This window comes from Gavia stellata, unplaced genomic scaffold (genome assembly GCF_030936135.1).
Source record: "Gavia stellata isolate bGavSte3 unplaced genomic scaffold, bGavSte3.hap2 HAP2_SCAFFOLD_61, whole genome shotgun sequence".
NCBI classification, from domain to species: Eukaryota; Metazoa; Chordata; class Aves; order Gaviiformes; family Gaviidae; genus Gavia; species Gavia stellata.
In genome coordinates, this window is record NW_026776479.1 from 234,223 (window position 1) to 306,311 (window position 72,089).

The window sequence follows — 72,089 nt, forward strand, 5'->3', positions numbered from 1 at the left end:
GACGTGTGGCTCTTTTCATGATCAGTGCTGCGTGCTCGCTTGCTTGCTTTTCCCCATGGGATGCCGATGTGACTGCACCGGGGCTGCGGGTTAAATGTGGAGGGGGATGGAGGCTGCCTGCCTCGCCGCTGCTGGTCTTGCCCCCCTCGTCTCGCACGTGGGCTTTTGGATGTTTTGGCCTTAAATCTTTGTGTGGCCCAGTCTGTAAATGAGGGACGAGACGATTTATTCTTGCTCTGTCTATAACATGCCGTGAAGGCTTATGATGCAAAATGCAACAAATGGCCTAGCTCGAAGCAACTGCACAGGCAACTCACCCTAACTATCCTTTCCTTGCCTTCTAAATCCATAGGTGATTTCCTGAGAAGCAATTCGTGCCTACGTCGAGGGAAAATCCAAAGGCTAGACTGCTCCAGGAAGGTGCAGCTTGCTCCTAACAGGTTGTCCAGCCTTGCCCCCTGACCGAAGGGTGGGAAATAACTCGGTGAAGCCAAAGTCTGCTCTGTAGCACCTCGGGGTTACAGCCAGTGCTGTAGTGTTACAGGAGTAATCCAGTCAATAGGGAATATTTGCTGTTCTGGCGGTCAGTAACATATGTGTGCTGGACCATTGGGTACGAGGCTGGAGCCAGCCAAAGTGAGTCCGTGGGGTGGTAGTCCTGCCTCTGCTTACCTGTCTGCTGTTTAGCACCTTTGAATTCAATTAATGTTGATGTTTTTCCAGAGCTTGAAACTCCTTTGAGATCTGGGCATGAATACGCATAAATATTTCACTCGGAAGGTTTTGAAAATTGAGATTAAAAGAGCTTGGCTTGGCTTGAGGTTCACAGGAGCTTGTCAGAGAACTCGGCTGATGCCTGACCTCTCAGGGTCCTGGCTGGTGAAGGCAGCTGGTCAGGATGTGAACATCATCAGCTCTGACCCTGCCTATGGCCGCTTGCTCCTGACCTGCAGACCGATTCGTAGTCCTTTGGTTTCTGGTTTTCCACTCCAAAGTTGCTGCCTGCATGGAAGCTGCGATGCATTGCGAACCAGAATGAAATGTGGTCGAGCTGCCAGGAAAAGAGTAAATAAAAAGGGAGAGTTGATGCAAGTAGCAAAGCCAGGATAGCAGAGATCAGGTGCTGGGAGAGGCAGTTGGGAAAGGGAAAACAGTACTGTAAATACTTAAGGCAGGAGCCACAGTTGTGAATTATAGCATGTGGAGCTGTGGAATCTCCAGCAGACCCTTGGAAGGGAGCTTGGTCCACCTCACTGACAGCTGAGGGTTGAAAGTTTATTAAAAGAAAGAACAGGAAGGTATAACACTAGGCTCCTATTAACTATCTCGGCTGTGGTAGAGCTTTTGTAATAAATTGCAGGATGACAGTACCGAAGTGATAAAATACACAGGGAGTGGACTATAAAGGTGATGGGTGAGGCTTCCTGGGTAGCAAGACTGGATTTAGAAAGCACTCAGCCACTTAGCAGTGGGCTGGAGGGACAAGAGCTTAGTCCTGGAAATTGTGCTTCTCCTTTCCTGGCTTCCTTGAGATGCTGTTTCTATGGTAATGATAGCTAAGCAGGTGATTTCTAGTCCCGAAATGTGATCTTGCTACTTAAGCCTGAACAGGGCAAGAAGATTTAGCTGAACAAAATTGTTCAATAGCATCCTGATTCTCACTTTGAACAGATCTCCTGTCTGACTGTTCCAGCAAAGTGTAATAGGAAGGCAAACTAACCAATTAGTCCAGAGAGAGATGGTTTATCTTTGCAGAAGGAAGAAGAAAGAGGATTTACTGTGTATACGGAAGCAAGACTGAGCCACTAGTCTCTGCTGCTACAAGAAAAGCTGGGTATGGCGTGTTGTAGTGCAGAGTATCTGCAGAGTATCCCCAGCCTTTAAGTTTGGAGGGTGATGGGTTGGTGTCGGACCAGCTGAGAGGTTGGTGCTGCTGCTTCAGCACAAGTGATGTGGGGTCCCTTGAAATAAGAGCACTGGCACGTGGCATAGTGCCAGCCACAGGATCTGCATAGACATGAAGCTGTGCCTTTAGGTGAAACTTCCTGGTTTTTTTCTTAACATCCATCAAGAAATTGGCTGTTTATTCTTAATTTCCTGTCTTTTTCAGCACAGTGTCATCAGAGAGCAGTTTAGTTTTATTGTGATGAGGGAAGCTGTTGGACACATGCACAAAGGGATCTGGATGCTTAAGGGCCATAGCAAAGTGCTCACCTTAACTTTTTCCTGAGCACAGCTTTTGCCAAGCTCACGGGCCCTGAAGGGCCCCGCTGTGCCTGTATTTGTGCTGCTGAGCCTTCTGAATTTTCCAGGTCCTGGCATGACTGTGTGACATCTCCACACACGTGTTGGTTGTGAGCGTTGTGCAAGGATGGAGTTCGGGGATTTCTGATAACTCCTCCCCACTCTCTTCAAAGGCTCAATCTGGCTCAATCCAGCAAAACTAAAGAGAAAACAAATGCCCGAAGAGCAGAAATCCCCAAACATGTCACATCGAATCATGAAGGAGAAGCTAATGGGGCAGAGCCACTTGGTTAGAGCGTGTGTGTTCCGCTCTATATCATTAATTTCCTGATGTTAAATATTTCAGCAGAAACTTGGGGACTTCCAGGACTATCCAGGTGGCTGTGATCACAAATTATTCATCAGTGGCACTTGACCAAGAAAAGCCTTTCAGAAGAAAGGCATTTGTGTAGCTCTTGCTGGTGTTTTGCATTTCAGCTGACTCCCTCGGCCTTCCTGAAGGAGATGTCTCTCACCACGGAGCAGAGGCTGGCCAGCACTGGGGAGATGAGGCGGCCCCGGATTATCCAGCTTCTAGAGAGGAGTGAAAGCTCCCATCGAAAGGTAGCCTTTTCCTTGCTGTTTGATGTGGCATTTGAAGAGGGTGAATGCTTGTGACAGGCTCGCCTCCAGCTTATCTGAATGCCCCAGTGACTAGGTCCTGTTGTCCTTTCAAACTGCTGGTGGTGGTGGAGTTCCTTCTGCCTTCTGCTGGGGGAAAGGTAAAACATTTTTCCCCGGTGAGACATTGAAGTCCTGATATGCTTAGTAGCCAACACAAATAACCTCTGGTGAACTTGGTGGGTTTTGCTGGAATTTAGCTACCAGTGCTAAAGCCCGATACTGGGGGAAGGCTGGGGCAGGACACCAGGGTGCGAGCTTGCCATTTTCCACCCTCCTGCTGAAATAGCCACATCTCGCTTTGGTGTAGCCTCCGTCAAATGCTTACTAGTAAGACTTCAAGTACACAGAGAGAGAGATGATAATGCCAAGAGAGGTTAAATCATATCCATATGTTGTTGGCTTTTGGGAATGTCCTAGAGAAAAGCAACATGGTGCTGTGTCTCAAAGTTTTCTCACCAGTTTCCCAGATTCCTCTGAATCACACTGACTTATACTGCATGGTAGCCTGGTGCTGTCTGCTCCATCAAAATCCAGCTGACAGCAAAGTATATTCCAAAGAGAGGCTCTGTAATCATTCAAATACAGAAGCGCTTCGCCATACACTTACTGCTCTTACTTGTGTTTTGTAAAATTGCTTTTCTGTCTTCAGGCTGCTCCTCGCCACCCTCACATCTTCTGGGTGGCTTTTGCTGAAGGTCTTGGCCATGTGCACTCCTCTCCCAAGGGACTTGGTGACCAAAATGTTTGTCTGCAGTGTGAAATTATCTCTGGGAACTCACTGCCCCAGGGGATTGCTGGGAGCAAAGGGCGTTTGGAGAGTTCAGGACTGCCTCGGCCGTGGGTTATCAGGCTCGGATGGGTGGTGCAGAATGAATCTCCACTTTTGCCAAGCCTCGTGTGGGTTTGTTGTTTCTCAGTGAAGCTGCCTGTCAGTCAAAATCACCTGTTTTAGACTTTCTGAGATGACATTTGGTGCTCAGGGGTTGATACCCGTGTGCTAGAAAATGCCTGTGTGCTGTCTCTGTGCTTGTGGCATCCCAGAGGGCAGAAACTTGCAGCAGGGTGCCTGCAGGGACTCCCGGGTGTGGGGAGGAATGCCCAGAGATCTGCCTTGCCTGCACTGGGAGCTGCCTGGCTACAATCAGCAGGCAGCAAGAGCCTCCGGAGAGCTGAGATTGGCTTTTAGTAATGAAACCACAGTGTGAGTCAGTGCTGGTCATGTATCTCAGGGCAGAAAATGCCTTTGAAGCCCATAATTGATAGGCATAGGCTGGGGGGTCGTCTGGCTTGCCATTAATTGGGTAAGTTGACTCCTCGGTCTTCTGCACCAACCTTTCCTTGTAGAGTATCGTGCTTGTTCCTTGCTTCTTTACAGCCCCCTTTAAATTCTCTTAGCCATCTCCTTGTTTGTGGGGTTGTCCCTTTGTTTTCCTATGTTCCTCCTTTTGCTCCTCAGCTTGCTTTTATTCCCAGTAAGGCCACAATGTCTGTGGTCTCCTTCTCTTGCTGGTCTGCCTGCCTGACTCTGTAGCATCGCAGCTTGACTGCCCCGCTCAAACCCGGTAGGTTAGAAGTGAATGTCTTCCTTGTCCCAGTATAGCACGTCCTGTTTTGCCTTCAGATGATACATTCCCCCTTTAGAGGTGTGATGGCACGGATGTGCGCAGGCAGAAGCAAGCAGGTTCTCTGGGTTTGTTGACTATGTGGATGACTTGGTTCTGGTATGGTATCGCCATGCTGCTGGTGTCTTATCTGCTTGGCACTTCCTTCACAGCAGGGCATTGCCCTACTGCCTCTGGCCTGGAGCTAATTTCCCCGGCCGAAGGGATTCAGGTCCACCCTTGTGTATTATGTGTATGTACCTTGAGAGGTAAAAGTGCTTTGGAAAGGTGGTTGAGGAAGGATGTCACCAGGGCATGGCTAGGTCTCTTCTCCTCGTGTTTCCACAACTGGCAAAGTCATAGTTTCATGTCTTTCCTGCAGGTTCCTCAGCTGGTGAAGGTCGTCTTGGAGAGCTCACCTTATTTCAAGTTGATCAGCCCCAAGGTTGTGTACCGTAAGGTAGCACCTGGCATGTGTTCCACTTTCCGCATCCTTTTCACCCCTGAGGAGAACAAGGTGAGACTGGAGGTGCCAAGAGGTTGGTGCCTTCAGGGGAAGCTGCACCTGCCAGGCTGGATTCAGACCAGGGCATCTGGTGTGGGTTTTGAGAACCCATCCTGGTTTTGGTGGGGTTGCACTGGATCTGGAACTGGGGGAAACTCTTTCCCCATGGTGAAGATTATGCTCTCATAGGCTGGAGGCTCTTGTGTGTTTCAGGCTGTTTTTATCCTTCAGCGCTGGCATATTTGACGTAATGTCTATTGGCTTCAGGGCTAACAGAGTCTACTGTCTGTGCTGGGGCAGCCTCTCAAGGTGTCGGTTTCTAGTATCTGTCCGTTGCTGCATAATTATGGGTTTGCTCCACTAATTATAGATACAAAGGTCTGTTTAAAAGTGACCTGTTATTTGGAGGACCCGAAGTGAGCCTGATCAGAGTGAGGACCACCACCTTTGAAAACTGCTGTCACCTTAATGTATATCATGTTGGACGCAGTAGTGACACAGCTGAACGTGGTGTCTAAAGTAATCACTTTTTTTGCACTTTGGTTCTAGTCCACCCCCTGCTGTGAGGTCTGCTCCAGGCTATGGTCAGGCAGTCTGCAGCTGGTCACATCTTGGCATTGCATGGTGCTGCTAGGCACTGCAGCAGGGACTCGCAGGCTGTGCTTTCCCTCCCTGCGCTTTCTTGAGTGTTGTGAGGGAAGATGCAGGTGGAAGAGTAGGAAAGCGTCAGGGAGGGGTGTTGATAAGATGTTTAGCCATCTCAGTGGTAGGAGTTTAATTCTTATGGAAAATCCTAGAGGCATGAGTAGATCCAGAGAGCTTTTCTCTTTCCCACCTGGCAGCCACTTCCCTGCCTGGCTCTGGACTGGAGCAAAGATGATGCTTTTTCATCCCCTGTGTTTCCAAGCCTTGCAGCCGTGCTGTCCCTGAGGATACTTGCCTGCCTGCGATCCAGCTGCGAGTCTAGGGGAGAGGGAGCGCTGTGCCCATGGCAGAGAGCCAGGCTGGTGCAGAGCCACTGAGCTCTAGATGTCCTTAACTCAGCAGGAGGGTGGTGTGCTGCAGATGACAGTGAGACATCTGCCTGACAGAGCATGTCTAGGAATAAAGGGGCAGGTACAGTCTGCAGGCAGACACCTTACTCCAGAGCCTGTAGTACTGGCAGTGGTACTGGGCAGTAGTACTGGTGTGGCTGTGTCTTCATGCTTGTTATTGTGGTTGCTCTGTCCACTGGCACCTATTCCGTGCCACACATGCATTTGCTTGGAGGTTTGAACATCAGTGCCGTGGCCCTGGCAAGTCTGATTCTCAGTGCAGTGATGTGAAGGGTCAGTGCTGTTACCGGGAGGCTTGTTAATACAGAGGATTTAGTCCATGGCACGGAAGGGAGGAAGCATTGCAGGCAGACAAAGACAGGCAGGATGACTCCTTCCATCAGCATCCTGCCACCTCTGAGCACTGTTTTTCGCATGACTTGGTTGGAGAGGCCAGGTTAGGGGATAGCTCTGAGCCAGCTGGTGTTTCTGCACCAGGCCAGAGGTGCAAGATCTCTTTGGGCAGAGCTGTTTTCTCATCTTCCATTTGCAGCTTAGATTCAGTTTAACACTTTGTCCTCTCCTCAAACAGTATGGATATAGAAAACTAAAGAGGAAATGCCCTGTGGTGCCTGGCTCCCCATGCTTGTGAAATAATCTGTTCCTTTGGAGGGACTGAGAAATTACTTCACATGAACCATATTTAGGGTAAAAATTAGGTTGGCCTAGGGCAGATTTCCATGCTACCCAAGTGACACAAGAGCTTAATCTCACTGAGGTAGGCTTTGCAACGTACACTGGTGCCTTTAAAATGTGATTTATTAGTACAAATTAGTGTTCATTTTTGGGGTGGCAGAGGTAAACGGGCGCCCATGAAGGGCAGCAAAGTGCTGCTCTTCAAGTTTCAAGAGGCAGCAGAGCAACACGTGAACATCACCACAAGTAGAAGTAGGGTGACATAACCCCCAAGAGCACTGATGTCCAATACTTTGTCCCTTGTCTTGCCCTTGAACAGGCGAGTGTCTGGAGTAGGGAGCTCTGCCAGCGAGAGGTCCTCCGCACAGCTTCGGCGACACTCTGGTGCGTTTCTGCTGAACTGAGTTTTGTGCCCCTTGCAGGGGTTGTGCAGGGCATTGGGAGAGGGGTGCATGCGGCTCGGTGAGGAGCACATGGGGATTTATACAGCAGAATCAGCATTTTGTACAAATGGAACGTTTTGTCTCGTCCTTGGTGGAGCGTGAGTCAGAGAAGTACCTGAGTGCTGTAGCTCAGCTAGAAATGCATGAGTAGCGCGGTCAGGAGGTGCACAGCACCTTGAAAACCCCTTAGCGAAGAGGCAGGCCCTGGGAAATGGTTCTGTAAAGCCAGCTGCATTGGGCTTGCAGTTGCTTGCATGCAGAATATCTGTGGTTTAGCTGTGGAAGGCTTATGAGTGCTGCCTTGGCACAACCTCTGCCTCTCTGCTGCTCCATGATCCACTGGGATTGTGGACAACCCAGTGAATCGGGATGCAGGTACAAACCCCTCTGTCAAGGTTGGCGAGTCTTCCTGGTGTGGAGTTGGTTTCTATAATTCTCTTGCTTTGAATCTGTTTTTCCCCAGGGTACGTCTGACTTCAGTGAAGTCAGTCATGCTTCAAGGGAGTAAAATTGCAGCTAAGCCCTAAATAAAAAGACCATGTGAGTTGTTAGTGGCTGAAGGCCAAAGGACCCTAGGAACAGCAAGAATGGAGGCCACCTGCCAAACTCCTCGACCACAGACGGCTAAAGAACTCCGTATGTATTTAGGGATGATGGAATGGTGTCATCCATGGATCTATAACTACGGACTCTTGGTAAGACCACTCTATAAACTGTTGAAATGTAATCCAAAAGACCTCACCTGGAATGGGGAAGCAGTAAGAGCATTCCAGCAACTGAAAAGGAAATTAATGGAAGCCCCTGCTTTGGGGTTACCAGATATTACTAAGACATTCTGCTTGTTCTCCCATGAGAAACAGGGAATAGCCATGGGAATCCTAGCCCAAAACTTGGGACCATATAGAAGAACAGTGGCGTATTTCTCCAGACAACTTGATGAAGTAAGTAAAGGTTGGCCTAGCTGCTTCAGGGCGGTAGCAGCATTGGTGCTAAATATTCAGGAAGCATGTAAATTTACATTGGGCCAAAAGATTACAGTGCTGACATCTCATACTGTGTCCACAGTATTAGAGGTAAAAGGGAGGCATTGGCTCTCACCACAGAGATTCCTTAAATATCAGGCTGTTGTGGTGGAACAGGATGATGTGGAAGTAATTGTTACTAACGTTGTCAATCCAGCAACTTTCCTCGGTGGAACCACGGGAGAACCGGTATCACATGACTACCTGGAAACGATTGAAGCAGTCTATTCCAGCTGACCAGATCTAAAGGAGGAGCCACTGAAAGACGCTGAGGATTCCTGGTACACAGATGGAAGTAGCTTTCTTCGACAAGGCGTCCGCAGAGCAGGGTATGCAATAACCACCGTGAATCAGGTAATAGAATCCGCAGCCCTTGCCCCAAATACTTCGGCACGAAAAGCAGAAATAATCGCTTTAACCCGAGCGTTGGAACTAACCAAAGACAAAAAGATTAATATCTGGACGGACTCCAAATACGCTTTTGGGGTAGTCCATGCCCATGGAGCTATATGGAAAGAAAGGGGACTCCTATCCACCCAAGGGAAACATATAAAACACGCTGAAGAAATTCTTAGGCTCCTGGAAGCAGTGCAGCAACCTGAAAAAGTGGCTATCATGCATTGCAAGGCTCATCAGAAAGGAGATACCGCTCAAGTGTTGGGCAATGCTATGGCAGACCGAGAAGCCAAAAGAGCAGCTGAGAAAGGTGAATTAGAGGTGCAGTCATTGGTCCCAGATGGTAAAATACAAATTGATTGTGGACCCAGGTATTCCAAAGAAGATCAGAAATTAGTTGAAGACGTAGGTTGAGAAATAGAGAAAGGTAAGTGGGAGATAGAGAAACTTGTCTTAGGAACCAGAGCCCGAGGTCTTGATGGGCTGGTGCATAATGTTAAGCGTGGTATTTATGTGTATGTGAAGTCCTTTACAGATTCACCTCTGAAACCGAAATGGGAAGGCCCCTTCCAGGTGCTGCTGACATCCCATACAGCGATCAAGATTAAAGAGCAGACCTCGTGGGTGCATCACACCAGAGTGAAGAAAGCCCCTAAGCCACGATGGGAATCAACACCTATGGGAGCATTGAAGCTTCGCATTCAAAAGCGATGATATGGATTCTTATGACTCTGCTGAACTGTAACCACTGTTGGGAGTGGCCTTGGACAGACGCTTATTTTGGGTGTATGGGAAGCTCAGGAAAGGATTTAAAGGGGTTGAATTTGGCAACTGTGGTAATATATAATAATAACATGACACTGTGACCAACTGAATGGGAAAGGATAGATTCGGTCTGTACCTGGATGTTTGAGAAAGGAAAGGAGGTCCAGATAGGTTGTAGACTCCTTAATGTAAGTAACCCGCCTCCTCTCCAGACCCAAATTACTGCCAAGAACGGTGCTGTCTGGGACTCTGCCAATAGAACAGGCAGCACGATATGTGAAAGCAAGGAGGTTTGTTGGTATCCCTTCAATATAACTCAAACGGTGACCATAGTATGTCTGGGGGCAACTCAAGAGGGGGCCCAAGCTCTAACTTTTAGATTTTGGTTGCAGACACCAGAGGAAACCACCACTCCCCCTGCCTACACCACCCCGACTCAGGCTACTAAATCAAGTCCCACAGAGCCTGAGCAAATGGGACCATAAGTGTATCCGACAGGACCATACGTAATTCAATATGTCGGTCTCTTAAACGAGTGGAATTATTAATACAGAACGATATTTGCACTGTTCAACCAGCTTGTTCATCATTTATAAGATCCTTACATACGGGGTGGACGTCATGGTTACATAAAAGGACCCTTCCTTCCCGAATGAGGAAAAGGAGACATGCGATTGGTGCAGTAGGAACAGGATTGGGAGTTTTAAATAGTATAGATACTGCGATAATAAGGAACAAACTCGCAACGGTGACCAGTGATCTGAACAAAATACAGAACCCTTTAAGATCTTCCCTCCTAACTTTAGGAACCGGCCAATGGCTTACAGCAAATGTGTTACCACAGTGGGAAAAGCTTAATGAAAAGGACAATGAACTGATTATAAATGCATTAGACGTGGCTCAGACTAATGTTTCTACAGCGCCTAGTTGTATCCAAGCTCAGTTATGGTTACAGACAATAGCAGCTGCAATTATTAGGGAAGGTGAAGACGGAATCCTACCAAAAGAAATCCGAAAGGTGATTTGGAATAACGCAGCGGAATTTGAAAGGAGATTCCCATCGTGGTGGCATTTGGTTAATTTTACCTTTGACCCTACTAACAACACAGCTACAGCTTTTGTACTAACAATATCTAAAGCTTTAGTATATAACATATACCCGATTGTTGTGCTAGGATTAAATTACCACGGAACTGTACTTCATCCCCTAGAACATAGGGTATGGGCTATGAAAACCAGGAATAAGTGGCAAACTATTGATGTCGAGGCCTGTGTTGTACGAGACCAGCAAGGATTTATTTGTGAAGGAAACACCATCAAAGGGCAAGATATTTGTCTTGACACTGAACAAAATGTTTGTCACTTTGAGGTGCATCCCAACGAGACCCCAAGAACCTTTATAATTTACAGGGGTATGGGATGTGTTTGTCTGAGAAGTCAGTGTGATTTTGTAGAAGTAGATGATCAAATGGTGGACACGAGCAACCATTCAAATATTTGCATTTGCAACTTTGTTAGTCTTACAGGATGTGATTTTACCTACACGGCTCCTGTTACTACTTATCAGTTGCTACAGTTTAATTATACGTTGATTCAGGATATACAGCCCACCCCTATTGGAATGAATCTCACTCTAATGAGAAAACTATTACATCATGAAAATTTAAAAAGGTTGTTAAAACAAGTTGAAGAAAGTGGAAGAAAGACTTTAATTACTGTCCATCATGATGCAGATGGGATGTGTTTAGGGGTTATTCCCCGTCAGCTACCAAAATCTTAAACATAATGACCCACCCGATATTGGTGTTACTGATAGCTATGACAACATTAACAATAGTAAATCTTATCCTTTGGTGTAAACTCAAGGAACTTATTGGACAAATGTGGACACTAAAAATAATGATGAAACATAACAGACCACTTTTAAAAGCCAAAGAATTTGCTTAGGGGACAGAAAAGGGGAGAATGTTACAGGACTTCTTGAAAAATAAGTGTTAAAAGCAAGTAAGAAGAATTAGAAGAATGTAAAGAAGATACTTCATAACAACTCCACCTGGCACTTAGACCTATTAGAGATAAAGACTGTCTTCACTGACTCTCTGCTAACTAGCAATAACGATTAGCACAAGGATGTATCTTAGAAAAATAGAATGGACTGCCAAAATAGTGCCCTAGAGTTAACCTGTCTCATTATAATCTCGTTCTAATGCTAAGGAACACACCTCCTAGCTAGAAAAGCCCCAACCCAGTTAAGGCCCCTACTCTCTGAGCATGCGTGCTGAATTAAAAGAGAACTGTAACTTTAAGATGAAGAAAACTATTAACCAATAGTTAATTAAGGGGTAGCACCAGTAGGCGTAACTAACTTTGTTAACTGTTTTAAATACCTGTCATGATTTTAACCCGGTGTGCAAGTTTTGAGGAGAAATCCCCCATGCACCCAGCGCTTCTTTATTTTTTATTATTTTTCTCCCTTCTGTATTTTGCTCCTTTTTGAAGAAAAAAGGGTTAAGAAGAAAGTCAGCATTTTTATTTACTTTCTTTCCCCATGCTCCTCTTCTTGTTTGCCTCTTATGTTGGCAGACACAGGACTCATTCCTAACTGAAAATGGGTAATCTGTTTCTCTTAAGCCGGGAGGGGATTTGGGAGATGGTATATGTCTCAGAGGGTTGAACGTTTAGCTTTTCTTCTAAGGTTTATACAATTTGCCACTTGTTTGTGAACTACTTTGCCCTGTACCTTCCTCCTCATTGGTTTTGAGCCATGTGGCCAATTTCAGACCAATTTGATGCAGCGGGCAGCAGAGATCGGAAAAAAATGAATGCTCAGGAAAACAAACTTCATTAGTTTTCGCAGCTCATGGAATCAGCTTGTTTAAACTCCTCATCTAATGACGATAGGAGAAGCAGAGGGAAATTCCGCCTTTATCCTGAATTTTGCAAGCACCTTAAGTCTGCAGACGTAAGCTTTCAACGTAAGCGGAATTCGCCTGGAAAGTGGAACACTCTGGGAAGGAGTTTCTAAACATGGTAAAGCCAGAATAACTACCCCGTGCTCAGCCGTACTCTCTCTTAATTTTTGTTCTATCCTTACGAAGTCTAACAATATTTTTTCTTATTTTAGTGAGAAATTTTGACTATAAATATCTCTCCCCAGGTAATGGACTTGCTGTCTAAAACCAGGAACCTGGTGGGCGCAAGATTAGAGAAGACCAGCAGCAAGGTTATTATGTGGACAGTTTGAAGGTGGTGCCTTGTAATTACGCGCAGATCGAGAGGAACAAGGGAGTAAGGTGAGAACAACGGCTACGACTGCCATGAATGCCACCAGCAGTCGGTCTCACGTGGTCGTCACCATGCGATTCAAACAGGTGTAGTGTGCGGGCACTGTTTCCTCTGTTCGGTGTAGCTGTTTAGCCCTCTTAATGAATTTAGTCCTGTTAGATGCACCATAAAATGAACTCGTGGAAGTTTATGCAGACACAAAAGCCAGGGTGGCTCTGTTTTACCTAGACCCACCATTGTTTATTGCCACCTCCAGGACAGCGAGCAGATGAGAGCATGTTGGGTTTCCTCACCCTGGGCTGCAGGGTCAGCCTCGCCAGCCCACCTTTTTGGCGCTCGCACCCTGTCCACCCCTGCTGCTCTCGGAGTGAGGATCACCAAAGGCAGAGACGTCCTAAACCACTGCCTGTTTGCAGATGGACTCCGTCTTTAAGATCCTCTATGTCCCAAATATGACAAGTGGTCTTGGAAAATCTCTCACTGGTGTCCCGAAATAACCTACGGTCACTGTTTATCTGTGGTAGCTGCTGCTTGCCCGTTAGCGAAACGCAGAACTCCTGGCCTCAGTACAACAAGCGGCCCTATAGCGAGCAAGGTCATACAGCGCGGCACAAGTGTGGGGCAGTCTGTGGCACCTCCCCGAGCCCGCCTAAGGGAACGCCGCAGTGGGGCAGCTGCAAAGACATGACCCCAGAGGGTCACAAGGCCCGAATCGTGCTGTCCTCGCTGTGTGTGCCCGGGGCCAGGCGGAGGGCTGCTGGGTGACCGTGGTGCTGCTGCTGACGCATGGCCGAACCATCTCAGAGCAGCCGTGTCGGGGGAGACGACTGCTCGCGGCTCCGCTCTGGAAAAGGGGCCTTGCTCCTGCCATCGCTCCCCCAGTTTTTCCCCTTGGTAGACAGATACCAGAACTACAGGCTTTGTTGAAGTCCCCTGTCGACAGAGGCAGAGAGGTGTCTGCAGGGCAGCTTACACAGGACAACCCTGGGCTGGGGCCGGCTGAGGAGGAGGGGGGTCCGGCTGGCCCGGACGTGCACGACCCATCTCGGCAGCACGAGCGAGCTCAGCACCCCACGGCTGCTCGCGCAGGCAGCTCCAAAAGCTGCTCAGCCCTGGCAGGCAGGGCCAGTCCTGGGCTCATCTGGAAGGGGAAGAGGAGGGAGACGTCTTCTTTGCAGCCAGGGGAGGTTGGGAGCCAGGGGTGTTTCCATACTCCCTTTCTGCGGGTGCAGGGGATGAGCGGTATTGCCTGTTGCTTAATCCCGAGAGACGGGAGGTCATTTCTTTTCAGGCACACCTTTGCAGTTCTCATATTTAAAGCAATTCTGCACATAGAAGGTGTTCCAATACCGGTAACTATCCCAAGATATTTCCTCTGAGTTTCTGCAGAGTATCGTTTTCTGTATCTTACTTAATAATGTCTGAGCAATTGATTTGGTAATTGTTCCTGCTGTTGATACCATATTTTAACAGATTTTTCTCGACTGAAGCAATCACCAAACAGTCAGTTATAAATCTGGTGGGCTTGGCAGGAAGCAAAAGGCAAAAATCCTCAGGACTGGGAAGAGACAGATTGAAGGCAGGAACACGTGTAAATCTAAGTCTAACCACATTAAGAACTGTCATCAGGTTTTTTGGGTTTTTTTTTTTTTAATCCTTTCCTGTAAAGTAAAAAAGAAATTTCTAGATATGAAAAAAATCTTCCCTCCATTCAGGATTCTTTGCTGCATGGTTAATCAATGAATAAAGCCTGAGATGTACATAAGCACAAATATAGTGAAGCATGTACGTAAGCACAAATATAGTGAAGCATGTACATAAGCATGAATATACTGAAGTTTCTAATCTGGTAGCTTTCCCCCTCCGTGCCCCCCTCCCACGCCCCCCCCCCCCGCCCCCCAATTTGATTTTGATAGTTAATGCTTATATCGTTCACATCTTTTCACTTTATTTTCCCTTAGCGCTCTGGCCGAGGTTGCTACGGAAAAGAAGGTGCTGCATATCCCATGCAGGGACTCGGTCCTGAGCAAACAGCAGGGCCCATCATGGTAAACTGATTCTTGAATTTATCACCCAGTTTACCTGTTGAAATAGAATTGCATGGCTCGAACGTTGGTGAAAGTGGGTGTAGCTTCAAACTTAACTGTTTGCTTTCTATGCAACATAAAGGTGAGAACCCTTCTGCTGGTCAAAAGTTTCTTGCCACTATTAAAGGCACTCCTGAAATGGAGAGCACTTCTGTTTTCAGAGCAGAAATGTGGCTGGCACAAAATCTCGCTCGCTCGCTCGCTCGCTCTCTCCATTAGAGATACAAACCCCATTCTGCTGAAAGAGTTTTTGGCATATTTGTAAAAATGTATCTAAATGCAGATAAATCTAGCTAGATAACTCATAAGCACATGTTTTATATTGTTACAGGGCATTTTGAGAAACAAGGGTTAAAAGTAAGAAAGAAAAATATAGAGAAGACACTTTGTAAGAACTGCACCCCGTAGTTAGACATATTATAGATAAATACTGTCTGCAATGACTCTCTGCTGATAAAGACTGTCTTCACTGACTCTCTGCTAACTAGCAATGATGATTAGCGCAAGGACGAATCGTAGAAAAATAGAAAAAACTGCCAAAATAGTGCCCTAGAGTTAACTTGTCTAATTTTAATCTCATTTTAATACTAAAAAACACACCTCCTAGCTAGAAAAGCCCCAACCCAATTTAGCCCCCTACTCTCTGAGCATGCGTGGTGAATTAAAAGAGAACTGCAACTTTAAGATGAAGTAAGAAAAGTATTAACCAATAGTTAATTAAGGAGTTGTATTATTAACCAATAGTTAATTACCAGGAGGCGTAACTAACTTTGTTAACTGTTTTAAATACCTGTCATGATTTTAACCCTGTGTGCATGTCAAGAGGAGAAATCCCCTTACACCCGGCGCCACAATATACCAATGTCAGCTTTATAATTCTGTGTGAGTTGTAAAGTCTGTTTCCGCGTGTCACATGCCAGGACAGACTGAGCCCTGTCCCAGTCCGAACTGGATGCCCTGCCCCTTCCAAGGACAGACTGGGATCATTCCCAGTCCAAACTGGATCCCCTGTCGCCCTCCCAGGACAGACTGCGATCATTCCCCTTCCAAACTGGATCCAATGTCCCCCTCCCAGGACAGACTGGGATCATTCCCAGTCCAAACTGAATCCCCTGGCCCCCTCCCAGTACAGACTGGGATCATTCCCAGTCCAAACTGGATCCCCTGGCGCCCTCCCAGGACAGACTGGGATCATTCCCAGTCCAAACTGGATCCCCTGGCCCCCTCCCAGGACAGACTGGGATCATTCCCAGTCCAAACTGGATGCCCTGGCCCTCTCCCAGTACAGACTGGGCCCCGCACCAGTCCAAACTGGATCCCCTGGCCCCCTCCCAGGACAGACTGGGCCCTGTCCCAGTCCAAACTGGATCCCCTGGCCGCCTCCCAGTACAGACTGGGATCATTCCCAGTCCAAACTGGATCCCCTGGTCCCCTCCCAGGACAGACTGGGATCATTCCCACTCCAAACTGGATCCCCTGGCGCCCTCCCAGGACAGACTGGGATCATTCCCAGTCCAAAGTGGATCCCCTGGTCCCCTCCCAGGACAGACTGGGATCACTCCCAGTCCTAACTGGATCCCCTGGCCCTCTCCCAGTACAGACTGGGCCCTGTCCCAGTCCAAACAGGATCCCCTGGCCCCCTCCCAGGACAGACTGGGATCATTCCCAGTCCAAACTGGATCCCCTGGCCCCCTCCCAGGACAGACTGGGATCATTCCCAGTCCAAAATGGATCCCCTGGTCCCCTCCCAGGACAGATTCGGATTATTGACAGTCCAAACCGGATCTCCTGCCGCCCTCCCAGGATACAATGGGCCCTGTCCCAGTCCAAACTGGATCCCCTGTCCCCGTCCCAGGACAGACTGGGATCATACCCAGTCCAAACTGCATCCCTCGGCCCTTTCCCAGGACAGACTGGGAGCATCCTCAGTCCAAACTGGATCCCCTGGCCCCCTCCCAGTCCAGACTGGGCCCTGTCCCAGTCCAAACTGGATCCCCTGGCCTCCTCCCAGGACAGACTGGGCCCTGCCCCAGTCCAGACTGGATCCCCTGGCCCCCTCCCAGGACAGACTGGGATCTTTCACAGTCCAAACTGGATCCCCTGGCTCCCTCCAAGGACAGACTGGGATCGTTCCCCGTTCAAACTGGATCCCATGGCCCCCTCCCAGTATGGGCTGGAATCATTCCCAGTCCAAAGTGGATCCTCTAGACCCCCCCCAGGACAGACTGGGATCATTCCGAGTCTAAACTGAATCCCCTGGCCCCCTCCCAGGACAGCCTGGGATCATTCCCAGTCCAAGCTGGATCCCCTGGCCCCCCTCAGGACACAATGGCCCATGTCCCAGTCCAAATTGTATCCCCTGGCCCCCTCCCAGGACAGACTGGGATCATTCCCAGTCCAAACTGGATCCCCTGGCCCCCTCCCAGGACAGACTGGGCCCTGTCCCAGTCCAAACTGGATCCCCTGGCCGCCTCCCAGTACAGACTGGGATCATTCCCAGTCCAAACTGGATCCCCTGGTCCCCTCCCAGGACAGACTGGGATCATTCCCAGTCCAAACTGGATCCCCTGGCCCTCTCCCAGTACAGACTGGGCCCTGTCCCAGTCCAAACAGGATCCCCTGGCCCTCTCCCAGTACAGACTGGGCCCTGTCCCAGTCCAAACAGGATCCCCTGGCCCCCTCCCAGGACAGACTGGGATCATTCCCACTCCAAACTGTATCCCCTGGCACCCTCCAAGGACAGACTGGGATCATTCCCAGTCCAAACTGGATCCCCTGGCCCCCTCCCAGGAGAGACTGGGATCATTCCCAGTCCAAAATGGATCCCCTGGTCCCCTCCCAGGACAGATTCGGATTATTGACAGTCCAAACCGGATCTCCTGCCGCCCTCCCAGGATACAATGGGCCCTGTCCCAGTCCAAACTGGATCCCCTGTCCCCGTCCCAGGACAGACTGGGATCATACCCAGTCCAAAGTGCATCCCTCGGCCCTTTCCCAGGACAGACTGGGAGCATCCTCAGTCCAAACTGGATCCCCTGGCCCCCTCCCAGTCCAGACTGGGCCCTGTCCCAGTCCAAACTGGATCCCCTGGCCTCCTCCCAGGACAGACTGGGCCCTGCCCCAGTCCAGACTGGATCCCCTGGCCCCCTCCCAGGACAGACTGGGATCTTTCACAGTCCAAACTGGATCCCCTGGCTCCCTCCAAGGACAGACTGGGATCGTTCCCCGTTCAAACTGGATCCCATGGCCCCCTCCCAGTATGGGCTGGAATCATTCCCAGTCCAAAGTGGATCCTCTAGACCCCCCCCAGGACAGACTGGGATCATTCCGAGTCCAAACTGAATCCCCTGGCCCCCTCCCAGTACAGACTGGGATCATTCCCAGTCCAAGCTGGATCCCCTGGCCCCCCTCAGGACACAATGGCCCATGTCCCAGTCCAAATTGTATCCCCTGGCCCCCTCCCAGGACAGACTGGGATCATTCCCAGTCCAAACTGCATCCCCTGGCCCCGTCCCAGGACAGACTGTGATCATTCCCAGTCCAAACTGGATCCCCTGGCCCCCTCCCAGGACAGACCGGGATCATTCCCAGTCAAACCTGGATCCCCTGGCCCCCTCCCAGGACAGACTCGGAGCATTCCCAGTCCAAACTGGATCTGGTGGCCTCCTCCCAGTATGGATTGGGATGATTCCCAGTCCAAACTGGATCCCCTGACCCCTCCCAGGAAAGGCTGGGCCCTGTCCCAGTCCAAACTGGATCCCCTGGCCCCCTCCCAGGACAGATTGGTATCAATCCCAGACCACACTGGATCGGGTGGCCTCCTCCCAGTACAGCGTGGGATCATTCCAAGTCCAAAATGGATCCCCTGGCCCCCTCCCAGTACAGACTGGTCCCTGTCCCAGTCCAAACTGGATCCCCTGGCACCCTCGCAGGACAGACTGGGATCATTCCTAGGCCAAACTGGATCCCTTGGCCCCCTCCCAGTACAGACTGGGATCATTCCCAGTCCAAACTGGATCCCCTGGCCCCCTCCCAGGACAGACTGCGATCATTCCCAGTCCAAACTGGATCCCCTGGCCCCCTCCCAGGACAGACTGGGATCATTCCCAGTCAAACTGGATCCCCTGGCTCCCTCCAAGGACAGACTGGGATCATTCCCAGTCAAACTGGATCCCCTGTGTTACAGGGCATCGTGAGAAACAAGGGTTAAAAGTAATTAAGAAAAATGTAGCGAAGATACTTTGTAACAACTGCACCCCGTACTTAGACATATTAGAGATAAAGACTGTCTGCACTGACTCTCTGCTGATAAGTTCGTCTTCACTGACTCTCTGCTAACTAGCAATAATGATTAGCGCAAGGATGTATAGTAGAAAAATAGAAAAGACTGCCAAAATAGTGCCCTAGAGTTAACTCGTCTAATTTTAATCTCATTTTAATACTAAAAACCACACCTCCTAGCTAGAGAAGCCCCAACCCAATTTAGCCCCCTACTCGCTGAGCATGTGTGGTGAATTAAAAGAGAACTGCAACTTTAAGATGAAGTAAGAAAAGAATTAACCAATAGTTAATTAAGGGGTAGCACCAGGAGGCGTAACTAACTTTGTTAACTGTTTTAAATACCTGTCATGATTTTAACCCTGTATGCAAGCTTTGTGGAGAAATCCCCTTGCACCCGGCGCCGCAATAAACATGCCTGTTTATAACTGTGTGAGTTGTGAAGTTTGTTTCCGCGTGTCAGTCTGTCCTGGGAGGGGGCCAGGGGATCCAGTTTGGACTGGGAATATGCCCAGTCTGTCCTGGGATGGGGATAGGGGATGCATTTTGGACTGGGTCATGGACCATTCTGTACTGGGCAGGGGCCAGGGGACCAGTTTGGACGGGGAAATATCGCAGTCTGTCCTGGGAGGGGGCCAGGGGATCCAGTTTGGACTGGGAATGATCCCAGTCTGTCCTGGGAGTGGGCCAGGGGTTCCAATTTGGACTGGGACATGGCCCATTGTGTCCTGGGAGGGGACCAGGGGATCCGGTTTGGACTGGGAATGATCCAAGTCTGTCCTGGGAGGGGGCCAGGGGATCTAGTTTGGACTGGGACAGCACCCAGTCTGTCCTGGAAAGGGGCCGGGGGATCCAGTTTGGACTGGGAATGATCCCACTCTGTACTGGGAGGAGGCCACCAGATCCACTTTGGACTGGGATTGATCCCAGTCTGTCCTGGGAGGGGCCAGGGGATCCAGTTTGGACTGTGAATGATCCCAGTCTTTCCTTGGAGGGGGCAAGGGGATGCAGTTTGGACTGGGAATGCTCCGAGTCTGTTCTGGGAGGGGTCCAGGGGCTCCAGTTTGGACTGGGAATGATCCCAGTCTGTCCTGGGATGGGGCCAGGGGATCCAGTTTGGACTGGGAATGCTCCGAGTCTGTTCTGGGAGGGGTCCAGGGGCTCCAGTTTGGACTGGGAATGATCCCAGTCTGTTCTGGGATGGGGCCAGGGGATCCAGTTTGGACTGGGACAGGGCCCAGTCTGTACTGGGAAGGGGCCAGGGGATCCAGTCTGGACTTGTACAGGGCCCAGTCTGTCCTGGGAGGGGGCCAGGGGATCCAGTTAGGACTGGGAATGATCCCAGTCTGTCCTGAGAGGGGGCCAGGGGATCCAGTTTGGACTGGGAATTATCCCAGTCTGTACTGGGAGTGGGCAAGGGGATCCAGTTTGGAGTCGGAATGATCCCAGTCCATACTTGGAGGAGGCCATCAGATCCAGTTTGGACTGGGAATGATCCCAGTCTGTTCTGGGAGGGGGCCAGGGCATCCATGACTGCTGTGGGATAAGCCTGCTCTTGAACCATGCCAGGTGATAACAGAGCCAAGGAGTAAGTGACCTGAACGAAGGGATGCATCAGTAACCATCACATGCTTTCTTCCCTCTACCTCACATACCGGTCAGCCGCATAGCACAGTGCATTGGAAAATGTGTTTTCTTTTAGGAAAAGCTTTAATTCAAAAGGAACCATGGTACAGTTCTCGCCAAGCATATCAAAGAGACTCAGTACCTCGACTACTTTGGTGAGAAAAGCATTTCTGGAATGGAAACCCGCAAGTTTTGCACAGAAGACAAAAGTACAAACCAAATAAGAAACAAATGCTAGCTTATTACTTGAAATTCTATTTTTTTCGTAGTATTTTCCCTTTGGCCTAGGCTAACAGGTTACAAGCATTGCCTAACAATGGAACAATTCCTAACAAAAGGAACTTCTGACGGGGGAATTAAACTACTTAGCTATCTGCGGCCTTGTTTGCACACTGGGCATATTCTTGCCATACGATCTGCTAAAATTCTAAGTATTTTGGCACGTCCTGGTGGATTTATGCCTTCAGGCAGCAAAGGATTGCCACCAGGTCCTTGGGGGAAGGCCTCCTCCCCCGTGCTCTCCTCCAATACTGCGCGTCTCTTCCTGCCGCACCGCCCTGTCCCTCCTGTACTCCTGGGTGTGCTTGAGTCCCCAGCCGTCCGGGCGGGTGTTTGCTCATGAGTAGCCGTTTTTTCTGGTTTAGCATGTGGAACGCTTATTGTTCTTCTCTTAGGAGCTTCTGAGGTTTGCGCCTTACCCACACTATCTTCAATGACCTAGAGTTAAAAAACATCTGTTAATGCATTATTAATTACCAAACAGACTAACTTCCAACTGAGCGAGACAAAACTGAGGACAGCGAAATACTGCGTTTCCTTTCACATCACCACGGAATGTAAAGTTAGAAACATACAATGTACTCTCTCCTACAGAGAAAAGTTTATGCGGTTAAGGGACAGAGACCAGAGTATTCAGTGTACGCAATCACATGCTCCATTTCTGAGATTTCTGTTCCCAAAGCTGAGACGAGCTAACTAACTAACTGACAGCCTATTTAATTTCATCTGAAGTCTGGGACACCGAAAACCTTTTTCCGTTCCTCGAGACCAATCAGTGTTTGTTTTTAAAGACTTTTCTGGTGGTTTCATTTTAAACAAAGTTTACAGGCTTTTTGTTTGGTTGGTTGTTACCATTTTTTTACAGTACGAACCTTAACCACAAGAGGAGTCTCTAGCAAATTCAGCTCTGATGCTCCTGAAAACTTCTTTTGTGAGACGGAACCATGCGTATTTGGTTTCAGTGGGCTGGATGGCATGAATGAAGTAGAAGCTCTGCATGGCGAATGTGAGCTACCACCCTGTGCTGCAGAGCGTGGAGGAACAGGACAAGCCACCGAATCCAGCAATCTGTTAAGGTACACAATTTAAAATACAAAAAGAAATAAATCAATGGAAAGAATCATGCTGCGTTCAAGAAATCTGAGATGGTACGTAACAAAAACATTCCATGAACAAGAAATACAGGTGAACCCTCGCTGTTGGGGTGATGTCTCAGGCCCACCAACAAGTCAGAGGCATTTTCTTCTTTTCAATTATTCCGTTACATTTTGTACTTAATTTCCTAAATCACTGCCTCTGAGGCAAGAGTAATCCAATGTTAAGTTGCACAAGTGATGTCATTCTCGTGTCAGAAGAAAATGCATCCACATTTCAATGCTGGGACCACTTCAAATTCTCCACTTAGTTATGTCCCTAAGTTGACCTTTTCTTTAACAGACACAAAACTAAATGCAAACAGAACACTTTGCAAGCACGGGAAGTGTACACACCCACACACATACACAAATATATATATATGAGAAGCAACACCTTTTTGAAATATTCATTCTGTAGATCTACTATACCTGGAACATTTTCCTAAAAATTCTCTAACTCGTGCCCCAACAGATGCATTGCGCGACTCTGCATCAGGGAGAGGATGTGTTATGACTGGTGGTTCTGTCACTCCAGGACTAGAATTAAAAGGAAAATGTAAATGACTTTCATTCCCCTGAAGTCCAAACATACCGGAATCCAAGCTTATTTGACCATACCACCTGCAGGAAAATCATCTGACAACTACTAGCCTCTTTTCCGCTCTACTATCATAGCAGAAAAACTCACTCTCCAAATATTACTTATGGTGTATTGATTCTTAAATGCTACATATTGTATGCGCAAAAAAGCCAGACAAAGCTCTATTCAGGCGCACCTTCCCTCCAAAACGCTAATGCAATTCAAATGGATTTTTCTCTCTCTCTCCAAACATGTAGCTCAAGACTAAACTTTGTTAGAAGGCTGCTTACCTATCATGCTGTGAGAAACTGGTTTTCTGCTCGTTTGCTGCCCATACTTCTCCAATTTTGGACAATACATTACTGATGAAAGTTGCTCTTGGGTGCACGTTTCCTGCATTAGCTTGTTTTGTTACTGTTGATAATGGCTTTGGTCTTGCGACTGTAAAGCGAGAGGGAAAAACTCTCAGCCTCGTGGAATCAAAGCGATGGTTAGCTGTCCATTGTATTTCCCCCCCGAAAAATTACCTTCTCTTAAGACCGATGAAGGCAAATGGTAAGGCTTGGCTCTCTCTACATCCAGCTTCCTTTCTCTAGGAAGGATCTTGCCATATTGGTCTAATACAGAATTTCTGGCAAGCGCTCTCTCTCTCAAGCGAGGATCACGATCATTCTGATGAATGAAAAGCGTAAAGCAGAACGTTGACGAATTACAAGAAGTTCGTTGCACAGAACTGCCTGTGCTATTTCTAATGAGTGAATAAACATCCTCTGCAGATACAGTAAAATGCATCCACCGCACAGAACAGCAGCAAGTGCTACCCATCAGCACACGCTTTGGAGTAGTGGAATATTTTGTTCAACTTTTAGGTTCGGCTGTAACTTAAGGTGTAGAAGCTTATTCCTAGTATTTCAAAGAACGATATGAAACCCCAAGCATTGCTGAGTACTATCAAAAACGGTTAGTAACACCTAAGAGAACCTTGCACACTTGATGCTTACCATGCGATTAACCTTCATTGTCTGATTCAACTGTAGTGCTGGGATACAGTCACAATGCAGCAAAGGTTATTAAAAAATGCCTTGATTTCCCAAGTTATTCCCAAACTGGAGCTGACAGCAGAACATCTAATTTGAATGTAAGAGTCTACATCAGGCTTGCAAAATAAGCAGTCTCTGGGCTAGGTCAGCTGGCCAAGAAATTTATTTTAGCTACCACACTGCGCAGAAGTGTTATTTGCCCTAAGACACTTCCACAACTCTGGCAAAGAATCCGGTAGACAGGAAGATGAGGGCAGTGGGAAGACCGCTCTCCCCTTCCTACTAATTGCTCCACTGTATGATGACTAGCCAGCTGATCATTTCGCTTAGATGCTGCCTGGGTGAGGATGGGCTGTTCATCACAAAGGCTCCATCTCTCATGATTGAGATGAGAGAGCAGGGGTGGTGCACTGCAAATGGAAAACCTGGGAAAGAGGGGGCTGAAGTCACCATGGTGGGATAAAGAGGATCGAAGGGAGAGGGCGTCATGAGATATAGGCGGCTAAGGTGTTGCAGCAACAAGAGGGCTGTCTAAGCGGGGGAAATGGGGCTACTGTAGTGCAAGGCAAAGGCTACAGAGGCGAAGATCTGCTTTGAGAGGCCGCAGAAAAGAGGCCGACTGATGATGGGAAAATGAAGGGAAGCGGTGAGGAAATTGTCAGGTAGAGCTGACAACAGGAATCGTTTACCACAGCCCACTTCCTTGGAAGCAAATGATCGGGTATAGTGCAGCAAGCTGATGTTTGCAACAGCTCACATCCTAGCGAGACACCCCCATCGTCAGCTACTGCACTGAACCTAATGCTTTGAGAAACTGACAGGGATAAAGGTTGTTCTGAGGGAAAGATGCTTCCTGGTGCGTAGCTGTGGCACAGAATTAATAGATGGGTCTCTAAAGACAGATCTGTTAGGGCTGTGCCCAGTCAAACTCAGTAGCTTGGATCTAGGACTGCTATTACTTCTGCTCACTAAAGTCACCACCTGCATTTCAGTGCAACTTGCAAATAATAGGAAAATCAGATTATCGTGTCTTGTAGCCTCTGGAGCCCCGTCAGACAAGATGGGTATGTTTCCCCCTTGATTCCCTGATATGCGCTCACCTGACTGAAACTGGATGGCTGGACATCGACTAGTCTTGGAGACAGCAAGCCAGCTGCAAGACACCTATTGTAGCTATCGTGAATGGCTTCACTTGTCAAAGGACCAGATTTCTTCAAAAATTTCAAGGTCTGAAACATCAATCAAAAACTACAGATTAAGACAGCATTATTATTCAGTCACTAAGGTTCTGGATAAGCACTACGAGAAATAACGTAAATGTTCACTGAAACTGTCAGAAAGCTTGCGTCAGTAATACCCTTTAGGTTAGCCATCTCAGTAAGCATTACTATGTAGAGTCTTAAAGACGGCAGCCAAACTAACAGTTACAGTTTATAAAAAAAGTCCTGTAAAACAAAATATCAGCCCTTGCAATGCTTAATTAAGTATTTTCTAGCTTCTCTGTCAATACACAGGCCTTTCTTTTTCCCCGAACACTGACGCAAAATGCATTCTGTTGAAGCCAAAACTGACACACAACTTTAAATCACACTGTGGAAGACCCTTGCTATGCTTGTTTGCGCAGAAGCTGGTTTACGTTGGAAATGTTTAGTGAGCTCAAACTTAATTCAAAATTATTTGTTACAATCTGTGCAGTGACTCAGAAGTTATGATTTGGCCAAGTTTCGGAGAACAGAGAATTCATTGCTTCTTAAACAGTCAAATAATTTTTCATTTTCTCCATTCTGTCCTCCTTTTTCAGGTTAATCAGGGATCCAAACCCTAACTCAAGCCTAAGCAGGCAGTTTGACTGATGGGTAATAAAGAATTAACCACTTTCTCTGCCTTCCACGACATTTTTGTTCTTGCTCCTACAGCAACGTTGTATTCCGTTCTAGACACTCAATCCGTGATCGTGATTCAACAGGAGACAATGGTAGTTTTACAGTCCCAAGAGTGGACCGAAAACGTTACCATTGGCATAAAAGTGGCAGGGTACAATTGCGATTCTGCGTGTGGATGGGCAGGATGAGCATAGAATGGTCTCTGACACTGAAAGCAGTGCAATAGAAAACTTAGAAAAGGTACATCTCTTGACAGTCTCAGTAAAGATACAGTAAAAGATCACCTCCTTCTGCAAGCCGGTGCAAGTCATGTGAACGACTCCGGAGTTCAGCAAGCACGAACCATCTGCAGAAACAAGAAACGTTTGACAACATTCCATGCTCTCACAGTTATGTTAGGACCACTTTACTTTTTTTAAACAGCAATATCTGGAAAGCTATAACTGAGTACCCATCTTCTTCGTCAGATCGCAGGCAAACCTTTTTTAAAAAATTATTACTGCGTGTAGAAATTTCATCTCTAGTGCTATCGAGGTGCTGTGCTTTGAGCTTCAGTTCAAAGTCATTTCATTTTGTAACCATCACCACTTCACCGGCTATGTGACAAAAGCACCAAACCCCAAAACTCAGCAGAATGTCAGATGCATTTCATAACATTACATACCTTGCTGGTACAATGTAATCAGAGCTGGGTTTGTGGGGGGTTGGGGTTTTTTCGGTTTGGTTTGGTTGTTGAGTGAAAAACAACAAACAAGAGAACCAGTAAATGGCGTTGGACCTCAATTCAAGCTTCTCGCTGTTAAAAGCGGTGAAATACCTACCAAAATTATAGGTGCTTGGATGAAAAAACTGCTCCGGTGGTGGATAAGAAGGAGGAAGTCCCCGACTTAGACTCCGCTCACGGACCAGAATATCCAAAATGAGGTTTGGTGAAGTCATACTTATTGCAGTATCCAGTGACCACAGTGCAAAATAGGGGCAATCATGAAGGAACTCTTCTGGCCTTAAAGAAAACAAGTGCATAAGCTGAACGCCAACTTTCAAATGAATTATTTGCAGGGACGTTGAGAACAACTTAATGAAAATCTACCTTAGCGAGTCTGGCATTTGAGCATGATACCAGCGATTAATGTCAAACACACCCAAATAAGTAGATGGTTTTCTCTGACCACATGTAGTCACTTGCCAACTGAAGATTGATACGCTGGTGTCAGGGGATATTACTGGAAAAGACAAGACGTTGTTTCTTATTTGTAGACAATATGATACAGCTGATATTTTTAAAACACCACTTTCTACTTTGGCTTAATTCTGTTCTATCACTCCTGAAACACACCACTTGCTAAGAATAATTAAAAAAATGATGTACGGAGTAGCAAACATCCCTGTGGTAGGTTTCAGTCATACTGCCCCTTTCTCTCATTCAAACTGTATCAGCTCTAAGCCAAATCAAATACACGCTTATTAACTAATTCGGTTTTCCATATATGAGGAGTTGATCAAGACATTTAGCTAGATGAATAGTTTAGCAAAAAAAGATGTGCTAGCAACACATACATTGCTACTTTCAGAAAGCAGACAAATACGTATTGTATACACTTGTATTGCTCAGCTGGCATTATTAATTTCCAGATCTGAGTCAATTACAAGTTTTAAGAATAGCTCCTCTCCAGCATATTCAGAATGAAAGAACACAACTAGCACACAAAAATAAATACAAAAAGAACCCAAACCCAACAAACAGGAAAGTGGAATAAAGACTGTAACATAAAACATTCACAATGCTGCACTCCAGTTCTCTCAGTAAGTGGAATGGTCTTTCTTCTCTGGGGAGAACGCATTCTCCAGATGTAAGAAGCAAAGTATGTGGTCTATCGTTCACCCTAATGGGGCAAGGAACAAGACGACACTTTGTTTGGCAAAATGATTCTCTCTTGAATTCATCATGACTGTTTAGGGATCCTCACACACTTTACTATGTTGCATTGTGAACTTCTGTGCCGTTTCAGTTTTGTTAGCCCCTGAAACTGCCTTTGAAGATAGCAATTATTTTCATCATTCAGAAGACAGCTTCATTGCTAGCCTCAACCCACATCCAGCAGAAGCTCATGTGTGCCTAGAACTTAACTTGAACAGATTCTGGAAAAAAGCTCATTAGAAACCATCAGAAAAATTACAGGTATTTCTCCATGCCTCAAACTTCATAAAAAGGAGACAGAAAGGTAACATTCCTAAGCAAGGGAGAGAATGATCTTACTGTTCCAAGACAACAGCTGGAGGAATAGAACACTGACATGACCCCACCATACATCGCTATGGCATGTCAGCAAGCATAAAATAAAGGCTGTTTTTTCCTTTAAAGGAGTCCCACATAACTTAAGCACCCAATTTTTCTTTTTAAATAAGCCCAACAAGCTAGTCTATACAGATATTTAAGACTTGCAGACTGTGGGTACAGAGCAGCATTCATCGCTTAGATTCCAAACCCATTTATTTTAGAATAGCCAAATGCGGACATCAGAACAAACCTTTGTTAATGCTATCCTCTCCGTCAGCATGGTTGGGAAATTTTTCTACAATCTGACAGCTGAGTAATTTGGTATTGCTGGCCTCCCCTCTCAGGGGAATGGCTCCATCCGTGAGATCTAAACTGTACCTTTCGTCACAGTATTCCAAACCCTGGGGAAAAAATGGAAGGAGAGAGAAAAGGTCATTTGGAGATAAAAACATACATTATACCTAAATACGAAAGAACGTATATCTCTAATATAATATGCATATTCTAGTGTAGATTTCCCACGCGCTTATTTCTGATGGCAAATAGAAACTACAGCTGACATGCAAGAGAATTAAGTGCCAAATCGTAACGGGTAAGTTTGGCTGCAAAGGCTTTGCACGCTTTCAAAAGTTAGCATTTCCCTAACATTATTCATTTCTAAACATGTTCTGCAGAATGCCTTGCAACATCAAGGTTTCTTTACAAACCTAAATATATATCTACAAAGAGATATCTGAAATAATGCAACACGTCACATGCATGCAAAGCTCTTTGCTCCATGTCTTGAGAACAGAACTGAGGTAGGTAGAGAAGTCATGGCATTACAGCAGCGAAAGCTCTTTTGAGAGGTGTTCTCTATAAGCTCACCACTAGAGTGAAAACGCATCTCTCTCTCTAGTAGCTATGAGAACTTCTTACTGCTTAGCCATCTCCTTTCAAACCACGTAAGCTCTTACCAGCTCCTCCTCTAACCTGGTCAGAGACTAATGGGTGAAATATCCCTCAGTTCCTTCACCGAGCACACCCAACAGCAAAAGGGGAAAACAGAGAGGACGTGGGATGCACATGGGCAATGCGTTTAGGATCACAAATTCCTACGGAGTCAGCAAACTACGTTGGGATATTCAGAAACTCCAGCAGGATTGTGTTGAACCTCTGATACCACCATTTTCTAAGCAAGCATTAACTGAAATACTGCCTCTCCAAATACAGCATTCCTTCAAACTGTCTACAATGCAACACATGAATGTGTGTATTGTGGACAAATAGCCGCTCTACAATTAAGAAAAAACCCAAACAAAAAACCAACAACAACAACAACAACAACAAAACCCCACCAAATTAAATTTTAATTTAAAATTAGGAAAAAACCCAATCAGGGTGCTCTGTTCCTCTAGAGCATCGTACGTTTGTGTCATAAAAAAAATGCACATAAAGATAAGGAGATGACATCCATATTTAGACCACGCTGAATGACTTGAAGATATTTATACCTTGTCACCAGGATAGGTAATGCATTTTAAAGAAACACCACCTTTTCCAAACGCCTAACCTTCATCTATTCAACAGCAACATTTACAGATGAGGAAGGAGCTTTCCCATATATAAGGAAAAAGGTCAACATTTAAACTTATTCAAAAAAATCAAAACGCCCCGTCCCTATTGAAACAGAGTACCACGATGCAAGAATCACCCCTATTTCATTGCATACCTATTGAGAACATGCAAGAGAAAGTATCAAAAGAGGAGGAAAGAATTGCTCGGAATTAAGATCGCTTCCCCCTCAAAAAGATTTTGGAAGAGTTTCAAGCATACTACCGAAGAGAATTATACATTATACAGATGCGTCTGCTATCTGTTACATCTCTGAGATATAATGATACCTCACCTCTATTTTAAACACAACATCATCATTGGAGCCAGTTCTAACAATTTACGTCTACTCTTTTGACCAAATCATACCACCGGTTCCTGTATTGACGTATTTTGCTGGCTTTAAGAGTAGATTTCATAGGTAACCCAGCCAAAAAGTAGAAGGAGATATCTTTAGAGCTCCTACATTTCAGGACCAACACTTAAGAGAGACACTGTAGACACAGTTCATTTGAAGTCCTGCTGACAGAGCTCAAAAGAGAAACAAGAATATATAAACCCAAAGATCAGAAAAGAATAAAGCTGCATGACCTTACTTTAAGAAAGGGAGACAGACAGAAGCTTGCAGTTTGGTTAAACAAAGCTATTCAAAGCCCTATCTTCTCTTCTGACATGCCATTAATCTGGTGTTTAAATGAAGAATAATTTTATTTGTAAAAGCTGCTTCCTCCTCAGCAACTGAATTTATACGGGCTCTCTGCAGATGAATCTAGTTGGAACACACGACGCCGCAGTATGAAATGGCGTGAGTTGTTGTCAAAAAGTATGGACAAAGGCCATGCCCAAGAAGACGCAGCCAAAGATTACGGTTTTTTAGTCACCTCTGAATTTTGATGGTAAATATTACCCCTGCCAACTTAACTGATACTCGCTTAGAGAAAACTACGATTTTCATCCTTTCACATACGTGCACGTCTTACCTCATACATGAACTGTCCTGATGCCAAGCGTTTTCGGTCACCAAATGCTAACTGCAACAGACGTAAACTCACAACGTCACCTTCACTGAAAGAGGTGTAAATTATGAAATTTGATTACAAAGCTGCTTTATAGTCCTCATTACCATTTTATTAGATCTAGACTGAAGTTTTCTTAATAGCGCTCTCTTGCTGAAGAGACAAACAGCACTTCCCAAGACATGATAATTGGTCACATTTGGCCGCTGAAACAGAAAGGAGGAAATTTTGACACTAACCGCTTCAGGGGCAAATGCTAACCATACCCTTTGAAAGCTTTACTGTGTTGTATGGGCTAAAAATTGTCGGAAATAGTTCTTCACAGGGAAGAGTTCTCAATCAAAACTGCTTTAAAGTCAAACTTAAAAAGATTGCCACCCTATGAACAGCTGAGTTGATCAAACAGCTTGCTGATGCTGAGAGAGAGAGAGATACCTTTCTCTCCTTCCCTCACCACCAGAGTTCCAGTCCCTCTCTTGCATATGCTGCACCCTTCCACATATCGATTTCATCCATTAGCCCAGCAGGAAGCCATTGACTTTTCTGCTGAACAGTGATCGTTCTCTGCCAGGTGAGCTGAACTGGCTCATGAAGGCTCCAGAGACTGCTAAAGTTGGCACAAGGTAATGGGCAGTACCGTCACCTCCCTCCTTTAGGGGCAGCAGGCTGTTATGTCGGCACGGTTAGTGTTCTAGGTCTGCAGCCTCAACTACTGTGTTAATACCATGGTGTGAATATCAGACAAAGCATGAAGCAGTCATCAAGCAACAAAGGAAAACACTTAAGAACGCAAGCACTAAAATACAGCCACTGTTGCTTTGCCTTCTTTCAGAAGAGAGGAACTCCTAGGTCCCTCCTTCACGTCCGTTGAATCCTGTCAAAATTGCATTGTAAGCTTAACAGCTTCCCTACCTGAGAGAATCTCCCGCACAGCTAAACAAACAAAACAAATATACAGGTATTAACTGTATGTGAACAAATATATCTCTATATATAAAAATTAATTCAGTGGCTAATAGTAAGTTTTTCTTCACCTTTCTTGTGTAGACTGAACAGCCCACAAGTAGCAACAATTGCGAGGATCATTCTCAGGCTCTTGAAAAGTAACAGCATAGACAGGAATCCTTCTTCCTTCAAGCTGAGAGTGGTGCCTACAGGTTAAGTCACATTATTAACATACTTAAGACTTTCAACATATGCCCTAATTGCAGGAACTTCTTCTCAAAAATAATTTTTAAAATCTGTTTCGTCAAAATACACACATTTCCTGCTTTCACTGAATACTACTGATAGAACAAACCGTCGTATGGAAACCAGCTCTATCACATCCTAACTGCTTGGCATAACCCAAAGAAGCATGCTTTCCACAATTCCTCAATCCACAGGCACAATACGGAAAACAATCCTAGTCCATTGGGGAGAAGGCGGTCCCATTTAGTCCATGTATGACTTAACAATTATTTCAGAAGAGGATTGCTAAACCTTCCAAGACTATACTCAGAATTTCAGTCCCCGAAAAAGTTCTCTTTAAATTAACATACTTCCTTAAGCAAAACATTGAGAGCCCTGCACCTCCAGGCATGGTCAAGTGTAAAGGCCTACTTACTCCCTCTGCAAAGTTTTCATATTCCATAGTGACAGGTAGCCGTCTGAAAAACCCACAGCGAGCTGATTGCTTCTGCTTATGTAGCACAGGGTTGATACTGCTGTTCCTGAAGGATTTTGTAATTGCAAACAGAGATGTCTCCCTTCTCCGGCCACAGTTTCTCTTCTTTGTGCAACTTCAGCAGGAATTCCAGTGACAGCTTCCAGACCTAGACACCCAACACCACGCAATAAATGAATGCGTTATGCCACTGAGGTTGCATTTTAAACACTGACATGACAAGGTGTATAACCTAATTCTACCGTCCCAGGCAAAATACCCCTTTATGCAACACTGGTTTTGCCATTTCCATTTTGTACGTTTTCAAAGAACGCCACAACTCTCTGATCGGAAAGTTGTTCTCACTCGTCGTTCAAAACCAGGTAAAAGTGTAGCCTTCATAGACAAATTCTTCTTGGACTCTGTAAATCAGGAGTTTGGGCCTCATGACGAAGCTATTTGAAGTGACAACAGCTCCTGAAGCCACTGTTGTAATAGCCAAAACAGTCTATGCAATCTGAATACACAAATCAGAGATTTCGTTCATCCAAACGCATGACTTTTGATAAGTCGGGTTGATTTTAAAAAACAAGCCTAAAATTTGCCCCAAGTCAATTAACAGAAGCAGAAGAACATTCCCAAGAAATAGGGCACCTCTGACACAACTTCCTATCAGGCAGCTGCACTGACTCAGATGGGAAAATTCCTACACCTCACTGGCAAGAATCATAGTGACATGGGGATCTTGGTGGGAGGGGGGCATTTATAACATTAGAAGGCGTATTAAGCCACTCCCATTTTTAATCACTTCAGGACTACACGATGTCAAACCGCCGCCTGTAACCAGTAGCCATGAATGTCTGCACACGAGTATCTTCAAAGCGGGATGCATATAGTTTCTTTAAAAGACACAAGATTTCTGACTTTTAAATTCAAGCTTAAAAACGGCAAGCTTACCCGATGCTTCTCTTTCATTCTGAGTGCAAGAACAATCATCCAAACAAAGGTCAACGAGAAGTAGATGACCAACATCTGTAGCCACGGCTGCCACTCCGAAGAACCATCGCAGACTCTGATGTAGGTGCCGAGTGCTCGTACTGGGTCCTCCGTGATTAGTTATGGGTTCTATGGCAGTTACCTGCAGGAAAGCGACAAGTTAATATTGAACTGAATTAACTTCAGCTGAAAAGGTCCATTCTATTATTACAGCTTACCAATTGCCACTCCCTACTTAGAAATAATTAACTCTAAGAATTAAACACAGAAAACCAGGTATATGCAAGAAACTTCATCCTATTTAAGGGACTTCAGTTAGAAAGACAAAGCTACACCTAGTTCTCCCACTGCTCACAGCCCATCAGCACTGCGATACAGTCTACGCCTTCTTTGCCAAACAGGTATTCGGAGAGATCATGGCTGTAAGTCAGATGAGGCAGCGGTCAAGCTGCATGGTAGACACACCATTTTCCATGGGAATGAAACATTTGTGGAAAGTGTTGAAGGGAGATAGTAGCTTAGCAAAATTTACACGAGTCCTCATTTAGAATAAAAATAACCACCAGATAAAGTCAGAAAAGGTGTAAATGCACACCAGCACTTTTAGGAATGTTAACAGAAATTTTAAAAGCCAGCCTAAAACAACAGCAAAAAGAACAGCAGCTTGTTAGAGAAAGAGCTAACTCCAGCTAAGGAAGAAGCGCACGCTGCTCTTGAACATGTGGAGCAGTCTGCACGCAGCTTTATTACAAGGGGAAGACAGACCTTTCAGCACCTGCAACACGTCCCAGGACTATACGGACTGCTCTAGCAGAGATACAAGCGCACAAAGACTCCGGCACTAAAGCTATACAACAAAAGAACAGAGGCTATGGTTTAGCCTTCTTACAACAAAACCAGGAACCTTTACATCAACAGCACAGTTTGACAGGAAAGTAAAACAGAGAAGTGAGCATCACAAGGCAGTCCATTTTTTAATACATTTCCCCCGCCCCCCCCCCACCCCCCAAGAGGTGGGGAAAAATAACCAAACCCCTAAGCCCCAAAGCTTTCTCCTCTCCCATATCAAGCACTTGCTGGGACTACACTGCCTGGAAATCTACCACAGAATTTACCTTTCATCTTGGTCACGAGAATTCTAATCTTAGAAGTACCTACAGTAATTTGGACAACTTGCGTTTCTGTCGGATTTATAGGAAAGCTAATGAAATTTCCAATCTTCAAAATACTGTACATATCTTGCTGCAGAATTAGCCAAAGGTCAAGTGTTCCTTCTAACTTCTTTTTCTTTTAAGATTTCTTTCGTTGTACAACTGGCCCCAAAGGAATCTCTTTCATTTTTGCATACGGTCTTCCAAAAATGTTGCCTGGTTTTAACACTTCAGTTTTCCACGTAGAAGCTCCTGAAACTGCATATTTTTCCACCGCGCTATGCACTGGCTTTTCATATTCTCCCAGACTACTGCCAACTCATTCTGGGAATGAAGAAAGGACGCTTTTCTCACCTCACTGAATCTGAATGCTACCCTTCTGCCTCATACAAACCAGCAAAATTTGAACCCTCCCATAGTTCTGAAACATACAACCATTAGAAACCAATTCAATATAATGAATGTTTTAAATTCAGATTTGCTTTTACTAGAATCCAGTTCAAATAATACTCCATTAACTCTTTCAGTTGTCTGCGGCATTTCACCTGTATATCCAGAGGGCAGTTAGAGAGCACAGAATCACAGAACCATTAAGGCTGGAAAAGACCTGTGAGATCATCAAGTCCAACCATCAACCCAACACCACCATGCCCACTAAACCATGTCCCAAAGTGCCACGTCTACACGTTTTTTGAACACCTCCAGTGATGGTCACTCCACCACCTCCCTGCATAGCCTCTTCCAATGTTTGACCACTCTCTCAGTAACAAAATTTTTCCTAATATCCAGTCTAAACCTCCCCTGGCGCAACTTGAGGCCGTTTCCTCTCGTTCTATTGCTAGATACATGGGAGAAGAGACCAAGGAAAAAAAAAGGAAAAAAAAATTATGCCTAAATTCTTTCTCAGCTTGTGAGTTTGGGTTTTTTAACTCCTTCTTTGCTCTCTGAATGACTACACATCTACTCTTACACTAAAAGGCAGTCATACAGTCACTATAAATACCCTGTATTAATACACTAATGGCTTGACACCTTGGACCAGAGTTGCTCAAAGTTAGGGTTAACCTGTAGAACTTAGTTGTCCACTGAAGATATACCCACACGGAAAACAGTCCAGAAATTAAGGTGCTCATCAAAGCCTTAAAACAGTAACAACAAAAACTGCAGAACGTGATGTTAAGACTAGGTCTGCAGTTTAGTTTTAAAAATAATCATTACGGAAATCAGAGAAACGTTCAGGCAGATTAAAAACGCATGTTACGTAATGTATAATTTGGAAGTATGAGTTACAGAATAAATTCAAAGCATAGGGACAGTGGCCAAGGGCAAGTTTTATCTACTTGTTTTTGCTAACCCTTACTCCCACTCACAACTTAGAAGTTAACAGTCCGACTAGCAATACCTGTGGCCTGTCTATGCTGATCTAACTAAGCTAATAGCAAAAAGATAGGAAGCAAAATGAAAGCAACAGGCCAAACATGCTTGTCATCAAGAGCGTTGAGGGCATAAGAGCAGAACTTCAGGTAAGCTTTGGCTTTATTCCAAAATCCATAACCTTTATCACACAACAGCCAACTTTTCCCCCCGAGGCTTCTTTGTATTTTCTCCTGAACCATTGTCTTGCGGTATAGAAGAACTCCCCAATACAACTGGCAGGTCTAACTACATTCTATTTCAAATCACCTTGGTAGACATAGATTCGGTATGTGACGTGATCCTTCTTAACCTTTCCTTTTCCTATTCCCTGCTTACGTAGATCAAAGAAATAAAACTTAAGAAAGCTATGACCTTTTTCACAAACATAGTTTACTTACTGATTATACGCTGATGTCAGCACACAGCTTGTCCTTCCACCTCAAACTCTAAAATTTATCAAGATGATAGGCAAACTAACACAGCGGAGCACCAACCCAACTCATATCTTCAGAAATTACCACAATACAAATGCTTACTGCTAGTAATCACACTGTAGCACTACAAACAAACAAAACTCCCTCCAGCTGCATTCTAGCCAGTCAAACCAAATCACGTTATGGAAAGCTGAGTAATAGAAAAGTATTTATTTGTGGCAGATTCTAAGGTGAGAAAAATACAGGGAATCTGGGTTTTCTATTAACTGATGCTGATTCTTGTTTACATTAAGACAATGAGACTAGGGGACATTACGACACTTGAGTTTATGGGTTACAGAAGACAGAAAAAAATGAGTAACATCACACCAGTGCATCCCACCTACACAAACACAATATTCAATGAGCAGAGATTCAAGGACTTCAGACTGAAAGTCAATCTTTCAACAGTCTGTCAGATACCTCACTCAAGGCTCGTTTTTCCTACTTAAGTCAACACAAAAATGTGTTCTGCTCTAAAGTCAGACCTGCTTGCTAGCCTGAGATTCATGGGAATGTGTCTCAGTCATTTACAGCACAACTGTGGAAGTTTGAGGTATTTTAAAGACATTATTTCTAACAGAAATTAACCGTTTAGGAAACGCATGCTACGGACGCTTGAAAGAGTGGGGTTTTTTCCTTTCTCACTCTGGCCAGGAAAAGGTATTTTGCAATGCCTTTTTGTGGAAGCAGAGAATTGGGTAACTATGTGCTTTACAATAAAAGCAGGAAATTTGGTTTACTCTCAGTAGACTCAGAAGATAATGGTACCGTTATGCCAAAGATTTTACATCAAGGCTCTCTCGACTGGATTCTCTGAAGTCACAGTACGTTATATACACATACATATATATATATATACACATACACATACATATATATATATAACACATACACATACATATATATATGTACGCAATACAGAACAAAACACCTCCTACAAAGAGGCGCTCCAAAGCTTTTCCTGAAGCAGGATTATGCAGCACCTAACAACATAAAAGCTTCCTTTCGCCGCTTAAAAAGTACGTACCCTTCCTGGAAGAACAACTGCTTTAACCACTCTCGATATTCCAAGGTCGTACAGACAGAGAACACTTCCCGCTGCTTCTTCCAACCCAACCAGTAGTCCAGTTCTCTTCTGCCAGGAAAACTCCTTTACCACACGAACAGTGGGACGCCGTTTATTTACTCCACTGAAACGATATGCAGAGCGCCGCTCTCCTGTCACAGAGTTCACCACCTCCAGTTGAGGACCACACGCCAACCATGCTAGGCCATTTCTCCCTGTAAGAGAAAAGAAAGCCGACTAAAGCAAATTTCCAACACAAGACTCAAAACATCTGAAAAAAGTCACAGTCACTGCCCCTTTCCTTCAATAAAAGGCCCTAACAGAGGAAGACCGACTTCCCTAATTCTGGTCGGTTCTCTAAAATCACCCATTGAAACCCTCAAGCAACACATCTTAACATCAACCACCTTTTTATTTTGCATTTGTACTTGTCATTCCTGCACTGAAGAATTTTGATCGTTTGGGATAAAGATTACAATATATTGATCTATAGTCTTTATACCATAGTCGGCTTGGTTTTGCTAGAAATCATCTAAATACAGGCGGGAATACAAGTCTTAAAGCATACTTCAAATATAACAAATCTAAGCCAATTCATTTTTAGTTTATAAATTTCACTTGACGCGTGCCTACTTTGGGCAGGGATTTGGACTTCAGCAAGAAATTGTCTTAAAACGGGCACTGCGTTAGTAAATTTAAACTTTTACACGTGCCGATCACAGAAAGAATTTAAGACATTTGCTCCACTGAACTGCTTCAAACTCGAAGGAAGTATTAACTCCATTACTGCATTGACAGTTAGGTAGATAGATTCTACCTGGTCTTGACAGAAGCCTCGACATCCAGCTCGGCACCCAGCTCTGCTTTCAGATCACCTGGAAAGTCAACTACCTAATCTGCTTAGCCACTTCCAGCAGCTCTCACTGCCTACTCATCTGCATCCTATTAAATACTTTGGAAATACGGCTGCAGCGCTTAACAGTGCTGCCCTCTTCCTTCTGTTTTTATTCAGACTAGAAAAGAAAAAGCAGGGGCTTTTGCCGCTGTAACATTGTGGGAGAACTATTTCTGCGTGTGATGTTATGATGGTCATAGAGCTTGAGCTGGTGCAAATAAATACGGCCCAAACCAACACTATTACTTTTTGCAAAACTGCCTTGTATTTAAGTAGAAATTGAGGAGAGCTCACTGACTCAGCAGGTTTAAGTAAATTATTCTAATAGCACAAGACCAGTGCACGTGGTTGTAATTTCAAAGTTTAACTATACTAGTGTTTTAATATTAGCATTTTCAATCGTTACAACATCCTTTTTGTTCTCTCCAAACTTGATGCATCTTAACAGCGCCAACCTGACACAGTTGATACTATGACCCTATGCTTCAGGTAACCTCCAGGCCGTAACAGCTTTATACCACCACCAAATTTAAGGGAAAATGCTCACCTCTAGAAAGCTTCCCGCACAGCACAGAATCTAGGGGTATGCCATCTTCCCCAAGTGCCTGAAGAGTCACCTCTGGAAACTGCAGCAGACTGCTCGTTGCCCGAGCCGTTAGCTCTCCCATTCTTCACTCTAAATAAAGAAAACAATGCAAAAATAGACTCATGTCAGCCATAAATAGTTTTGAGCTTGACAGAAGTTTGCCATATTTTACTCCTGCAGAAAGAGGATTTTGTGAGTGAGTTAGCCGGTGATTTAGTGAGTATCACTGGGTCATTTCTTTCCCACTTAGGCAGAAAACCTCCCCCAAATGTTTTAGGCAAAACCCCTACATTTAATCCAAACCCAAAGTTTTAGTCTTAAAAGCCACTAGCACAACAGAGACTGTCTGTATCAGAATTCTGGAGTCAGGCTTACTTCACACAAGTGCAGCCTACACATTGTCTTGCACAGGTTGTGCGGATGCTCCGCAAGCTCTCCAAGAAGCACAGATCTACAGCAGAAGGTGAGAAGAAGAAAGAATTTTAGCTCTCTAGCCCAACAGCCCCCAACAGCTAAGATCCTGTACCTGATGCAGACCATAGCCTTGATTTCCCTTTAAATGAGAAAACAAACAAAACCAACACAGATCGGAATTTGACACTTCAGCCAGTTTACCCAGCTACCTCCTATGGTTATTCTCTAACACAACTATACTGCCATTCAAGAGTTGCAGTCCCTGCCTAACGTGGCTAAGCTAGCAAAAGTTCCTAAAGCCAGTTCTGAAATTGCGCTCTTTTTTACATTGCTTGTTCTACCTGGACAGAGGGATGGAGGTGCCGAGTGTCTCAGTACAGAACACACGCGCAGCCTGCCAGCACAGGGAGACAGTAGTTAACAAGGCATTTCCAGTGTACCACACCGCTCGCCCCTCTCAGCACAAGTTCCGGAATCACAGAATCACAACAAAGAGGATTCCAATCCCTGGAACCCACGTGGCCCAACCCCCCCGCTCAAGCAGGGTCACCTAGAGCAGGCTGCCCAGCACCGTGCCCAGCACCGTGCCCCTTTTTGACATTGCTTGGTCTACCTGGACAGACGGATAAAGGTGCCAAGTGTCTCAGTACAGAACACACACGCAGCCTTCCAACACAGGGAGACAGGAGTTAACAAGGGATTTCCAGCGTACCACACCGCTTGCCCCTCTCAGCACAAGTTCCGGAATCACAGAATCACAACAAAGAGGATTCCAATCCCTGGAACCCACGTGGCCCAACCCCCCCGCTCAAGCAGGGTCACCTAGAGCAGGCTGCCCAGCACCGTGCCCACACGGCTTTTGAATAGCTCATTCTGAAACGTACTTTTACCAGCAGCAACCTGACAAGCTGAACTGCAAAAGCATTTGCAACACGTGCAACAGGCCCTGGTTTTTGGTGACTCTCTCCTACCAATTTAAGCATTCTCTCCACCACATAAGGAAAACACTACCACACCAGCAAAGCCTTGTCACCGTTATTTCTCTAAAACCGTACCTGACAGCTTACTAGGTAGAAGAAACAAAATTAATAGATGCCTGATTAAGTTCATTTCACTGTCCTAAAAAAGCAAACCCCAGGCAAATCAATGCAGGAAAACGAGTTGATGCAGTCAGTGAATGAGGAGCTGTCCTCAGCAGAACAGGATATGGTCCTGTGTGCCCAAACGCCTGTGGCAGCTGCCAGCCAAGACTGATACAACCGTCCAGACTAAGAAGGCACTTGAACTACCACGTTTAGCCATACACACCACGTGGGGTTCAGCATTCCCCACAGAATTAAGTCCCTAAATTTCCCATAAGTTTACCAAGCATGATCAGGAAGCAATTATTAGACCTGAAAGACTGACACCATGCTTCTTTCCATTGGCAGAAGCTCCAGACCCGGAGTCACCTTCCTTCATTAAGGAAGAAGTCAAGCACTTTTGTTTAAGGCAGCAACTTTGCTGCGTGATGCGTGCTTCGTGCAAAAATCAAGAGACCCCCACAAAACGCGCTGGATTCCTGTAAAGCTGTGCTCTCCCCATTAAACCCAGCCCTCTTGCCGCGATCGCCGCTCTACGCAGATAGCGAATTTCCTGACGCCTCCCTTTGGCAGTTACCCATGTTGAAGCAAAGAAATGGTTCGCGAAGAGCAACTGGGAGGGGAGCAGCGTACGGCCTTTCAATGAAGGTGTGCCTTGAACAATTTATTAAGCAAGTCACCATCAGACCCCGTCTTTCCCAGAGCAGCCTGTCACGCACTCCTTGGCTCTTACACGCCACAGCCTCCTACTGAAATGCTTCTGTCTGGCTAAATAAGTCACGTTGAGATCGGTTGCTTTCAGAAACATGCCCCAAATTAAAAGCAGTATTAACCTTTTTTAAGAAAAAGAACAAAGAACGTGTCTGCCCCACATTCTAGGGTGTTTATCTCATGGCTGGTTTTACAGGGAATATCTTTGGTTCTCCCTGTCAAGGACTTTGAAACGACACAAGCCTGAGCTGCTTCGACATGGCTCGGTGCATTCACTGGCATCTCTTATTTCCGTAATAATTTCTTATAACTACAAAATGAAGACAAGAAACTATAATGTAGTTAGAAGTAGACAGCATATTCTGTCAGCTGAACTCATGAGAGATTTGATATTACATTGTGGACCCCTAACCAAGGGCTACGTTATTGCCAGTTTACCCAGGCTTAAAAGCCCCTGGAAGGTCTTGTCGGGGCATTGCTGGCAGAGAGGTGTGTGAGTAACAAATCTTAAAGATGACAAGAAGGGGAAAACATCAGACCACAGGTTAAGGTATCTGGCCGCGATGCCTGTTACTGGGAAACTCGCCTGAGCCACGGCGGCATACTGGTGCTCCCGCCGGGACTCCCTCGTTGCCCGTGTGCTCCGGATCTGCCGCTCATGCTCAGCCAGCAAAAAATGCACCTCTTCTGAACAGCTTTAACCAGGGTATCTACGTGTAAGATAGCAAACCCCGTGAGGGACGAGGACCAGCACCGTGGCAGCCACGCAGCGTGTTCACAGTTGTTCCAAATGTTCTCTGCCACCCACTTTGTAAGAAATCCACCGGTGGACCTACCTCAGCTGCATTCCCACCACACTTCCTCGATGTTACAGATTACCAAAGATGCCTCCTGTTAATGTTTGGGGAAGTCAAAATCTACTTGCTATTTATGCTGAAATACGTACGTGTTTCGTCGGCTGTTGGTGGCCCTGTGCTCCCGAGCCCAGCCAGACTGGACAACACTTTGTTATTTTCAGCCTTCAGGTCTCTTATAAGCTTCTCACCGGGACTTGCATTTACCACTGCTTTGTGGTAATATGAAAATCCATAAAAGACAAAACAGAAGCCGGTACCCAGATAATCCCAGCAAACAGCAAGATTTCCTGTCAAAAATTACTCTTCTTCCCCTCCCCCCCCCCTTCTTTTGTTCTTTTCCCTGTTCAGAAATATCCCATGCAGCTCTGGAACTTCACAAGCGAAAAGGTCTCACGGCCACTTTGCTCCTCGGGTGGAAGCATCTGATGCCCCCTCCTGTACTGTTACCAGCAATCACAGCCTGGTTTGGTTTTGCCCCTGCCAGCCCAGGAAAAACCTTCTCTTCTCCAGCTAACCCTAACCGGCAGCAACGTAGCCATAGCTGCTGTGCCGCCAGTATGCGGGGCAATGTGGGATGGGACACCTGAAAACCAGCCCTCATCCACTGTAACTGTGGGTACGCCAGGTAGGCAGACAAATCCCCTGCAGAGACAAGTCCACCTGCCCCGGCATGGAGCTGGCTCAGGCGTGGGGAGTTTGTTGGTCTGCGTTCATCGGCACGTGAAAGCAATTCAGCTCTTTGCAGCACTGAACTGGTGCTGGAAACATTAAATCTTCTGCTCCTGATATCTCCTAACAGCCAGGCTGCTGCGGCTACGAGCTTGCAGAGCCATGATCCATCCACTTTGGGATAAGAGACGTGTAAGTGCCTGACCTCTTTTTATGGGAGCTGGAATAAGAAGGAATTAGTGCTGGAGTCCCAGAGAAAGCCTGACTGAAAGGACTGCAAAGAGAGCGGTTTTCAGTGCTGAGCCCCAGAAAGGGCAGGAGCAGAGCAAAGGGGAGGAGAGAGGGAACCCTCTCCTCCAGAAGGAGCCGACGGACTGGGAAAGTGGCCGGGGAGCAAGCGGCTCCTGGGCAGGAAGGAATAGCTCTGCGTGGCACTATCGCTGGGATCTGGGATTGGGAAACAGAGACGACAAACGCCTGGCAGCAGGGATCATCTGTATGTTCTATGTTTCAGCCATGTTTGGTCTGTGGGACCCCAAACTACAGCTTAGTTTTAGAGGTGCTGGGAGAGAAAGGGAAGGAAAGATGCTGAATTAAGTCACACCTGTGAGAGAGACCCAGAATTCTCAGGAAAAAGAGTTACCGCTGTCATACAACGTAGTTGTGAAAATATATGCCGTTCGTTAATAAGAATACAGAATAAGCTCTTCATATGCTGCCCTTGCTTACTGACAGATTCACTCTTTCTTCATCCTGAGCTGTCAATCACTTTGAACTGGTATCTTTTGTCGTTTTGCCCAGCACCTGGCTGCAATTTGCACCAAGACCAGAGAGGGAAAAATTACGGAAGTGTACCTTTCAGCATATCGTAAAGTTGACAGAGTTTCTTCGTAACAGACGTCTGCTGGACTCACGTCCGCAATCTGTAAGCATATGAAAAGTATGAACTGACATTACATTTTGAAGGAGGCGTTTTGAAAGAGCTGTCAACACTACCAAAAATCAGATAAGCATTAACATGGAAAAATCAACCATTAAGGTCCTTAAACATAAAAGGAGAACCCTAGCATCTTCGCAATCTGGCTATAACTTAACTCTTTTTAACACTTTCACAAGAAATGAGACAGACAGACAGACAGACCGACAGACCGAAAGATGAGAGGATACAGGTGGCTTTTGCAAAAATTAATACTGGAGGCACTTGAATCCTGGTAACTCTGGCTTACGCTAGCATCAACGCAAAAAACCAACCTCGCAAAACCACTTTGATGGTATTTGTACAAGTAACAGTTGAAGAATCTGTCCTTAAATTTGTTCAAAACATCTTCGGTGAATTACGGGAGTTAGCATTTGAAGAAGCTCAAGTAAACTGTTTTAGGACTACCAGCATTTACAGGCAACGTTTTCACATGGGCACATTTTCTATTTGTATCCTTCCATCTTTCACTTTATAGTACTTTCTTTAACAAAAATACCTCTTCAAAGATGCTGGAGTATACAGTTAATTCACCTGAGACAAAGAAGAACCTATGGGAGCTGCATCTTATTTAGGAATGCAGTATCTGGTGCGCAGCACAAACAATAATCTCAGCATTCAGGAAACAAAGTAGCTGTTTTGTAATACTGCCTAGTTTTATGTAAAGAACATGGCTTTTCTATAAAACACGTGCTTATGAGTTATCTAGCTAGATTTATCTGCATTTAGATACATTTTTACAAATATGCCAAAAACTCTTTCAGAAGAAATAGGGTTTGTATCTCTAATGGAGAGAGAGAGAGAGAGAGGGGGAGAGAGAGAGATATTTTGTGCCAGCCACATTTCTGCTCTGAAAACAGAAGTGCTCTCCATTTCAGGAGTGCCTTTAATAGTGGCAAGAAACTTTTGACCAGCAGAAGGGTTCTCACCTTTATGTTGCATAGAAAGCAAACAGTTAAGTTTGAAGCTACACCCACTTTCACCAACGTTCGAGCCATGCAATTCTATTTCAACAGGTAAACTGGGTGATAAATTCAAGAATCAGTTTACCATGATGGGCCCTGCTGTTTCCTCAGGACCGAGTCCCTGCATGGGATATGCAGCACCTTCTTTTCCGTAGCAACCTCGGCCAGAGCGCTAAGGGAAAATAAAGTGAAAAGATGTGAACGATAGAAGCGTTAACTATCAAAATCAAATTGGGGGGTGGGGGGGGTGTGGGAGGGGGGCACTGAGGGGGAAAGCTACCAGATTAGAAACTTCAGTATATTCATGCTTATGTACATGCTTCACTATATTTGTGCTTACGTACATGCTTCACTATATTTGTGCTTATGTACATCTCAGGCTTTATTCATTGATTAACCATGCAGCAAAGAATCCTGAATGGAGGGAAGATTTTTTTCATATCTAGAAATTTATTTTTTACTTCACAGGAAAGGATTAAAAAAAAAAAAACCCAAAAAACCTGATGACAGTTCTTAATGTGGTTAGACTTAGATTTACACGTGTTCCTGCCTTCAATCTGTCTCTTCCCAGTCCTGAGGATTTTTGCCTTTTGCTTCCTGCCAAGCCCACCAGATTTATAACTGACTGTTTGGTGATTGCTTCAGTCGAGAAAAATCTGTTAAAATATGGTATCAACACAGCAGGAACAATTACCAAATCAATTGCTCAGACATTATTAAGTAAGATACAGAAAACGATACTCTGCAGAAACTCAGAGGAAATATCTTGGGATAGTTACCGGTATTGGAACACCTTCTATGTGCAGAATTGCTTTAAATATGAGAACTGCAAAGGTGTGCCTGAAAAGAAATGACCTCCCGTCTCTCGGGATTAAGCAACAGGCAATACCGCTCATCCCCTGCACCCGCAGAAAGGGAGTATGGAAACACCCCTGGCTCCCAACCTCCCCTGGCTGCAAAGAAGACGTCTCCCTCCTCTTCTCCTTCCAGATGAGCCCAGGACTGGCCCTGCCTGCCAGGGCTGAGCAGCTTTTGGAGCTGCCTGCGCGAGCAGCCGTGGGGTGCTGAGCTCGCTCGTGCTGCCGAGATGGGTCGTGCACGTCCGGGCCAGCCGGACCCCCCTCCTCCTCAGCCGGCCCCAGCCCAGGGTTGTCCTGTGTAAGCTGCCCTGCAGACACCTCTCTGCCTCTGTCGACAGGGGACTTCAACAAAGCCTGTAGTTCTGGTATCTGTCTACCAAGGGGAAAAACTGGGGGAGCGATGGCAGGAGCAAGGCCCCTTTTCCAGAGCGGAGCCGCGAGCAGTCGTCTCCCCCGACACGGCTGCTCTGAGATGGTTCGGCCATGCGTCAGCAGCAGCACCACGGTCACCCAGCAGCCCTCCGCCTGGCCCCGGGCACACACAGCGAGGACAGCACGATTCGGGCCTTGTGACCCTCTGGGGTCATGTCTTTGCAGCTGCCCCACTGCGGCGTTCCCTTAGGCGGGCTCGGGGAGGTGCCACAGACTGCCCCACACTTGTGCCGCGCTGTATGACCTTGCTCGCTATAGGGCCGCTTGTTGTACTGAGGCCAGGAGTTCTGCGTTTCGCTAACGGGCAAGCAGCAGCTACCACAGATAAACAGTGACCGTAGGTTATTTCGGGACACCAGTGAGAGATTTTCCAAGACCACTTGTCATGTTTGGGACATAGAGGATCTTAAAGACGGAGTCCATCTGCAAACAGGCAGTGGTTTAGGACGTCTCTGCCTTTGGTGATCCTCACTCCGAGAGCAGCAGGGGTGGACAGGGTGCGAGCGCCAAAAAGGTGGGCTGGCGAGGCTGACCCTGCAGCCCAGGGTGAGGAAACCCAACATGCTCTCATCTGCTCGCTGTCCTGGAGGTGGCAATAAACAATGGTGGGTCTAGGTAAAACAGAGCCATCCTGGCTTCTGTGTCTGCATAAACTTCCACGAGTTCATTTTATGGTGCATCTAACAGGACTAAATTCATTAAGAGTGCTAAACAGCTACACCGAACAGAGGAAACAGTGCCCGCACACTACACCTGTTTGAATCGCATGGTGACGACCACGTGAGACCGACTGCTGGTGGCATTCATGGCAGTCGTAGCCGTCGTTCTCACCTTACTCCCTTGTTCCTCTCGATCTGCGCGTAATTACAAGGCACCACCTTCAAACTGTCCACATAATAACCTTGCTGCTGGTCTTCTCTAATCTTGCGCCCACCAGGTTCCTGGTTTTAGACAGCAAGTCCATTACCTGGGGAGAGATATTTATAGTCAAAATTTCTCACTAAAATAAGAAAAAATATTGTTAGACTTCGTAAGGATAGAACAAAAATTAAGAGAGAGTACGGCTGAGCACGGGGTAGTTATTCTGGCTTTACCATGTTTAGAAACTCCTTCCCAGAGTGTTCCACTGTCCAGGTGAATTCCGCTCACGTTGAAAGCTTACATCTGCAGACTTAAGGTGCTTGCAAAATTCAGGATAAAGGCGGAATTTCCCTCTGCTTCTCCTATCATCATTAGATGAGGAGTTTAAACAAGCTGATTCCATGAGCTGCGAAAACTAATGAAGTTTGTTTTCCTGAGCATTCATTTTTTTCCGATCTCTGCTGCCCGCTGCATCAAATTGGTCTGAAATTGGCCACATGGCTCAAAACCAATGAGGAGGAAGGTACAGGGCAAAGTAGTTCACAAACAAGTGGCAAATTGTATAAACCTTAGAAGAAAAGCTAAACGTTCAACCCTCTGAGACATATACCATCTCCCAAATCCCCTCCCGGCTTAAGAGAAACAGATTACCCATTTTCAGTTAGGAATGAGTCCTGTGTCTGCCAACATAAGAGGCAAACAAGAAGAGGAGCATGGGGAAAGAAAGTAAATAAAAATGCTGACTTTCTTCTTAACCCTTTTTTCTTCAAAAAGGAGCAAAATACAGAAGGGAGAAAAATAATAAAAAATAAAGAAGCGCTGGGTGCATGGGGGATTTCTCCTCAAAACTTGCACACCGGGTTAAAATCATGACAGGTATTTAAAACAGTTAACAAAGTTAGTTACGCCTACTGGTGCTACCCCTTAATTAACTATTGGTTAATAGTTTTCTTCATCTTAAAGTTACAGTTCTCTTTTAATTCAGCACGCATGCTCAGAGAGTAGGGGCCTTAACTGGGTTGGGGCTTTTCTAGCTAGGAGGTGTGTTCCTTAGCATTAGAACGAGATTATAATGAGACAGGTTAACTCTAGGGCACTATTTTGGCAGTCCATTCTATTTTTCTAAGATACATCCTTGTGCTAATCGTTATTGCTAGTTAGCAGAGAGTCAGTGAAGACAGTCTTTATCTCTAATAGGTCTAAGTGCCAGGTGGAGTTGTTATGAAGTATCTTCTTTACATTCTTCTAATTCTTCTTACTTGCTTTTAACACTTATTTTTCAAGAAGTCCTGTAACATTCTCCCCTTTTCTGTCCCCTAAGCAAATTCTTTGGCTTTTAAAAGTGGTCTGTTATGTTTCATCATTATTTTTAGTGTCCACATTTGTCCAATAAGTTCCTTGAGTTTACACCAAAGGATAAGATTTACTATTGTTAATGTTGTCGTAGCTATCAGTAACACCAATATCGGGTGGGTCATTATGTTTAAGATTTTGGTAGCTGACGGGGAATAACCCCTAAACACATCCCATCTGCATCATGATGGACAGTAATTAAAGTCTTTCTTCCACTTTCTTCAACTTGTTTTAACAACCTTTTTAAATTTTCATGATGTAATAGTTTTCTCATTAGAGTGAGATTCATTCCAATAGGGGTGGGCTGTATATCCTGAATCAACGTATAATTAAACTGTAGCAACTGATAAGTAGTAACAGGAGCCGTGTAGGTAAAATCACATCCTGTAAGACTAACAAAGTTGCAAATGCAAATATTTGAATGGTTGCTCGTGTCCACCATTTGATCATCTACTTCTACAAAATCACACTGACTTCTCAGACAAACACATCCCATACCCCTGTAAATTATAAAGGTTCTTAGGGTCTCGTTGGGATGCACCTCAAAGTGACAAACATTATGTTCAGTGTCAAGACAAATATCTTGCCCTTTGATGGTGTTTCCTTCACAAATAAATCCTTGCTGGTCTCGTATGACACAGGCCTCGACATCAGTAGTTTGCCACTTATTCCTGGTTTTCATAGCCCATACCCTATATTCTGGGCGATAAAGTACAGTTCCATGGTAATTTAATCCTAGCGCAACAATCGGGTATATGTTATACACTAAAGCTTTATATATTGTTAGTACAAAAGCTGTAGCTGTGTTGTTAGTAGGGTCAAAGGTAAAATTAACCAAATGCCACCACGATGGGAATCTCCTTTCAAATTCCGTTGCGTTATTCCAAATCACCTTTCGGATTTCTTTTGGTGGGATTCCGTCGTCACCTTCCCTAATGATTGCAGCTGCTATTGTCTGTAACCATAACTGAGCTTGGATACAACTGAGTGCTGTAGAAACATTAGTCTGAGCCACGTCTAATGCATTTATAATCAGTTCATTGTCCTTTTCATTAAGCTTTTCCCACTGTGGTAACACATTTGCTGTAAGCCATTGGCCGGTTCCTAAAGATAGGAGGGAAGATCTTAAAGGGTTCTGTATTTTGTTCAGATCACTGGTCACCATTGCGAGTTTGTTCCTTATTATCGCAGTATCTATACTATTTAAAACTCCCAGTCCTGTTCCTACTGCACCAATCGCATGTCTCCTTTTCCTCATTCGGGAAGGAAGGGTCCTCTTATGTAACCATGACGTCCACCCCGTATGTAAGGATCTTATAAATGACGAACAAGCTGGTTGAACAGTGGAAATATCGTTCTGTGTTAATAATTCCACTCGTTTAAGAGACCATATTGGATTAGACATTACCTGTTGCTGACCGACATATTGAATTGCGTATGGTCCTGTCGGATACACTTATGGTCCCATTTGCTCAGGCTCTGTGGGACTTGATTTAGTAGCCTGAGTCAGGGTGGTGTAGGCAGGGGGAGTGGTGGTTTCCTGTGGTGTCTGCAACCAAAATCTAAAAGTTAGAGCTTGGGCCCCCTCTTGATTTGCCCCCAGACATACTATGGTCACCGTTTGAGTTATACTGAAGGGATACCAACAAACCTCCTTGCTTTCACATATCGTGCTGCCTGTTCTATTGGCAGAGTCCCAGACAGCACCGTTCTTGGCAGTAATTTGGGTCTGGAGAGGAGGCGGGTTACTTACATTAAGGAGTCTACAACCTACCTGGACCTCCTTTCCTTTCTCAAACATCCAGGTACAGACCGAATCTATTCTTTCCCATTCAGTTGGTCGCAGTGTCATGTTATTATTATATATTACCACAGTTGCCAAATTCAACCCGTTTAAATCCTTTCCTGAGCTTCCCATATACCCAAAATATGTATCTGTCCGACACCACTCCCAACAGTGGTTACAGTTCAGCAGAGTCATAAGAATCCATATCATCGCTTTAAAATGCGAAGCTTCAATGGTCCCATAGGTGTTGATTCCCATCGTGGCTTAGGGCCTTTCTTCACTCTGGTGTGATGCACCCACGAGGTCTGCTCTTTAGTCTTGATCGCTGTATGGGATGTCAGCAGCACCTGGAAGGGGCCTTCCCATTTCAGTTTCAGAGGTGAATCTGTAAAGGACTTCACATACACATAAATACCACGCTTAACATTATGCACCAGCCCATCAAGACCTCGGGCTCTGGTTCCTAAGACAAGTTTCTCTATCTCCCACTTACCGTTCTCTATTTCTCAACCTACGTCTACAACTAGTTTCTGATCTTCTTTGGAATACCTGGGTTCACAATCAATTTGTATTTTACCGTCTGGGACCAATGACTGCACCTCTAATTCACCTTTCTCAGCTGCTCTTTTGGCTTCTCGGTCTGCCATAGCATTGCCCAATTCTTGAGAGGTATATCCTTTCTGATGAGCCTTGCAATGCATGATAGCCGCTTTTTCAGGTTGCTGTACTGCTTCCAGGAGCCTAAGAATTTCTTCAGTGTGTTTTATATGTTTCCCCTGGGTGGATAGGAGTCCCCTTTCTTTCCATATGTCTCCATAGGCATGGACTACCCCAAAAGTGTATTTGGAGTCTGTCCAGATATTAATCTTTTCGTCTTTGGTTAGTTCCAATGCTCGGGTTAAAGCGGTTATTTCTGCTTTTTGTGCCGAAGTATTTGGGGCAAGGGCTGCGGATTCTATTACCTGATTCACGGTGGTTATTGCATGCCCTGCTCTGCGGATGCCTTGTCGAAGAAAGCTACTTCCATCTGTGTACCAGGAATCCTCAGCGTCTTCCAGTGGCTCCTCCTTTAGATCTGGTCAGCTGGAATAGACCGCTTCAATCGTTTCCAGGCAGTCATGTGATACCGGTTCTCCCATGGTTCCACCGAGGAAAGTTGCTGGATTGACAATGTTAGTAACAATTATTTCCACATCATCCTGTTCCACCACAACAGAATCTCTGTGGTGAGAGCCAATGCCTCCCTTTTACCTCTAATACTGTGGATACAGTATGAGATGTCAGCACTGTAATCTTTTGGCCTAATGTAAATTTACGTGCTTCCTGAATATTTAGCACCAATGCTGCTACCGCCCTGAAGCAGCTAGGCCAACCTTTCCTTACTTCATCAAGTTGTCTGGAGAAATACGCCACTGCTCTTCTATATGGTCCCAAGTTTTGGGCTAGGATTCCCAGGGCTATTCCCTGTTTCTCATGGGAGAACAACCAGAATGTCTTAGTAATATCTGGTAACCCCAAAGCAGGGGCTTCCATTAATTTCCTTTTCAGTTGCTGGAATGCTCTTACTGCTTCCCCATTCCAGGTGAGGTCTTTTGGATTACATTTCAACAGTTTATAGAGTGGCCTTACTAAGAGTCCGTAGTTATAGATCCATGGATGACACCATTCCATCATCCCTAAAAACGTACGGAGTTCTTTAGCCGTCTGTGGTCGAGGAGTTTGGCAGGTGGCCTCCATTCTTGCTGTTCCTAGGGTCCTTCGGCCTTCAGCCACTAACAACTCACATGGTCTTTTTATTTAGGGCTTAGCCGCAATTTTACTCCCTTGAAGCATGACTGACTTCACTGAAGTCAGACGTACCCTGGGGAAAAACAGATTCAAAGCAAGAGAATTATAGAAACCAACTCCACACCAGGAAGACTCACCAACCTTGACAGAGGGGTTTGTACCTGCATCCCGATTCACTGGGTTGTCCACAATCCCAGTGGATCATGGAGCAGCAGAGAGGCAGATGTTGTTCAAAGGGAACACTCATAAGCCTTCCACAGCTAAACCACAGATATTCTGCATGCAAGCAACTGCAAGCCCAATGCAGGTGACTTTACAGAACCATTTCCCAGAGCCTGCCTCTTCGCTAAGGGGTTTTCAAGGTGCTATGCACCTCCTGACCGCGCTACTCATGCATTTCTAGCTGAGCTACAGCGCTCGGGTACTTCGCTGACTCACGCTCCACCAAGGACGAGACAAAACGTTCCATTTGTACAAAATTCTGATTCGGCTGTATAAACCCCCACGTGCTCCTCACCGAGCCGCATGCACCCCTCTCCCAATGCCCTGCACAACCCCTGCAAGGGGCACAAAACCCAGTTCAGCAGAAACCTGCCAGAGTGTTGCTGAAGCTGTGCGGAGGACCTCTCGCTGGCAGAGCTCCCTACTCCAGATGCTCGCCAGTTCAAGGGCAAGACAAGGGACAAAGTATTGGACATCAGTGCTCTTGGGGGTTATCTCACCCTACTTCTACTTGTGGTGATGTTCATGTGTTGCTCTGCTGCCTCTTGAAACTTGAAGAGCAGCACTTTGCCGCCCTTCATGGGTGCCCGTTTACCTCTTCCACCCCAAAAATGAACACTAATTTATACTAATAAATCACATTTTAAGGCACCAGTGTACTTTGCAAAGCCTACCTCAGTGACATTAAGCTCTTGTGTCACTTGGGTAGCATAGAAATCTGCCCTAGGCCAACCTAATTTTTACCCTAAATAAGGTTCATGTGAAGTAATTTCTCAGTCCCTCCAAAGGAACAGATTATTTCACAAGCATGGGGAGCCAGGCACCACAGGGCATTTCCTCTTTAGTTTTCTATATCCATACTGTTTGAGGACAGGACAAAGTGTTAAACTAAATCTAAGCTGCAAACGGAACATGAGAAAACAGCTATGCCCAAAGAGATCTTGCACCTCTGGCCTGGTGCAGAAACACCAGCTGGCTCAGAGCTATGCCCTAACCTGGCCTTTCCAACCAAGTAATGCGAAAAACAGTGCTCAGAGGTGGCAGAATGCTGATGGAAGGAGTCAGCCTGCCTGCCTTTGTCTGCCTGCTATGCTTCCTCCCTTCCGTGCCATGGACTAAATCCTCTGTATTAACAAGCCTCCCAGTAACAGCACTGACCCTTCACATCACTGCACTGAGAATCAGACTTGCCAGGGCCACGGCACTGATGTTCAAACCGCCAAGCAAATGCATGTGTGGCACGGAATAGGTGCCAGTGGACAGAGCAACCACAGTAACATGCATGAAGACACAGCCACACCAGTATTACTGCCCAGTACCACTGCCAGTACTACAGGCTCTGGAGTAAGGTGTCTGCCTGCAGACTGTATCTGCCCCTTTATTCCTAGACATGCTCTGTCAGGCAGATGTCTCACTGTCATCTGCAGCACACCACCCTCCCGCTCAGTTAAGGACATCTAGAGGTCAGTGGCTCTGCACCAGCCTGGCTCTCTGCCATGGGCACAGCACTCCCTCTCCCCTAGACTCGCAGCTGGATCGCAGGCAGGCAAGTATCCTCAGGGACAGCACGGCTGCAAGGCTTGGAAACACAGGGGATGAAAAAGCATCATCTTTGCTCCAGTCCAGAGCCAGGCAGGGAAGTGGCTGCCAGGTGGGAAAGAGAAAAGCTCTCTGGATCTACTCATGCCTCTAGGATTTTCCATAAGAATTAAACTCCTACCACTGAGATGGCTAAACATCTTATCAACACCCCTCCCTGACGCTCTCCTACTCTTCCACCTGCACCTTCCCTCAGGAACACTCAAGAAAGCGCAGGGAGGGAAAGCACAGCCTGTGAGTCCCTGCTGCAGTGCCTAGCAGCACCATGCAATGCCAAGATGTGACCAGCTGCAGACTGCCTGACCATAGCCTGGAGCAGACCTCACAGCAGGGGGTGGACTAGAACCAACGTGCAAAAATAGTGATTACTTTAGACACAACGTTCAGCTGTGTCACTACTGTGTCCAACATGATATACATTAAGGTGACAGCAGTTTTCAAAGGTGGTGGTCCTCACTCTGATCAGGCTCACTTCGGGTCCTCCAAATAACAGGTCACTTTTAAACAGACCTTTGTATCTATAATTAGTGGAGCAAACCCATAATTATGCAGCAACGGACAGATACTAGAAACCGACACCTTGAGAGGCTGCCCCACCACAGACAGTAGACTCTCTTATCCCTGAAGCCAATAGACATTACGTCAAATATGCCAGCGCTGAAGGATAAAAACAGCCTGAAACACACAAGAGCCTCCAGCCTATGAGAGCATAATCTTCACCATGGGGAAAGAGTTTCCCCCAGTTCCAGATCCAGTGCAACCCCACCAAAACCAGGATGGGTCCTCAAAACCCACACCACATGCCCTGGTCTGAATCCAGCCCTGCAGGTGCAGCTTCCCCTGAAGGCACCAACCTCTTGGCACCTCCAGTCTCACCTTGTTCTCCTCAGGGGGTGAAAAGGATGCGGAAAGTGCTACCTTATGGCACAAATCCTTGGGGCTGATCAACTTGAAATAAGGTGAGCTCTCCAAGACGACCTTCACCAGCTGAGGAACCTGCAGGAAAGACATGAAACTATGACTTTGCCAGTTGTGGAAACACGAGGAGAAGAGACCTAGCCATGCCCTGGTGACATCCTTCCTCAACCACCTTTCCAAAGCACTTTTACCTCTCGAGGTACATACACATAATACACAAGGGTGGACCTGAATCCCTTCGGCCGGGGAAATTAGCTCCAGGCCAGAGGCAGTAGGGCAATGCCCTGCTGTGAAGGAAGTGCCAAGCAGATAAGACACCAGCAGCATGGCGATATGATACCCGAATCAAGTCATCCGCATATTCAACAAGCCCATAGAACCTGCTTGCTTCTGCCTGTGCACATCCATGCCGTCACGCCTCTAGAGGGGGAATGTATTATCTGAAGGCAAAACAGGATGTGTTATACTGGGGCAAGGAAGAAATTCACTTCTAACATACCGGGTTTGAGCGGAGCAGTCAAGCTGCAGTGCTACAGAGTTGTGCAGGCAGACCAACAAGAGAAGGAGACCACAGACATTGTGGCCTTACTGGGAATAAAAGCAAGCTGAGGAGCAAAAGGAGGAACATAGGAAAACAAAGGGACAACCCCACAAACAAGGAGATGGCTAAGAGAATTTAAAGGGGGCTGTAGAGAAGCAAGGAACAAGCACAATACTCTACAAGGAAAGGTTGATGCAGAAGATCAGAGCAGTCAACTTACCCAATTAATGGCAAGCCAGACGACCCCCCAGCCTATGCCTATCAATTATGGGCTTCAAAGGCATTTTCTGCCCTGAGATACATGACCAGCACTGACTCACACTGTGGTTTCATTACTAAAAGCCAATCTCAGCTCTCCGGAGGCTCTCACTGCCTGCTGATTGTAGCCAGGCAGCTCCCAGTGCAGGCAAGGCAGATCTCTGGGCATTCCTCCCCACACCCGGGAGTCCCTGCAGGCACCCTGCTGCAAGTTTCTGCCCTCTGGGATGCCACAAGCACAGAGACAGCACACAGGCATTTTCTAGCACACGGGTATCAACCCCTGAGCACCAAATGTCATCTCAGAAAGTCTAAAACAGGTGATTTTGACTGACAGGCAGCTTCACTGAGAAACAACGAACCCACACGAGGCTTGGCAAAAGTGGATATTCATTCTGCACCACCCACCCGAGCCTGATAACCCACGGCCGAGGCAGTCCTGAACTCTCCAAACGCCCTTTGCTCCCAGCAATCCCCTGGGGCAGTGAGTTCCCAGAGATAATTTCACACTGCAGACAAACATTTTGGTCACCAAGTCCCTTGGGAGAGGAGTGCACATGGCCAAGACCTTCAGCAAAAGCCACCCAGAAGATGTGAGGGTGGCGAGGAGCAGCCTGAAGACAGAAAAGCAATTTTACAAAACACAAGTAAGAGCAGTAAGTGTATGGCGAAGCGCTTCTGTATTTGAATGATTACAGAGCCTCTCTTTGGAATATACTTTGCTGTCAGCTGGATTTTGATGGAGCAGACAACCTCAGGCTACCATGCAGTATAAGTCAGTGTGATTCAGAGGAATCTGGGAAACTGGTGAGACACAGCACAATGTTGCTTTTCTCTAGGACATTCCCAAAAGCCAACAACATATGGATATGATTTAACCTCTCTTGGCGTTATCATCTCTCTCTGTGTGTACTTGAAGTCTTACTAGTAAGCATTTGACGGAGGCTACACCAAAGCGAGATGTGGCTATTTCAGCAGGAGGATGGAAAATGGCAAGCTCGCACCCTGGTGTCCTGCCCCAGCCTTCCCCCAGTATCGGGCTTTAGCACTGGTAGCTAAATTCCAGCAAAACCCACCAAGTTCACCAGAGGTTATTTGTGTTGGCTACTAAGCATATCAGGACTTCAATGTCTCACCGGGGAAAAATGTTTTACCTTTCCCCCAGCAGAAGGCAGAAGGAACTCCACCACCACCAGCAGTTTGAAAGGACAACAGGACCTAGTCACTGAGGCATTCAGATAAGCTGGAGGCGAGCCTGTCACAAGCACGCACCCTCTTCAAATGCCACATCAAACAGCAAGGAAAAGGCTACCTTTCGATGGGAGCTTTCACTCCTCTCTAGAAGCTGGATAATCCAGGCCAGCCTCTGCTCCGTGGTGAGAGACATCTCCTTCAGGAAGGCCGAGGGAGTCAGCTGAAATGCAAAACACCAGCAAGAGCTACACAAATGCCTTTCTTCTGAAAGGCTTTTCTTGGTCAAGTGCCACGGATGAATAATTTGTGATCACAGCCACCTGGATAGTCCTGGAAGTCCCCAAGTTTCTGCTGAAATATTTAACACCAGGAAATTAATGATATAGAGCGGAATACACACGCTCTAACCAAGTGGCTCTGCCCCATTAGCTTCTCCTTCATGATTCGATGTGACATGTTTTGGGGATTACTTCTCTTTGGGCATTTGTTTTCTCTTTAGTTTTGCTGGATTGAGCCAGATTGAGCCTTTGAAGAGAGTGGGGAGGAGTTATCAGAAATCCCCGAACTCCATCCTTGCACAACGCTCACAACCAACACGTGTGTGGAGATGTCACACAGTCATGCCAGGACCTGGAAAATTCAGAAGGCTCAGCAGCACAAATACAGGCACAGCGGGGCCCTTCAGGGCCCGTGAGCTTGGCAAAAGCTGCGCTCAGGAAAAAGTTAAGGTGAGCACTTTGCTATGGCCCTTAAGCATCCAGATCCTTTTGTGCATGTGTCCAACAGCTTCCCTCATCACAATAAAACTAAACTGCTCTCTGATGACGCTGTGCTGAAAAAGACAGGAAATTAAGAATAAACAGCCAATTTCTTGATGGATGTTAAGAAAAAAACCAGGAAGTTTCACCTAAAGGCACAGCTTCATGTCTATACAGATCCTGTGGCTGGCACTATGCCACGTGCCAGTGCTCTTACTTCAAGGGACCCCACATCACTTGTGCTGACGCAGCAGCACCAACCTCTGAGCTGGTCCGACACCAACCCATCGCCCTCCAAACTTAAAGGCTGGGGATACTCTGCAGATACTCTGCACTACAACACGCCATACCCAGCTTTTCTTGTAGCAGCAGAGACTAGTGGCTCAGTCTTGCTTCCGTATACACAATAAATCCTCTTTCTTCTTCCTTCTGCAAAGATAAACCAACTCTCTCTGGACTAATTGGTTAGTTTGCCTTCCTATTACACTTTGCTGGAAGAGTCAGACAGGAGATCTGTTCAAAGTGAGAATCAGGATGCTATTGAACAATTTTGTTCAGCTAAATCTTCTTGCCCTGTTCAGGCTTAAGTAGCAAGATCACATTTCGGGACTAGAAATCACCTGCTTAGCTATCATTACCATAGAAACAGCATCTCAAGGAAGCCAGGAAAGGAGAAGCACAATTTCCAGGACTAAGCTCTTGTCCCTCCAGCCCACTGCTAAGTGGCTGAGTGCTTTCTAAATCCAGTCTTGCTACCCAGGAAGCCTCACCCATCACCTTTATAGTCCACTCCCTGTGTATTTTATCACTTCGGTACTGTCATCCTGCAATTTATTACAAAAGTTCTACCACAGCTGAGATAGTTAATAGGAGCCTAGTGTTATACCTTCCTGTTCTTTCTTTTAATAAACTTTCAACCCTCAGCTGTCAGTGAGGTGGACCAAGCTCCCTTCCAAGGGTCTGCTGGAGATTCCACAGCTCCACATGCTATAATTCACAACTGTGGCTCCTGCCTTAAGTATTTACAGTACTGTTTTCCCTTTCCCAACTGCCTCTCCCAGCACCTGATCTCTGCTATCCTGGCTTTGCTACTTGCATCAGCTCTCCCTTTTTATTTACTCTTTTCCTGGCAGCTCGACCACATTTCATTCTGGTTCGCAATGCATCGCAGCTTCCATGCAGGCAGCAACTTTGGAGTGGAAAAGCAGAAACCAAAGGACTACGAATCGGTCTGCAGGTCAGGAGCAAGCGGCCATAGGCAGGGTCAGAGCTGATGATGTTCACATCCTGACCAGCTGCCTTCACCAGCCAGGACCCTGAGAGGTCAGGCATCAGCCGAGTTCTCTGACAAGCTCCTGTGAACCTCAAGCCAAGCCAAGCTCTTTTAATCTCAATTTTCAAAACCTTCCGAGTGAAATATTTATGCGTATTCATGCCCAGATCTCAAAGGAGTTTCAAGCTCTGGAAAAACATCAACATTAATTGAATTCAAAGGTGCTAAACAGCAGACAGGTAAGCAGAGGCAGGACTACTGCCCCACGGCCTCACTTTGGCAGGCTCCAGCCTCGTACCCAATGGTCCAGCACACATACATTACTGGCCACCAGAATAGCAAATATCCCAAATATTGACTGGATTACTCCTGTAACACTACAGCACTGGCTGTAACCCCGAGGTGCTACAGAGCAGACTTTGGCTTCACCGAGTTATTTCCCACCCTTCGGTCAGGGGGCAAGGCTGGACAACCTGTCAGGAGCAAGCTGCACCCTCCTGGAGTAGTCTAGCTTTTCGGTATTCTCTTGACGTAGGCAGGAATTGCTTCTCAGGAAATCACCTATGGATTTAGAAGGCAAGGAAAGGATAGTTAGGGTGAGTTGCCTGTGCAGTCGCGACAAGCTAGGACATTTGTTGCATTTTGCATCACAAGCCTTCACGGCATTTTATAGACAGAGCGAGAATAAATCGTCTCGTCCCTCATTTACAGACTGGGCCACACAAAGATTTAAGGCCAAAACATCCGAAAGCCCACGTGCGAGACGAGGGGGGCAAGACCAGCAGCGGCGAGGCAGGCAGCCTCCATCCCCCTCCACATTTAACCCACAGCCCGGGTGCAGTCACATCTGCATCCCACGGGGAAGAAAGGAAGACGTTTGGGAAGTTTCTCCTTCAGGAAGCAAAGCTCGCTCCCCGTCCAGCTCTGGGGGGAAGAAGGGGCCCCAACTCCCCGTCCCCACACAGAGAAAGTGCTGCAGCCTCCGGGGGCACCTCACCCAGCACCAGAGCCCCACTCTGCTCCACAGGCAACCTCACCCCTAAAAGCCTCCCCAAAAAAGCACCCTGGGCGCGCCGGCACCGCCCTCCCGCTTTCCTCCGGGGAGGGGACACAGCCACCACCACCCCAGCACGGGGGGGTCACCAGCGTCCCCCCACCTCTCCCACCCCGCGGGGGACACGGGGGCACACTCACACCCCCGATCCCCGCTGCCAGACGGGCTGTTGCCCTCCTGCCGAAGGCAACCGGGACTCCGCCCGGCCCCAACACCGCCATGGCAACGGCCAAGGGCCGGGCGCCGGCAGGGGAGGGAGGCGCCGCCTTCGGGACAGGAGGGCGGACACGGAGGCGGAGGCGGAGGGGCCCGGGGCGCTCAGCGCCCGGACGGCCCCGCTGAGGAGCCGTGGCCGCCTGCGGTCCCCCTGCGTCTGCCGGCTGGCTGGAGGGGACAGCCAGAGAGCACGGAGAGAGCCCAGGCCTGCCAAAGGCTTCACGAGCTCACACGGCTTCGGCAGGGAGCCTCTGCCCCAGCACCACAGAGACCAGCTGCGCTTCCCTCATCTCTGGGGGCACGGACACTGCAGAGGCCCGGCTAGCAGGGCCTTATCCCAGAGCAGGAACAGCCGCGCAGGGACAGCCTGCAATGGCCACGGCAAGCACGCGCGGGAATTGCCTCCAACGCACCCTCCTCCCAGCTCCAGCACGGCCACATCCCTGCGGGGGTCACCCTGAAACAGAGCAGCCATTGGAGACACTCATGGCAGAGTCCAAAGGGTTTCTCCCAGGGCTATCCCCTCTGCCAGCTCTAACATCAAGCAAGCGAGCACGCAGCACTGATCACGAAAAGAGCCACACGCCACCTGGACACAGCCCGTGTGCCAACAGAGCCTAAAAATCAACTCACACACGCCCCACGGAGGTACCAGCTCTGCCCTCAAAAGGGACTATCTGCTCTTCTCCTGCTCTCTGGGTGATAACTCGCACCCCAGTCCAACCGGCTCACCTGCTCGGCTGCCACCTCGCACCTCCCAGTCTGCCTGTGGCGGGGCGCTCGGCACAGCCTGACACCGATGCACAAACCGGCACAGCCAACCTTGTCATTTCTCAGGGAAGCGCTGTAATAGGTACACCCCGACAAGCACAGCCCAACAGACACAGCTCTACACTCTTCCCTGCAGCCAGGCTCCCCCTCACTCCCTCACTGAGGAGCTCCAGATGGGCTCTGAGCTCCATCACGGGGCACACTGCTGGTCCACTCAAACCGATGCATTTCACCCCAGTGCCTCTGCCCAGCACTCTTGTGCAGGGGCTGACACAGGGCTAAAGGGAGCTCAGGGCTTGCAGAGTTCTCCTCAAATCCCTCATGCCCATTTCAAGGCCAGAGATGCTTCTGCGACTAGGAAAACAGAACCGGCTGTTTCCATCATGGTGGAAAACTCAAGTTGCCTACGATGCCAAACAAGAGCACTTCCAAAGCAGATATCTGGAGGTTAATTCCTGCTTCACAGTCAGCATCACTGGTATTTCATTAAGAAGCCATCCAGGATACTTCAAACTCTGAGCCTTGGGCAAATGCCACAGGACTGCAAAGTGTGAAATCATTATCTAAAAGAACAGGTCCCCTGTTCCTCTTCCCCACACTGCCTCTCCAACAAAAAGGCTCCTGCCTAAGTAACTAGACCTGAGAAGACCCACAGCCATTAACGCACTTCACCTGGGGGCACGTGCATCATGCTCCTGGGGAACAGCAAGCCTTCAGGCAGGGCTCACCCAGTGCCACAGGACAGGCACGTAGCAGAACGTCTGCTTCTCAGCGTACAGTCTCTTCCAAGGACTGAGCGACAAAATACAAATGCACGCAATAAAGTGTCACCCCTGGTATGCAGCACATCACCCTCCGGTGCCTTCAGCATGAGCACAACCTGGGCTCATCCTCCTCCCACCATGCGTCAACTCATTTTTGCCTTATGTTCCCTACACTGCCACAGAGACGAGCCGGTCATTAACTGACAGAGGGAAACGCAGGGCTCCGAGGTCAGGTAACCGGGGCAAGATGTGACCTGCAGTTCTTCCCAGCCACTGCTTTCCTTCCATCCGCCTCAGGGCAGCAGAGGCCAGCTCATTCACCCCCACTCTACCAGGTGGACATTGGGATATGGATCCCATAGCCTGGCTATTTCATTGTACTTTCTCATCTAGATGAAGACCATCGAGATCTTACAGATGTTGCACAAAGTTTAGGCGGGTTTTTTTTCTAGACAGGTTCAATCCAAAGTAAAGCAGAACTCACAGTACAAGAGAAGCCTGGGACAGGGGAGCTCAAACATGCCGGACAGGGAGAAACATATGCTGACATTTTTTTATGCGCATGCCTTGACTCCAAAGCCTTTTTCTCCTTGGCTCCTCTTCCCACATCCCAACTCTCATACATTAACTCCCTTATTTCAACTCCCAGCAAATCTCCATCCGCTCTTGCCAGACCCTGGGCTGGACAGACCCAAGCCCATCACCTGGAGGGCAACTACACCAGCACACACAGCAACACGGTTTATCACTGTGGAAATTCCAAATGACAGCCCTGAAGAGGTCACCACTTGGGAAGACCACACCAAGACACTCTGCAGGAGCTAATTTCAGCCACCCAGGCTACAGAAGCGCAGCACCCAGAGGGCCCCAGCTCTATCCCTGCGCTCAGCCAGGCTCTTCAGCCTCCCTGCAGCACCCATCACTAGAGGGAGAGCCTGGGTAACCCTTGCAAAACCTGCTCCCAGCCCCGAGGGAGGTCAACTCCCTTTGCCGGGGCCTTAAACACCCAGACAAAATCCTGGCAGGCAGCACAGAATAGCTGATGCAGCCCCATGAAAGGGGAGCCACGGAGACCCTGGTGAGCAAGCTGAAGGGGACCGCTGCTCTCTGCAAAAAGCAGCTTTCTTGGATTCTCTCGACTTTTGCACACAAAGCCCTCAGTGGACTCCGGCGTTTTGCAAAACACACATGGTCTGCCAAAGCTGCTTCATTTCTGATGGCATAGAAGGTGAACACTGCAGATTATTACTTTTTTGAGCTAACGGGGACTTTGAGGGGTAGGAATACACTGCATTCCCAGAGAGCACAGTGGGGAGGTGTCGCTGCAGGTGTACGCTACCAGCCAGAGTGCTGGCAGCTGAGCAGGGGGAGGCCACAGCCAGCTTGTCCAGTAGCTTCTTCACCATAACCATGGCTCTTGATGGATACAGACACCAGGCAGCCCTGCCCAGCTGCCATTTTTGAACAGCAACAGACCTGAAATTAAAATCAACATGGGTGTACGTACTTTGCAAACCTACACACATGGTTCAGGATGCCCTGCAGGATGTAGAAGACTGCAGCCACCGCTTTCTGACCCAGTCCTGGGCTTCACCATGCTTGCAGGTGGAAAGTCATAAGACAGACCATCCCTCTCACAGAGCTTGCTGCCAGATGCACAGGTGTAGCTGAGACAGGGAAGACCACGTCTCTTCCAGGCTTCTTCCTCAGGACAGGGCTTATCAGTTCCAAGAACACTTGCAAGCTAGCCACAAAATGAAGCATCAGCCATCTTCCCCAGGGGAGACCCACACTTTCAAAAAGAGAGCCCAGAAGCTGAAATTCACACCACCACGGTAGCTCAGGACCATGAACTCAGAGGAGCTACAGGGTTTACATCGCTGCTCCTTCTCCATTCCTGGGGCTGTACATACAACCCCACAGGGACCAACAAGGCCCTCTTCCCTTGCCAACACCCTCTCTGCCCCATGAGCTCACCTCTGTTTTCCTTCACAATATCCAACTCTCACCATTAGGTTCACCTTGGAGCCACCATTCCCGATTCACACGTGGCTCTCAGTTGGCTGCCTGTGTTTCTGGCTCAAAGGACACGTTTCAAGCAGCACAGACTGCAGCTAGTCCCAAGGAAACAGAGAGGGGAGGATCACACTTGCACACAGCCCAGCGCAGAAGCAAGCCACCCACCTCAGCACTTCAGACAAGCCACCCTTCTCCACCCTAGCAGGGTCTGACCAAAGCAGGCTCTTGGCCCTGGTCTCCTTAGAGGCACAGGTAACAGTTAATCCATGCAGGGAGCTGCTCTACAGGGCTCCAAATCCTTCCCCCCATCCCCTGAGAAGTGGTGTTTACATAGCTCTTACCCTCCTGCAGAAACAAATGAGCATACAGCCAAGGGCAACAGGCAGCCATGTTGCATTAGTAACCTCTCCTTTGCTGCAGTGCTAGAGGGACACAGAGCACTATCAGCCAGCATCCCCAAAAGCCCTGCTGCAGGCTCTGAGATGAGACCTGACAGCACAGGCACTGTCTAGCTTCCGAACACCAACAACAGAGCCCCTGGGCGGGGGGTTGAAACAGGCACATCAGAAACATAGCTTTCCTGTCACCAGTGCTGCGCTCACCAGACCAAACCCACAGAATAACTGGACATGTCTGGCGTCTTGCAGAGGACAGAGCCACAGCAAAGGCAACGACCAGAGCTGCAATGAGGATCCAGGGAGAGCAGGAAAGTGCTGGTGCAGACAGCTTACACCATCACAGGGATGCAGATGGGAGCATCCACTACCCCCACTTCAACCCATAAAGGAAAAACTCCAGTACTCCGTTAAAGAAAGGAATATGACTGCAACACTCATTCATTTTAGATGCTATCAAAACTTTTCCTCCTGAATAACTGCAGTGAGATCACTTACCTAACTGCAACCTCATGAAGTGCCAATCATGAAGTCCCAAACAGGCAGCCCATAATCCTCTTTGTCCAAGCAGCGTTCATACTTGTCTTCTTCTGAAAAAAGAAGGACAATAAAGTTGGCCCCTTTCAGCCATGTTTCCCCCTGACTTCCTCTGAGCAATGCAATCCCCCATTGCAGGGGAGAACATTGATCCTTCTGCTAGCACAGACCTCAAGGCACAGCCCTGGGTTTCCTTTCTCCCTTTTTATTCCCATGCTGGGAATCTGTTTTGTTTCCTCACTTTTTGCTTAGTTTACATCTCACTTCCAAACCCTGAACTGTTTCTCTACTCCTGCTCTGAATCAAGACAAGATTTCAAATGCCTACATTTTGGAGACCCTGACATTAGCTGTACAGCCATGATACCTGAAAAGAGTAAATGGTTTTTTCCCCACTGCTTTTTAAAACAAAGTCCTTGGCCCCAACAAGTGTAATGCTTCCTAGGTTTTCCTTTTCCTTAATACTATGAAACCATTTAATCCAGGCAGCTCTCTTTCTGTAAATGCAGAAGAAAATTTACAAGCCTCAAGAAGGTAATCCCATTTCAAGGGGAATGTCTGACATAGAGGTTAGCAGGGCAGTAACTGAGGCTGGGATTGCCTGGAGACAATGCACAAGAAGATGGGCAGGCTCTGGATGAAGTTCAGGCAGCAAGGTACTGCCACAGTGTTACAGAACATCTCAAAACACAAGGTCACAAACAAGTGAAAAAGAATGGAAAGAATGGAAAGAATGGAAAGAAGATACTTCATAACAAATGCACCTGGCACTTAGACATATTAAAGATAAAAACTGTCTCCACTAACTCTCCACTAACTAGCAATAACGATTAATGCAAGGACGAATCTTAGAAAAATAGAATGGACTGCCAAAATAGTGCCCTACAGTTAACCTGCCTCATTATAATCTCATTGTAATGTGAAAACCACACCTCCTAGCTAGAAAACACCCCCAACCCAAATAAGCCCCCTACTCTCAGCATGCGTATTGAATTAAAAGAGAACTGTATCTTTAAGATGAAGTAAGAAAGGTACTAACCAATAGTTAATTTAGGGGTAGCACCAGTAGGCATAACTAACTTTGTTAACTGTTTTAAATACCTGCCATGGTTTTAAGTCGGTGTGCATGTTAGGCACTGCAATAAACCAAGGTCGGCTTTCTAAACTATCATTTGGTTTGGAGAGTTTTCTTCGCTACGATTTTCCAGCACGCACCGGAGTATTTTCGGGGAGGCCCTCCGATTCCCTGGTCAGGTGAGTTTCTGCGACAGCTCTCTGGGAGACTAACGACATCATTGGTATTGGCATTAGTATTGGGATTGGTATTGATATTGGATTGGTATTGATATTGGCGCCTGTAAGGAAGTCATATCTGAATTAAGTACGCGTTGTTGAGCTATTGGTATTGGCAGTGCATGACTGTGTAATCCATACACTACTACGGGGACGCCTGGAGTCTGGATTTTGTTTGGCTTGGGCACACGTACGTGGTAATTTTATACAGTGGGAGATGGACAGTCTACTGAAGGGGGAATTCTTAAGCGCTCTCCTCTAGGGTGTATACTAAACCACTGGAGCAAGTTGGGGGGTGATCCCTTGCTCGGAAAAAGCTGGTAGAATATTGCAGTCATTGGTGGCCCTTGTATACTCTGGATGATCAGGAGAAATGGCCTAAGAATGGAAGTATAAGCTACAATACTGTGTTGCCATTAATGCTGTTCTGTAGATGCGAAGGAAAATGGCATGAGATACCATATGTGAATTTGTTCTTTGCGTTGCGGGATAATTATGATATACGTAGGGAGCGTGGCTTGATGGAAGGTGAAAGTGCTGTATTGGCGCTAGAGGCAGAAAATAAGAAAACACCTAAGCGTTGTTGTTCAGCATGTAGTATCGGCAGGCGATGCAAGAAGTATAAAGAGAAATGGGAAGAAGAGCAACAGGAGGAGGAATTTGAGATAAGGATAGTAATTGGGAGAGGTAATGGGCAAAGCATGGACTGGACAATGTTAGAGAGTGGGATGAATGCGGATTTCTGTTGTTGTAATTGTGGGTTTGATTTTGGTGTGGGGAATTGCTTTTTGTTGCTGTGAGTGAAGTTTGTAAAGATTGTGTGATGAATGTGGATTTCAATAATAATTCTTAAATACGTGATAACAGATTTAAGAAGGGGAGAAGATTTCCCTGTAAAGCACAAAGGGCCGGAATATCCTTGGAGAAAGATCAGTGTGCTTTCTGTAAGCAGAAAGGACACTGGAAAAGGGAGCGTCCACAGTTAAGAGGACAAGGCCTGGAGGAAATGCCAAGTCAGGCTGTTAACATGATGACATTAGAGTCAGACTGAGGGAGACCGGGGGAAGATTCAGAAACCCTCCCCAACAGAACCCCTGGTTATAGTAAAGTTGAGGAATGAAGAAGTACAATTTTTAGTAGATATGGGGGCCACTTACTCAGTATTGAATACAGGCAAGGCTAATTTGAGTAATCAAAGCACATCAATTATTGGTGCCACAGGGCGGAAAGAAAATAGGCCGTTTTTCCAGCCTTTGAAGTTTGGAATTGGCAAAAGGGTGTTAACCCATCAATTTCTTTATATTCCTAATTGCCCTGTGCCGCTATTAGGACGAGACATATGAAGTAAATTGAATGCACAAATTACTTTTTCAAAAGGAAAAATCCAAATCCGTATTCCTGAAAATAAAGCTTTGGACCCTCAACTTTTTATGTTACAGAACGAAGCCGAGTTACACGAAATACCAGAAGAAGTTGAAAATGCTGTAACCCCTCTAGTATGGCCTTCAGGAACACCAGGACGATCCCGAGCGGCAGAACCAGTAATCGTTCAGTTGAAACCAGGCGCCAGACCGGTAAGACAAAAACAGTATCCAGTTAAATTAGAAGCAAGAAAAGGCTTAGAACCATTAATAGAACAATTTGTAAATTTTGGATTACTAACAGAATGTCAGTCAGAATACAACACCCCTTCCGTTAGCATCTGAGAGTCAGGAACCGTTCGCTTTTGAGTAGGAAAGCCCTAAGACTGGTAGAAAAACTCACTTGTGCTGGACAGTATTACCACAAGGATTTAAGAATAGTCCTATGATCCTTGGAAATCAATTAGCCAAAGAATTAGAAGACTGGCAAAAGATGCATAAAAAGATCACCTTACTGCAATATGGAGATGACACACTGCTAGCAGCAAGTAACAAGGAAGATTCCATACAAATTACCATAGGTCTCCTAAACTTTTTAGGGTTGGCAGGGTACAAAGTATCCCGGAAAAAGGCACAGAACGCCCAACAGCAGGTAATATATTTGGGGTACACAATTTCCCAGGGCCAGCGTAGTCTTGGAATTGAAAGAAAAGAGGCCGTTTGCCAGATTCCCGAACCCACATCGAAACAAGAGCTCAGAGCATTTCCCGGAATGGACGCATGGTGTCGCCTGTGGATAATAAATTTTGGACTCACTCCCAAACCCCTATAGGAAGCTGTACTAGGGGAGGAAATCTCCTTGTCTGGACTCAGGAGTGCAGAGAAGCATTCACAAAATTGAAACAGGCCTTAATGAATGCTCCAGCCCTAGGCCCTCCGAATTTGGAAAAACCATTTGAATTATCTGTGCATGAAAGACTGCATATTGCCTCAGGGGTATTGGCCCAGAAGCTGGGATCCTGGAAAAGACCCGTGGGAGATTTTTCAAAACAACTAGACAATGTTAGCAAAGGATGGCCAGCATGTCTCCGAGCAGTGGCGGCTACAGTATTACTGATCCAAGAGGCCTGAAAATTGACGCTCGGGCAAAAATTAACTGTATTTGTACCCCACGCAGTTACAGCAGTGCTGGAACAAAAAGGAGGACACTGGTTGTCACCAAGCTGGATGCTGAAATATCAAGCCGTTCTTCTGGAACAAGACGATGTGGAGCTGAAAGTAACCACGATCCTGAATCCAGCGACCTTCCTAACTACTGATCCTGCTGGAGAAGAATTAGCACACGACTGTCTGCAAACAGTAGAACAGACGTACTCCAGCAGACCAGACCTGAAAGACCTACCAAATAGAAAATGCGGACTGGGACCCGTTCGTAGATGGTAGCAGCTTTATGCGGAATGGAACACGAAAATCAGGTTATGCAGTAATAAGTGGTAAGGAAGTCATTGAGGCCAAAGCTCTGCCATCTAACACTTCAGCCCAGAAAGCAGAACTCATAGCCTTACTGAGAGCATTAGAACTGTCAAAAGGTAAAACTGTTAATATATGGACAGATTCAAAATTTGCCTTCGGAGCGGTCCACGCTCACGGAGCCATTTGGAAAGAAAGGGGACTTCTAACATCGCAGGGATCCCCAGTCAAATACAGGCCAAGGATCCAACAACTATTACAAGCAATTCATCTACCCCGATTAGTGGCAATTATGCATTGCAAGGCACATCAAACTGGAAATAGCCCAACGCATGTAGGGGACCGCAAGGCAGACAGAGCTGCGAGAGAAGCAGCTGAAGGTCAAATATTGCTAGTTTGGCCAGAAAAGGTTCAGAGGTTGGGACCTAAGAGTCCGCAATATACACCAGAAGACAATCAATTGGCTAACCTACTGAAAGCAAACAAAAATCAAGAAGGATGGTGGGTGAACCCTTCGCACCAAGTAATAGTTACACAAGAAATCGTGCGTGAAATAGCCAATAGACAACACCAAGAAACTCACTGGGGAATAGAAACCATGGTGGAAGCACTAAAACCACAAGTGCTAAGTGTTCGAATGACTGCAATAATTAAGAGCATAGTGAAGAAATGTGAGTTATGCCTGAAGAATAATCCTCACCTACCCTGAAGACCTTTACCAAGGGTGACAAAGCAAGGAAACAGTCCAGGAGACTATTGGCAAACAGATTTTTCCGAATTACCGCGGCAAAATGGGCACCAGTATCTTTTAGTAATGTTAGACACTTTCTCAGGTTGGCCAGAAGCTTTCCCTTGTTGCACCAACAAGGCAAAAGAAGTAGCAAAAGTGCTACTGAAGGAAATAATACCAAGATTTCGGGTACCCATTGGACTATCTTCAGATAGGGGCCCACACTTCATAGCAGAAGCTGTTCAAAGTTTGACTAAAGCATTAGTGGTAAAATGGGCTCTCCATACCCCATGGAGACCTCAAGCAAGTGGAAAAGTAGAAAGAATGAATCAAAGCCTAAAAAGACAGAGAAGTAATATTTGCCAGGAGGCGCAGATGAAATGGCTGGATGCTTTCCCCTTAGCTTTGCTACGGATACACATCCAGCCTAGAACCAAAGAAAAGGTTAGTCCTTTTGAGATCACATACGGTAAACCTTATCAGATGACTGAAACAGGAGTTAATCCTGAAATTGCAGGAAGACATTACCTAAAAGAATATGTTATCTCTCTGGGAAAGGTTCTGTCCTCTCTCCACAGGTGCATCACTGTGAGCGCGCCACTATCTTTGGACGTGCCTGTGCATCACTACCAACCAGGGGACGGGGTGCATCTGAGGACATGGTCAGACGAGCCGTTGAAAGAGAAGTGGAAAGGACCTCTTCAAGTTTTACTCACCACCCATACTGCTGTCAAGCTTGAGGGAGTTGCTCCGTGGACACAGCACAGCAGGATTAAGCCAGTCGTGTCACCATAGTAGTCTGTCAAACAAGAGAGACCTTTACGTTTACAATTAATGCAGGAATCATGAAGTTCTGGATTATAGCTCTTGCAGCCATGTCAGGAAGTGCGGAAGTCAATACAGATGGAGAGGTCAATACAGATTTGGATGAAAACCTAATTCTAACTTTGATACAAGGGTTTGGCAAAATGCATAATCTTACCAGTGTTACAGCATGCATCCCAATCCCTCACTTGGCCAGTCAGCCCATCCCATGGGGCACTATACAGGTAAATTTATCTTTACTAGAGGAACACGACAACATCACAGGAGCCTTTAAGCAGGCCAGTGTCTCTTATTATTTAGACAAAGACAAGAAATGTAGACAGAGAGGAAGCGATGTATTACAAGATGCTACTTTTTGGAGATGAGGGGACAACAGAACAGTATTTGGGAGAGGCTCGGAAAAACAACGTCCCAAGGGATCACACCCCTTAGATGGCCATTTTCTGCAAATAGCATTGGCAGCCTCCGGCGGACAGGCCGCAGGATTACTGAAACTCTGTGTCACTAATAATACAGTACCTAACGTAACCACCGCTCCAGAATGTACTAACCTTAGAACAGAACTCAAGATTTGGACTAGACCTGTGGAAGGACATTGGAAACATAAAGGGAATGTGGACTGGGGCTTTAATTGGGGAACGAAGGCTACTTATGTTAGCCCAACCAATTGGATGTGCCCCGATGTTCTAAATTATAGTGAAATATCAATCCTAAATTCTACCTTGACAATGATAGAACATTGTAAAAAACAAAATTTTTCAACTAATGATTGTAAACAAGACGTTCCAACCCCAGGCTACACGACCTGGGTCACATCAGATGGATATTGGACTACCTGACTACGACTTAGTACAATAACTAGACAAGTAATTTTAGGATTACTGACCTTATGTCCTATACTGAAAAAGAATCCAATCAAAGCTCAATATTGGGGACGAATTAAAAGAGATACCGAGACAGAAAAGGACCCTGATACTTGGACGGAGCCTTCTGCAGCAGTACAATTTGAGTGGGCACTCCAAAGTTTCCCATTACCAGGGCTTTAGAAAATCGAATGTTAATAGAAAATCTGACTTGGCAGGTGGAAGCCTTAGCAAGAACCACTCAGAAAGGATTCCAAATGATCAACAAACAAATCCAAGCTAACACTAAAATGACATTACAAAATAGGCTGGCCTTAGACTCGCTATTAGTCAAAGAACAAGGAGTGTGTGGCTATCCTAAGTTAGACAAAGAGCACTGCTGTATCCACATCCCAAATATCACTGAAAACCTGCAAGAACAATTAGACAAAATGAGAAAAGTAGGAAAAGACAATAGAGTGATAAAAGAGGCAGCGGAAAATAATTGGTTTATCAAAAATCTCCAAGAATTAGGTGGGCGGTCTCTAAAAGGATGGTTAGCTACATTGTTGGAGGCAGTAATTCATGTGGTTGTGATTGTGATTATTCTAGGAATCTGCATAGGCTGTACTAAAAGAACCACTGAAAGAAACATATGGAAGTAGTAAAAATCTAAATACTTCAAAAGGGGGAACTGATACCAAAGAATTAAGAAAAAAACCAAAGTTGCCAAGCCTAAACCGTGATCACATACGAGCAATTAATGACCCTAACTGCATCGCTGAACTGATATAATGATAATACCAGAACTTCAGACTGAACTACTATCTAAACCACTGAGAAGATTTGGTATCGACTATGCATAAGATAACTGATTTTTCCACACAATTGCTTCAGTAAGGCTCTTAGAAATTATTATTAATAATATTGATAGTATTATGATATTAATAGTATTATTGCGTGCATAATCAGGTTAGAGTTGAAATATTTTATATTCTATTTCTTTTTCCAGGTTGTAAGAGGACGGGATAGATTTGAGAATGTGTGACAAGGTTAATCACCTTCTGTTTAGTTGCTGAAATCCAAGTAAGAAGGATTCAGACTTCTGGACATTATAAAGTATATCCGTACGTTTCAAAGGGGGGAAATGTTACAGAACATCTTGAAAAACAAGGTCAAAAACAAGTGTTAAGAACAAGTAAGAAGAGTTAGAAGAACGTAAAGAAGATACTTCATAACAAATGCACCTGGCTCTTAGACATATTAAAGAATGTCTTCACTAACTCTCTACTAACTAGCAATAATGATTAACGCAAGGACGAATCTTAGAAAAATAGAATGGAATGCCAAAATAGTGCCCTAGAGTTAACCTGTCTCGCTATAACCTCATGATAATGCTAAAGAACACACCTCCTGGCTAGAAAAGCCCCCAACCCAGTTAAGACCCCTACTCTCTGAGCATGCGTGGTGAATTAAAAGAGAACTATAAGATGAAGTAAGAAAGGTATTAACCAAGAGTTAATTAAGGGGTAGAGCCAGTAAGCATAACTAACTTTGTCAACTGTTTTAAATACCTGTCATGATTTTAATCCGGTGTGGGAGAAATCCCCCATGC